Below are 68911 nucleotides of genomic sequence, written 5' to 3'. Positions count from 1 at the left end.
TTAAAGATAACGTGTTGAACGTTATGTTCTTCTGTTGACAGTTGAAGATCAACTACTTTTAGCAGAACTTCTAACTTTGTAATGACACAGTTGTGAATGGTCTCCCATCGGAAAGCTTTTGAGATGGGTTTGAATTTCCTTTTCCCTGTTTAGAAGGGAGTATGTTTTGGCTCAGTGAAGCCTAACTCCTAAGCATTTTGGAACGGCTCGGTTGCGAATGGTCTCCCATCGGAAAGCTTTTGAGACGATGGGTTTGAATTTCTTTTCTGTGTGTAGAAGGGAGTATGTTTTGGCTCAGTGAAGCCTAACTCCTAAGGCCTTGTTTGGATTCAGGAACAAAAAAATTAACACATTATACACATTTCTCAAGTTAAAAATTTTAACTTTAACGTTAACTCAATATATTACAGAATAAAAACATATGTTTTTCAAGTCAAGTTTATAATCACATTTCATTTGTCTTTTTTCAAAATCAAAATCAAAATCAAAATTACTTTTAACTTTGAATCCAAACGCACTCGCATTTTGGAGTGTCCAGTGGATTTGATACATATGGAAGTTAACTCTGTTTGATTCAATGGAGAGACTTTTATTGTTAATCTCGTCCAGATTTTGTTAACTTTAAGTCGATCTTTATGATGTTCATTGATGAGGCTCCAGTGGGTCAAAGTTCGGCATAGTATCGCTCAGCTGGAGTATGATATAGAGCTCGTCGGGATGTTCATGAGTTATTTTCTGGCTAGCCTTGTGCTCACCAGTTGCAGTTGACCGTGTGGCTTGCCCAGGCATGTGAACCCAGTCGATAACCCCTCGGTTAGCCTTCCCTGGAACAATTTGAGCTTTGCCCGAGCTTGATCTAAGGGAATGCAAGCTCAGGTCTGACGAGGCTGAGATCGGATCCATCTTTTGTGGCCGGATCTGATTTCTTTGGCCCAAGATTGGCAACCCAAGTCGTGGTGGAGATAGGGTTGCAACCGCTGAACTTATGCCAAGAGGGCAGTGGTTCAAAGGAATGTAGCAGTTACCATTCAAAGACTTGTCCGTTCGGTTTTTCTCCATTATCTCAGAGCTTCAGCTGTTCGAACACCTGCCGGGATTTGCTTCCTGACAGACATCGAAGGCATCACTAAAGACTTATTACAACAATCGACATGAACATCAGAGGCATTACTAAGACTTACCATGAAAGATCAACTCGACAAAGAAGAATCAATTCTTTACCATTACAAGTTTCTATAACAGAGTACGAAGCATAGCTCACGTGCCCGGAGAAGAAACTATAGAAGCATATATGGTGTTAATGAGTAAAACCTCTAATGGGTTTAATTTACAGTGCTGCAAGTTTCCTAAATGAATAATAAATATTACATGAGGAACACAAAAAAGAATCCGTAACATCATGATCCTCAAGCCTATACCACATCATGCAGCCACTAGCTGCAGGTTAAATCAAAACATCGAACCTCCTGGATCGAAATAATACTAAACCAGGGAATGAAGAGACCAAAAACAGCGACTCGCATACCCTGGTCCCTGTTAAGCGAATGCTATAGGTGCTGGAAGATCCCAGTGATTAGAACACAAAGAACGGAGGCTATTATACAACAGATTATCAGTTCCCGTGATGAAGCGACCCTAATTGAGATGCCGCGACTCAGATCGCCAGTGTTGACGTACTCATTTCTCCCTGTATTGATGGCTGTTGAGACATTGACTGACATTGAACCTGACATGATTGATTAATTCAACAGTTAAAAGGCAGGAATTTGGAACTGGAAAAGGGTTGAAGCAGTCGGTTGAGATTATACAACGACCACAACAGTTAGGGGGGAAAGTAACTTACAATCGTAATTAGCCCACCCAATCCTTTGACCGGCGAGATCATAGACAAAAATTTTGTTCTTCAAAACGAGGTCTGCAACAGAAGGGGGTAACTTTCAGATAGCTGTCTCAAGAAGTATATTACCGACTCCACCTGACTATTCTTTATCCAATACAACATTGCAGAGATGTCCGTGGTTTAGCATGAAGTCAAATTTGAAACTGGAATATCAGCTGGCTTTCAGACGCTCGAGTTATGAACTATCGTCCATATCTGAATGTACGATTTTGACGACACCCAAAGATAGTACAAGAATGAAACCAAATCTTACAGAACAACTATATACACAAGTCAAATGATGATAACACTGGAACCCCCGAAAATATTTCAAGAAAATTAAGATTTCAGTATATGCCGCGTACCTCCTAATATTGTTATTCCCTGGCCCTGAATTTTCTGGAATCCCATGCACCACACCGCTGAACCGTCCTAGGAAACAAACAGAATAATTAGACTTTATCCTATTGAGGGATATAGACTTTCATATCTTCAAGCAGAATTTCTCCAGAACAGTGTGAACTGTTAAATTTGGGGCTCCAGAAAAGACTCACTATTGAACTCTGCTGCAGTAGGTAGTCTTGAGGGCCCAATAACAAGGAGGCCCCACCCTCGAAATTCAGGCTAAGTTGCGGAAACACTTCATTGACACTGCACAAAATCATGGACTGCTTAGATGTTTTCGATGATTTATAGATGAACATAAAAATAAAGAAAGAGAGAGACACTGTATTATTGAACCTCAATGAGATTATATAGCACTGGTTCCCCTTTGAGAGAACAACACGTGCAGCTTGAGACACAATAGCAGTAACCTGTGCAGAAAGAACTGATGATGATATTATGAAACTCGTCATCCTTGTCACTTTAAGCATTGAATATCATTGATCACCATGCATTGCCTGACTCCAATTTCCAGCAGAATCTTAATAATGAGAAGATAACCCTCATCAGTTACCGTAATTTCCAAATCACACCTTCCCTAGACAACACAAGACAAACTCTTTTCTGGTAAGGGACCCCTGCAAGGCCCACCACAGCCAAGAACCTCCCCTCTGTCAGGCTGAGACCTTGCCATGCAAGGTCTTGGCCACGTTTAGACACGACAGGGCAAATGCCGGAGGAAAGAAGCTATATGAAAGGTAAAGGAAACAGATATATATTTGTGTAATTGCTGAGATTGGGTTGGAGAGACGAGGTTAGTTCTTTGCAACCAGATGAGGCCTAATTTTCCGAATCGGAGCAATTTTCCAGGCTCGGTAAGGAAGTACTGAAATTTCAGTTCCCTGTATATATATATATATATATATATATATATATTGTTCACTTGGAGACTTACAGCGTTAACCAGGGGATTGTAAACTTCATCAGTGACGTAGGCCAAAGTCGTCCCAGAATCAACTATGGTTCCTTGGCCATTCGATGTCGCAAAGACAGAGGGATCAATTGGCAGTGTCTGACCATTAACAGAAATACTTTGCAGATTCAGATTGTAATGAGGCCTGCAGTAGGACACAGAAGTAATGCCTCAAAATCATCAGTACAGTAATCTAAAAAAAAAAAAAAACTAAAAGCCAAACACGAAAGAATCTTACAAGATTGCCAAAACCAAATTTGCTTATATAGATATCATTGTCTTACTCTTCTGTTTTTGGATAGATTTCTTGACCGTATCATCACACACGATAATCAGATACCAATACTGTGGACTTGTGATTAAAACTGATTGATTAAGATGAGCTCAATACACCATTCATTCACTGAACATCTGAGATATTCCATCAAATCAACCAACTAAACAAAGCTTCATAATGCTCCTACACAGAATTTGGTCCAAGAAATCTAATGATCAACATGCCAATAGGTTTTAAAATCAGTATTCCTTCAGTATTTCAAATCTATAAATCGCACTCTTTTCTTAGGATGAAAATCAAATGAATCCTGATGACCCTAAATAGAATCTCTGAGAAGAAAGAACGCACTGGGATGGGACAAGGGGAGTGTAGACTATGCTTGGCTCCACGATTTCACCAAGAACCAGTATCCCACCACCATCACCATCTCCTCTTAAGCAGTGCGAGAAAGCCTTCGGAGCTATTCCCTCAGAAGCAAGTTGCGAGATAACCGACAGACCCTGTTGTCCAAATCCAAAAATCCCATCCACTGCCCGATCTGATTTGGTCAAGTCCCCAGTTTGTGTTGTGCTACACCTGTTCCATAGAACACCATGATTACATTAAGGAAGTTTCCAAGAAATTCAAAGAACCACACCTTAAGTCTATTTAGAGAAATTATCATTTATGAGAGCAATAACTTGTGTATGCTTTAGTCCCGAACTAACTTAGGAAACTGAAGTAAGGATGTATATATGGGATACTGGAATAGTCAGGCCAAATGGAGCAACATAACAAAGATTGACTCCGTACAGAAAAAGTATACAAGATTTTTCTAAAGCAACTCTTCACTCTTAAGTAAAGGTTGCCTGCCCCAGCATTCCCCCATGCCTCACTACAGTTCCATCCTTGAAGCTAACAGAAGCTTCACACCAATGCTACAATGCAGTATCAGCGAGTACAGAAAAGCATAGGAGCCGATATTCCAGTTCCACAGAGCATAGACAAGAAAAACTAATTTCACTTTCATTCAATTCACTTTCTTTTGCGGAATCACATTGATTGCTCTATTACCCGAAGACAATACGAGCCGTAGAATTAGCAGTCAGAGAATTCCCCACTATCGTATCAAAGTTCAGCAAGTCTGATACATAATATCCAGAAGTGCCACTGCCATCTCCATACTGGAAAGTGTAACTGCACATATTGTTTTGAGTCGAGCAGCCTGAGTCTGATGATTGGATGCCTAAACTGCACCTCTGGTCGGAGCAAGAGACTGGAGATGCTGTTGACGAGCTCCCGGGATCAAAGAAGTTGAGAGGAATCTGTCGAGAGTCGAGGAACAGTAAATGCGGCCATATTCTATCGAGCTCAAACAAGGCCTATGTTAAAGGAGAGATTATATGAAAGATGTGATTGCTTACATGGAGTCCACTAGATTCAGGGCATCCATTACACGGGCGGCAGCTCACCCACAGAACATCACTTCCCGTATCTATCTGTACATAGAAGTCCCTTGGAGGAGAACCCAACTGAACCTTAGCATAGTAGAGACTACATATAAAGAAGCAAAACAAGCATAGTAACTCTTGAGTGCAAGACCGAAATTAACAGAAAGCAAAAATGAACACCAATCACCTTCCGTCCCGACATTCCATTTCGGAATCTTTGAAATCTTAACCGGGAACTACTAACTAACACGACCGGCTTGTTCTGTAACGGCTTCATTACGTACTATCAAGAGCTTGTGATATGAAACTTTCGCAACAATCGTAATTGCACAGCCAACTTCTACAACAGCACAAGGGGTTCTATAAATATCAACCTTTTACCCACCGAACAAATCCAAATGAGCAGAACTTCACAGGAAGCGGTTAAATTTAAAAATGAAACGGAAACAAAATTCTTCCTCTAAATTCCCTGTCAGTTATTCCCTTTTATGGAAACAAGAATATAAATGCGAGTATGAGCTCTAAGGCGAATGAATCATCAGTACCCGACAACAAAGGGATCGAATGTCCCTTGGACGTGGAAATCAATGACGCCGCCGGAGGACTGCAGAAGCCGCCCGTGCCTGACCAGGTCCCGATTTACGAGCCGGCTCAGCTCGGCCCGGTGGTCCACCGGGAACGCTCTCTCCAGGTTCAGGGTCGCCGGGAACCCGCGGCAGAGCAGGGGCAGCACCGCGACCGCGACGAATAACCCGGCGCGGCCAAAAGCAGCCGCCATATAAGACTTCCGAGGTGAAAGCTCCCGACCCTTCAGACCCTTCTACGTATATAGAAGGAAAGGGAGGAGGAATCTGAAGCGGATAAGGGATGGGGAAAGCGAGAAAGGGACAGCGAAGAGGGGGAGGGGTTGGAATCGGGTTTTGGTTCTTGAATCAGAACATCGCATGGGCAAATGCTCAAAAGAGGCAACGATCGAAGTTTCTAATGGCAGGCGGTAACGGGGAATATCTATATATGTATGTATATAAACAAATAATGGCTAATGTATGTATGTATGTATTGTATGAATTGTTTATGGCTATGGCTATGGCTATGGCCATGGATGGATGGGAGCTTCGATGCATCTTCTTCCTCCTCCCTGTTCGGTGAACATCTTCCTGCCGCTGTTCTGCCTTTTTTGCTAATCCGAGATACAGCGATTCCCTTCCCATTGCGCGCGTGTGATGCACGCGTTTTTCTTATATTTTATTTTATTTTATTTTTTTGAATTATTAACTTTTGTTTTTCTTTTTTCTTTTTTCTTTTTTATTTTTAGGGTTGAACGATAAGATTTTATTTTATTGAAAGCAACATAATTTATTATTTTCTCTTTTGGAAAATTATTTATTTATAAAATCAGGAAGTCAAACTTCAGATTTTCAGCTTCCACTAACCACTATAATAAAATTGCTTCGCGCCCTTTTCAATCTGTGTTTGCAAATGCTGAACATTGAAAAGGTCTCGTGTCTAACTTAAATATCGATATTTAATCATTCAATTGATCGTTGAGACATCAGTGCTACGACTTAAAATTATTCCCTAGTCTAATCGAATATAATATATACAATAAAGCAGGATCTATAATATTATAGTTCCCCCATGAGTTTTTTGCTAAATTGCTTTCACATCTCTCTGCAAACTCGAGAAAACTGATTTAGTAATTCACTTTGCAGCACTTGCCAAGGACTAGTGTTAATATTTTCCGATATTTTAAATCCCTTTAGAACTCCTTGATTTTTATTCAGAATAGACGGTTTAACAGCGGACAGTGAGGAGATAATTTTGGGGTTTGTTAACATGCAACATAGTGGGATGCTTTTCTTTTACTTTTCATTTTTTTTCTATTATCTTATTTTTCAATAATTAATTTCAATGAAATAGGAGCGTTTAGTGATTTATATATATGTATGTAATAAAGTTTTATATTTAGCTAAAGTGGTGATAGAATGCTCTTATTTTATATAATAGATGAGTTTACAAATGGGGAAAGCTATAGTTTGAAATTGTATCATAAGAAAGCTATTCTTTCATGAATTTTGACTATTCACAAAAATACAAACATATATTGAATATTGTATTAGTATTGGATATTGAAAAGGCAAAAATTTGATACTGGCAAATGAAAACATATTAGTACTATTGATATACAATTGTTTTTTAGAGTTAAAATACCATTTCATATTAAAAGAGGAAGATGTAGTGTTCTAATAAGGTTAAATGAAGCACATCATAAATTTACACCATTAAATTTGTACATGGACAATAATAATTTAAAGATCTGTCAGTGATAAAATTTTCAAAATTTAGATTTATAAAAGTGAAGTATTTCACTTAATAAGTAGTAGTAGTGTACCACTGAAAATTGCCGAGATATTTATGACATATAGGAATTAACAAAGACAGATAAAATAAAAGGATTCAGTAATTTTCAAAATATATTCATATCTATTGGCACCAAATTATATTGTTCCAAAAACTCAAGATAAAAATACAATTATACGTGTAAGAATGAATCTTTTTGGAAGTTTGAGTTACCAATCAAAATTCTAAAAAAAGAAAAAAAAACCATATTTCTGCTTTTAAATACAAATCCAAATTAAATTCGACAAATAAAAAATAATAAGCACATATATATATATATATATATATCTGCACTTTATATTCAGTAAAGTCTAATATATTAGAATTCTGAAATAAGTAAAGACAACTCGATCATTATTAATGAAGAAAGTTAGCATACCATATGAAACTAATCAATGTAATCTTGTTGCACGGGGCTCGTTAGCTAATTATGGCGGTAAAAACCACTTTAGTCGATCATTGACTATTTATTAGAGATATGAATGGGTGGCAATATATGTCGTGTCGTATTTAAACGGGTCGCGTCCAGACGGATTTCTGTAGAAAGTTCTAAACTCGAGCATGACACGTTTAATAAACGTGTTAAGATTTTCAAACACAGTTTAATTACGGATTTGAATACGACACGTCTAACTCATTTTACTAAGCATGTCTAAATGTATATATATACTTACCTACACGATATAACACTATTACTTCTAAGTACATATTATACTACATGATATGACACTATTAACTTAATTACATATTATTACTCGATTGACATGATAAATACACCATAAACGAATGATTTATATTAATAAATTTAGATGATTTTAGTGTAATTTCTTCTATAAATTGATACAATATGTGAAACAAATTTATTAACAAATACCACATGATATAAACAGGTCTAACCATGTTTAAATGGATTACAAGGGTTGCACCCGTTTAAATACGATTATTTATCGTGTCTACGGATTTAATCTGTTTAGACACGAAACACATTTAGCCTTAATCCAAACCCTCTTAGCTTCATGCCGTATCCATGTCGTGTTATCGTGTGGTGTCAAATACTGCTAGCAGATCGAAAAAGTAGGCAGGAGTTCGCTTCCATCTATTATTCTTAATCTCCTCTGTCTAAAAGCATAATTCTATATTATTTTTAGAATTTCATTTTCATCTATTATTTTCAATTTCTTGTACGTGGCAAAAGAGCCATGTCAATAATTTCCGATACTTAAAAGACAAACACGGTTAACCAAATGGACCGGGAGACATTGGTCAAGAAGGATTTCGATTAGATTTGCTAACGTATGCTTTGAATTGATTGTCCATTTCACCAAACTGCCCATAATATAACATGACGTGAAAAGAAATTCGTTCAATATATTTATTTTCTTTTTCTTTTTCTTTTTCTTTTTCTTTTTCTTTTTCTTTTTACCCCTTCTGAAGAAGAGACCGAGCTCTTAGTGGCCCCGCCAAATGGCTTTCTTTGGGGGGACTTAATGGACCTGAGATGGGCCCAAAGCTAGGCCCACAAATATCTGGTGGGGAAGAGGCATGCAGTTTCCTCTTTCCATTTGCTCCTCTCTCTTTTTTTTTGTCCATTTCCCCACTTTTCTTGAAGAAAGCTTTCGATTTGCTTTTGAAAATGCTTATTTATCAGTGCTCACAACTTTGTCTGAACCCAATGCAATTATTCACGCTCTTCTTTAAGAGAAACCAACAAAAAAAAAAAACAGTTCCATATGACCTTTTACTTTCAAAAAGAAATGGATGAATTTGTGGCTAGTGTTAGTAATCGACAGACACAAACTTTATCTTAAAATTTCAAAAGAAAGTGAAGCCTTTGATTAGCTATTAAGTAACAACGACTCTGTGAGCGCTCTAGGACGCTACCCGGAATCGCAAATGGTCTGCCCAATGCTTGATCGGAGTCGGAGACATGTGTTCTCTAACCAGGGACGAACCTAGGATTTCGATTGAGGGGACGGACTCTCTAAAGGGTATATAATGATATTGCTTTCAATTTATAGGGGACGAACATAATAATTTTTATAAAAAAATTGAACCATAATATATAAATTTCCTTATAACATTAAAATTTTAAAATGGATGACTGCCCCACTTTCAGTCTCCTCTCGATCCATCTTTGTCTATAACGGTGTTCTCTACATTCCTTGCGTAGGGAGAAAATCCATTAACTTTACGAGGAAAAGAGGTACAATTCAACATCATAATTATTACTTTTTTTCTTTAATTTTTTTAACCATTCATTCAATTTTTAATATTAATTTTTCTCAACTATTTATTATTTTTTCAACAATTTAATAATACAATCATTATTTTTTTGACAATTCAATAATAAAATCATTATTTTCTCTTAACTATTCTTTTTTCTCATACTAAATTTCACACTATTATTATTATAATAGTTGTCACAGTTTCTCCGAAATTTCACGGAACAAACATGGAAGGAAGAGAACATAGGACAGAGGTGTCATTTTCAAAGGGAACTTTCATGGAAAGAAATAACACGCACACATATGTGTGTATATATATATATATATATATTTGTAAATCACTGACAATATTAGAAAAAATCATTTATTTTCTTTCCGTTAATATTCTATATTTCAAGAATATTAACGGACACTAAAGTTGATCTCATTAGTTAATCAACATCATATAATACAGTTTTAATGAATGCATGTATATAGTTACATACATTCATTAAATATGTACATCCTAATACTATAATTTTTTTTCGATTATAATAGGAGGTTCATGGCATAATACAAAGAAATTGAAAGGAAATCTAAATAAAAGAGTACGGGTAGTCTCACTGATGAGAATCGAACTTAAAATCTTTAGATTACCAGGTGAGAGTATTAGCTACTGCACTACACCCCTTTCTCCTAATACTACAATTTAGTGGTATGATTATTATTATTATTATTATTATTATTATAAAACTTTAACTAATGCTTTCATTCGTAGCTGGATTTAAAAATACATGTGGCACAGGCTGTAGTTTCTGCAGGCCTTCCACTTCATTTCCACGCAAGCGTCGCCTTCCTTCCTATGAAAATGAAATGAAGCCCGCAAGAAAATAAATGAAGATAAACAACGTTGACCCAAAAAAAAAAGGAAAAAGAAAAAAAGAGTAAGGCCAAGAAATTTGCAGCATATATATATATGTATAAATTGACTCCAATGAATGGACTCTACTTCTCTACTTCTGAGTTCAATTCCAATGGCCTGCGACAACGCCTCCCCGTAACGCTCCAATCTTTTTTCTGCATATATAATAATTGGTGGCTTGCTGAATTCGATTAGTTAACCCGAGCCTATGCCTCCCTGCAGGTTCGAGACTAGCGAGATGCTTGCGAGTTTCGTGACCTCGACACCCCTGCTGGACAGCGCGTGGCGGATCTGCAGCCACGCCAATGCGGTGGCCCCGAGAGGATATGTGGTCGAGGTAGCTGGGGTGTGGGCTACTTGGCCTTTTCTGGAGTTCAAGTGGTCGGGGGCTCTGACTCCGAGCTGTGTGATCCTAAATGGGGATCAATGGTCCCGCTGGATGTGGCCAGCAACGGGCTGTTCTCGGCTCTGAAGAGCCCAGTGGAGGAGGAGGAGGAGGAGGAGGAGGAGGAGGAGGAGCAGCCGGTGATGGTGCACGCCGGATTTCTGCAGCTGTTTCTGGATTTCTATGGGAACTGCAACTTCCAAGACCAGGTCTAAAATTAATATCCGCCTTACTACTGACATGGCATGCTGCTCTAAAACTAAAATGAATCTCGACATGTCTAATATACCTGTAAATTGTACTATGTACGAGGTTTATCGATTAATCCAATATGATCCAAGGAAACAAATTCCTGATCGGTCCGAGGATTGTTCCTTTTTTTTTCCTCCTCCAGATGACGTTGCTAGAGAGGAGCAATTGCAAGTCAATAGTGATCACTGGCCACTCCATCGGAGCCGCGGCCGCAGCACTCACCTCTCTTTGGCTCCTCTGCCGCTCCTCCTCCTCCATCCCGCTTCTCTGTATCACCTTCGGCTCGCCCCTCCTCGGCAACTCTGCCCTCTCGAAGGCCATACTCCGGGAACGGTGGGTTGGGAGTTTCTGCCACGTGGTCTCCAAGCACGACATTATCCCCCGCCTCCTCTTCGCCCCTCCCTCGGCCCACATCCTCTCCCTACTACACCTATGCCACTTCGGAACAAACAGCATTCCCGAAGAAGCGCTGTTTAGTTACGTGCTGTCGTGTGCTGGGAAGGCGGCGAAGGAAGTGGAAGGGTTGTCGGAGAGTGACGGGTTGTGCTTCACGCCGCTGGGAACCTATGTGTTCTGCTCCGAGGAGGGGGGGATTTGTCTGGACAATGGCGCTTCAGTCGTCAAGATGATGCACCTGCTGTTCTCGAGGAGTTGCCCTAGACAGAGCACCGAGGATCACTTTAAGTACAGCGAGTACATCGGGAAACTGCTTCTTCAGTTCTTGAAGAGGAGGGAACTGCAGGGAGAGGAAGGGGGACTGGGGTTGAACGGATCGACCTACGATGCTGGAGTTTCATTGGCATTGCAGTCGTCCGGAATAGACAGACAGGTATGTAAGGATCGGTTTTTTTTTTGGCGCAGTAAGACTTTAGACGTGCAGAACCTGGAACGAACTTGAACTCGATTGGTAGAGTGCTTGTTAAACCTGTTATTGCTTCGTATGCGATTGCAGGAGATGGTCTTAGGATCGGCAAGAGACTGCTTGGAAATGGCGAGGCAGAATGGAAGCACGCGGAACCTGAACAGCGCTCACTTAGCAGTCCGGCTGTCCAAGATCACGCCCAACAGGGCCCAGATTGAGTGGTACAAAGCACTATGCGACGGGTCTGAGGAGCAGCTTGGGTACTATGACACGTTCAGGCAGATGCGGACCGCCAAGCGGGAGCACGCCGTGAACATGAGCAGGGTCGTCCTCGCGACCTTCTGGAATGGGATGGTCGGAATGTGGGAGAGGAACGAGCTGCCTTTCGACTTCCACCGGAGGTCGAAGTGGATCAATGCATCTCAATTCTACAAGCTACTTGTGGAGCCCCTGGACATAGCCGATTACTACCGAATGGAGAAGCACCGGGAGAAGGGGCACTACATCGAGAATGGAAGGGAGAGGAGGTATCGGGTTTTCGACCGGTGGTGGAGGGAAAGAAGTAAAGGAAAGAAGAGTAGTAGCAAGAGGAACAACTTTGCGGGCTTGACTCAGGACTCTTGCTTCTGGGCGAGGGTCGAGGAAGTGAAGGAGTCAGTCGAGATGGCTAAGACGGAGACCGAGCCAATGAAGCTAGGGGCAGTCTTGGAGAGGATAAGCAAGTTCGAGAAGTACGCAGGGGAATTAATTGAGAGCAAGGAGGTGTCCAGGGATGTTCTAGCTGCAAACTCGAGCTACAGCAAGTGGCTCCAAGAGTGGACAGCATTGAAGCCGAGGTTTCAGCAACTGATCAATAATAGCAAGTCCTAGCAATAACATAGCTAGTCATGATCAGCCTTACTATCTCCATACCATCCGTCGCATTTGATTTCACTGAACCGGAACTAGAGCATTGAGGAAGGAAGAACCGCAAAGGATTTCAGATGACTTGGATCCGCTCAGAATTTCCAGCCTGAGAGACAAGTGGAGAGGGAATACCGTGGTAGATATGTGATATTTATGAGAGAAGCACACTGGTCTCAGCTATAGTAACAAATTCCTATCGTGCTAGTCATGATCAGCCTTACTATCTCCATACCATCCGTCAGCATTTGATTTCTTACTTTAAGAAAGATCTTAAAGTAAGAGCTTTTAGGACTTACCATGTCATCTCGAGCCAGGTTAGTCCTGGTTTTTCGTCTTTGGATTCTCTTTATGTTTATTTCCATAGGAAAGATAATCACTCATTCTAGATCAAAGAGTGATTCTGAGCCTGACAGTTCTATTTCTCCTTCTGTTGTATCATAGGGCTACGTAGTCTACTCTATAAAATTATTTATTTATAAAATCAGGAAGTCAAACTTCAGATTTTCAGCTTCCACTAACCACTATAATAAAATTGCTTCGCGCCCTTTTCAATCTGTGTTTGCAAATGCTGAACATTGAAAAGGTCTCGTGTCTAACTTAAATATCGATATTTAATCATTCAATTGATCGTTGAGACATCAGTGCTACGACTTAAAATTATTCCCTAGTCTAATCGAATATAATATATACAATAAAGCAGGATCTATAATATTATAGTTCCCCCATGAGTTTTTTGCTAAATTGCTTTCACATCTCTCTGCAAACTCGAGAAAACTGATTTAGTAATTCACTTTGCAGCACTTGCCAAGGACTAGTGTTAATATTTTCCGATATTTTAAATCCCTTTAGAACTCCTTGATTTTTATTCAGAATAGACGGTTTAACAGCGGACAGTGAGGAGATAATTTTGGGGTTTGTTAACATGCAACATAGTGGGATGCTTTTCTTTTACTTTTCATTTTTTTTCTATTATCTTATTTTTCAATAATTAATTTCAATGAAATAGGAGCGTTTAGTGATTTATATATATGTATGTAATAAAGTTTTATATTTAGCTAAAGTGGTGATAGAATGCTCTTATTTTATATAATAGATGAGTTTACAAATGGGGAAAGCTATAGTTTGAAATTGTATCATAAGAAAGCTATTCTTTCATGAATTTTGACTATTCACAAAAATACAAACATATATTGAATATTGTATTAGTATTGGATATTGAAAAGGCAAAAATTTGATACTGGCAAATGAAAACATATTAGTACTATTGATATACAATTGTTTTTTAGAGTTAAAATACCATTTCATATTAAAAGAGGAAGATGTAGTGTTCTAATAAGGTTAAATGAAGCACATCATAAATTTACACCATTAAATTTGTACATGGACAATAATAATTTAAAGATCTGTCAGTGATAAAATTTTCAAAATTTAGATTTATAAAAGTGAAGTATTTCACTTAATAAGTAGTAGTAGTGTACCACTGAAAATTGCCGAGATATTTATGACATATAGGAATTAACAAAGACAGATAAAATAAAAGGATTCAGTAATTTTCAAAATATATTCATATCTATTGGCACCAAATTATATTGTTCCAAAAACTCAAGATAAAAATACAATTATACGTGTAAGAATGAATCTTTTTGGAAGTTTGAGTTACCAATCAAAATTCTAAAAAAAAAAAAAAAAACCATATTTCTGCTTTTAAATACAAATCCAAATTAAATTCGACAAATAAAAATAATAAGCACATATATATATATATATATATATCTGCACTTTATATTCAGTAAAGTCTAATATATTAGAATTCTGAAATAAGTAAAGACAACTCGATCATTATTAATGAAGAAAGTTAGCATACCATATGAAACTAATCAATGTAATCTTGTTGCACGGGGCTCGTTAGCTAATTATGGCGGTAAAAACCACTTTAGTCGATCATTGACTATTTATTAGAGATATGAATGGGTGGCAATATATGTCGTGTCGTATTTAAACGGGTCGCGTCCAGACGGATTTCTGTAGAAAGTTCTAAACTCGAGCATGACACGTTTAATAAACGTGTTAAGATTTTCAAACACAGTTTAATTACGGATTTGAATACGACACGTCTAACTCATTTTACTAAGCATGTCTAAATGTATATATATACTTACCTACACGATATAACACTATTACTTCTAAGTACATATTATACTACATGATATGACACTATTAACTTAATTACATATTATTACTCGATTGACATGATAAATACACCATAAACGAATGATTTATATTAATAAATTTAGATGATTTTAGTGTAATTTCTTCTATAAATTGATACAATATGTGAAACAAATTTATTAACAAATACCACATGATATAAACAGGTCTAACCATGTTTAAATGGATTACAAGGGTTGCACCCGTTTAAATACGATTATTTATCGTGTCTACGGATTTAATCTGTTTAGACACGAAACACATTTAGCCTTAATCCAAACCCTCTTAGCTTCATGCCGTATCCATGTCGTGTTATCGTGTGGTGTCAAATACTGCTAGCAGATCGAAAAAGTAGGCAGGAGTTCGCTTCCATCTATTATTCTTAATCTCCTCTGTCTAAAAGCATAATTCTATATTATTTTTAGAATTTCATTTTCATCTATTATTTTCAATTTCTTGTACGTGGCAAAAGAGCCATGTCAATAATTTCCGATACTTAAAAGACAAACACGGTTAACCAAATGGACCGGGAGACATTGGTCAAGAAGGATTTCGATTAGATTTGCTAACGTATGCTTTGAATTGATTGTCCATTTCACCAAACTGCCCATAATATAACATGACGTGAAAAGAAATTCGTTCAATATATTTATTTTCTTTTTCTTTTTCTTTTTCTTTTTCTTTTTCTTTTTACCCCTTCTGAAGAAGAGACCGAGCTCTTAGTGGCCCCGCCAAATGGCTTTCTTTGGGGGGACTTAATGGACCTGAGATGGGCCCAAAGCTAGGCCCACAAATATCTGGTGGGGAAGAGGCATGCAGTTTCCTCTTTCCATTTGCTCCTCTCTTTTTTTTTTTGTCCATTTCCCCACTTTTCTTGAAGAAAGCTTTCGATTTGCTTTTGAAAATGCTTATTTATCAGTGCTCACAACTTTGTCTGAACCCAATGCAATTATTCACGCTCTTCTTTAAGAGAAACCAACAAAAAAAAAAAAACAGTTCCATATGACCTTTTACTTTCAAAAAGAAATGGATGAATTTGTGGCTAGTGTTAGTAATCGACAGACACAAACTTTATCTTAAAATTTCAAAAGAAAGTGAAGCCTTTGATTAGCTATTAAGTAACAACGACTCTGTGAGCGCTCTAGGACGCTACCCGGAATCGCAAATGGTCTGCCCAATGCTTGATCGGAGTCGGAGACATGTGTTCTCTAACCAGGGACGAACCTAGGATTTCGATTGAGGGGACGGACTCTCTAAAGGGTATATAATGATATTGCTTTCAATTTATAGGGGACGAACATAATAATTTTTATAAAAAAATTGAACCATAATATATAAATTTCCTTATAACATTAAAATTTTAAAATGGATGACTGCCCCACTTTCAGTCTCCTCTCGATCCATCTTTGTCTATAACGGTGTTCTCTACATTCCTTGCGTAGGGAGAAAATCCATTAACTTTACGAGGAAAAGAGGTACAAGAACCAATAAATAGGTACTGCAGTGGCGACAGCACTTTCTCATGTCCTTAATGTCTCGAATCGAGATCTTATTGGATTGAAGCTAGTTATTATGAATGCGCTAGGCACGGCGTCCATGGCCAAATTTAGCAAATCGAAATTGTTGTGAATCCTCAAAAAGGTTTATTGGTGTCCACCCGATGACGCAAACTTAGTACGAAGCCAGTCTCCGTTCGATGGTGACGTCGGGCACACCTTGTCACGTCAGTACAAGGTGCCCAACTCTTGTATATGTGATGGGAGATGCAACGGAGAATTTACATCCAAAAGATTAAGGCGCGAGAAAAATTTCATTCTTCGGTATACTCCGTGTTTTCATATGTTCAAAAATTTTTACCCTGACCGGTACATCCAAGGTCGGGCCCAAACTTGTCTCAGCTGAAAACTCGAGTCGACGAAATAAATGATGAGAAAAAAAGACCAAATTCAAATGTCATGTTATTGTTAGCTTTGAAAAACACATGCCCGGGAAATGACTTAAACCAAAAAAGTTTTCTCCGATCAATCAAAAACAAGTTCATTCTGTTTCAGAAGAGTTTAGGGTGCCAGTGAATGACAGACAAAAGCAGATATTTAGGAAGTTTCCTCACTTTCTCTGGCAGTACTCAATCACAGTGTGAGAATTGTCCGAATCCGCTAACAGAGACGAGCACAGCAGTTATCTTATTCGAAGTGACGAAGTTTGATTACGAATGCTGGGTTTTGCTTGCGTGAAAAGGTCAGGGGTGAACATTCAGTGGGCGACCAAAATGTACCAATCTTCTCAAGGAGGAAGCATAAGAATCTATATCTCTGTCGCTAAGTCGGGATAACTTAGAATCGGTAAGATAGCTAGCTATTCTAAAGATCCTCCGCATCGGTTGGCTTCAAACCAGGTTGACAGATAAAGGGCTTGCTTCTCTCTCTCTCTCTCTCAATCTCTCTAAACTGCGGCTCCAGCAAAACTAAAAATGTGTCTAGCTACCCATTATTCTGGATGGAAAATTTGAACTTCAGCAGAATGAGTACAGAAGCAACACTGTCCTGGTCACCTCATTGTTCTTTCAAAAGAAGGGATGCACAAGAAAGAAGGGACGATAACTCCTCCTTTGATGCGAATCCAAAGCCTTGCCATCGGATTCTGCCGAATTTATCAAGCAGGTATATATACCTGCAGTTCCAAGTGAGGGTTTTCAGGGAAGACTAGAATTACAGGCATATTAACATAGTAGGGAAAATGGGAGTTCCCTTACGCTGTCAGAAGGTTCAGAATCTTGAGCTCTTTTCTGAAGTAGTAGTGGTCACCAAAAGAATAGACAATCTGCCTCTCGAGTGCATCTTTTCCTCCATCGTGCTTTGTTTTTCTCACAACCCGAAGAAGCAGCCACTTAATTGGTCTCAGACATAATAACCACTGGTCGATGAGTGACACCTGAAAGTTCGTGGCTTTTGTTAAAAACGAATATATCATGTAACAGTGAATCTGGAATGCGCAAAGAATCCACAGAGCAAGGGAGATGGTGATTGGTTTAGCCCTCTTACTGTATAGTTCAAATGCAGAAGTTTGTTGAAAACTACAAGCTAAAGAAGTTATGGGCTCATTAATCCCTAGTTTTTTTTCAGTAATCAACAGTAAATAACTCAAAAAACCTCAGCGTGAGATGATCATCCTGTACTTAAATGAAGCTTTTTAATAGATGTTAACATGGTGCCAATTTCTTTTCTTTCAGCAAATATCGTTAGTTTTCTATTTGGACTGCAATCATATGAGATAGCCCAAATATACTGAAAATTCATGAGCATTCTACAACATCTAACTAATGCTCAAGGTGTATGTGCTCTCCCTATTGCAATTACTTCTACACCAAAATGTTGCATATATAAACTTCTGTCCGTGTATAGGAAACATCACAATATGTGAAGCTCTCAGGTAGATGGAACATGAATTTCTTTGTTTAAATATGTAGGATTTATCATCACCACGATAAGAGCAGGACTACAGAATCTAGATCGAGGCGAGTGCAATGATAGCAGAAACTGCAAATGGAAGCTGGAAAGTAATCCCTTGAGATGTAATGAGAAAGGATATTGTTTCGCTACCTCATAAAGATGTACGTTTTCTGGGTCATTAAAAGCATTCGCGAAAGGTACAGTCCACGAATCAACCATTGGCTGTAAATGAAACAAGAAAAGGCATAATAAACCAGCGGATTAGAAATTCAGGCATCAATACATTCATCAAAAAACTGAGCGCTGTTTAAGCATGAAAATGCTTTTTCTTAAGGATCTAGAGAGAGCTGATGTCTTTAAGCAAGTCTACCATATCAAAACTTTAGAATGCATCTCCAAATTGCAGACCTGAGAGTTCGCCCGGAATGATAAACAGACCAAAGACACTTTGGGGACAGTTGGCGTGTTGGCATCAGCCATATTCCCTTTGCAGCTTATAGGCAACTTGAAGCTCCCTCTATCATACCGGGTGACTTCTATATCAGGAAATTTCTTAGCTGCCATAGCCGGAATAATAATTTTGTTCGCAGCTGCAACCTGCATTGGATTGGAACCATTACTTATTGCCTAATCCTATAGAAAAGGCTAAATGCACGATTAATTAATGCAGGCACGCACACTGTATACTTAAACAAGGAATCCAAGATCAGTTCTTCATAACATGACCGGAAAATGGTGCCTCGTAAAACGGAACAGAGTCCGTCATCTTAACATTTTTGACTATTCAGGCGAGCAATTTGATAAGAAAATTATACATCATTGAAAATATGGAACCTTTTAATTAAATCCATTTTAAATCATAACTTTGTCAAACTCGAACAGATGGCGAAGTGGTATGGAGGTTCGAGTTCAATGACATGAGGACGAGAAAGTTTAAATGTTCGGAAGAATCGAATAAAGCACAAAGCACAGGACTTGAACGGGAGACCATTTGGACTACCTTACCACCATGTAGCTTGAACTCCGAGATATCGGCAAAGTAACCTCTGTTCATCTCATCTTTACTGCGCTAAACGGCATACATTACACAATTGTAAGCTCACAGCTCTGTTGTGTTTTCTCATGGAACAAAGACACGGAGAATGTTAGGCTACTCACAGTCGAGCTCGTTCTTTCTCGATCGCTTCTTTGTTAAAAAGCTGCACAGTGTTGCCATCGAGACACATCAGAAAATTGAAATCGAAGGGTGAATGAATAAGAAAATGTCCCGCGGAATCGGGGAAATTGCCTGGTGGATGTCCAAGAAACGATTTGATGTCCTTTGAGCAGAATGCCGGGACGGAAGAGGAGTGAGCTTCTCTTCTTCGTAAACCGACAGGTGGCTGGTGAGGATCGAAGCTCTGGTGCTCGAACAGCTCCGCTGCACCAACCGGTTCAACCTCAACATCTCTCCCTCTCTGTCAACTGCAGATAGACACGAGCCGGGGATCAGTGCAATCACGGCAATGACTTCAACTCAAGTTGGCCGAATTCTCGTCGAAACTCTCCGGTCGGAGTTCTCACCTTCGGTGTCGACTGCAACCGCCGCAAGAACCAACGGCGGCGACGAGAGAAGGCTGAGGAGGACGCGAGCTTGTGGCTTGAGCTCCGGTAAACAAACAGCACGGCTGTCGTTCGCAGAAGAATCGTCGACCCGACACGAAGTCATTGGTAAGATGGACCCGACCCATATAACACGCCCGCCCCGGAAGGTTGGCGTATTTTGCATGCGGCGACAAATGCTGAAGAATATAATCTGCTGAAAGTCATTAGTAAAAATCAGATGGAAGGGAAAGGAAAACAATCGGAGCACTTAGATTACGATGTTAAATCCTGAATATACTTTTACCTCGCAAGTGCCGATTCGAATGTCATTTTCCGCGTCATAGCTGATGAATTGTGTTCAACTTCAATTGATTGTGGAAACACCGGTGGAAGGTACTCTACACGTTACAAACATAATTTTCACAAATTCCATTTGACAGAAACAATCACCTGTCGGTCTTCCAAACCTATTAGAATGTCCGTGTATGAGTTAAAACAAATTTAACCTGCCACGCACCCCGCGAACACCTCCGCTACAAATACTCTTTATAGTTTGAGGTTGAGATAAATGGTTGCGGACACCTCCGGTACAAATACTCTTTATAGTTTGAACTTGAGATAAATAGGAGCATGTGATTTTTGTAAGTACAAATAACATTATATAATTCATTTCCTAAGACATAAATGAACCTTACAATTAATTTTTTCATTACTTTTAATTCTTAAACTTTTTTTTTAATCGTCATTACCCTCAAACTTTTAAATTTTTTTGTAATTTGCTCTTAAAATTCGAAAAAAAAAGAAGGGGGAAAGGGCTTGGACCTCCGATCGACGACCCCGATCCCACAACCAAGGTTGTCGATACCCACAGAGAACATCGAAAACCTCAAGGGTAGGGTCTGGACCTCCGATTGGTAACCCTAACCCCTAAATCGACCGCGATCTCAAACTCGAGATCCCGATCGATTCGGGAACTGGATCGCCAATCTATGGCCCGAACCCCACCTCTATGATCGTCGACATCCTCTGTGGGTGCATGCCACTCAGTGGTGGGATCGAGGTCGCCGACCGACAACCCCGACCCCTTCCCCTTTTTCATCCTAAATTTTAAGACCAAATTGAAAAAAAAGTTGAAAATTTGAAGCTAATAATGATAAAAAGAAAAGTTTAAAGATTAAAAGTGACGAAAAAATTAACGGTGATGTTCATTATATCTCACGAAATGAGTCACAGTTCTCAAAAAATCACAAGATCCAATTTGTCACAAAATCAAACCCACAAGGGATTTCTATACTTTTCCCCATATATATATATATATATATATATATATACTATGATACAATAATAACGATGATAGTTAACATTAAACTCAGAGAAAAAGGAGGGAAAATAAAAAGACTACTGCACACCAAAAATATTATGACCCAAAGAAAACCCGGAAACCCCCAAACAATAACAATCAAAGCCGGAAATACACACCCACAGCCAAAACTCAACTAGCAGCCGTGGTGCACAAAATACACCGCATACGATTGGTAGCAGACTCATCTTCATCCTCATCTTCCTCATCATTACCGTCATCATACCCGTAATCTGACATCGTCCTCTGGGAAGAACCATCTTTGCTTCCCTTCTTGCTGTCAATTGTATACAAAGAATCCAACAGGCAAGCCTCGTGATATGCATGGCAGCAGAAGAAGACTACCACTGACAAGCCCTGTATAGAGAACGGATCGAAACAGATGCAGCATCTCGCAGGTCCTCGAGTCCTTGACTTGACCTCACTGTTCTTGAGTGTCAATGGTTTTACGGTGTCCTGAGAAGAGGCCCTGTGGTCGTCTCTCTTTGCCCGAGCTTCCCCCTCTTCGCTGCTCAAGTACACGCCATGTCTAGCCTCTTTGTAGTATTTAACCAGGAGGTTCACACAATCGGCCTGTCGGATTTTATTTAAAATGAGAACGTCAAGCATAAATTTCCAAGTCCCAAAAAACAGCAGGAAGTTACTGGTTGTAATTACAACTAAGTTACCTTCAGAATATCATTGCATCCATGTCTGAGAGATGTCTCGGTCCTGTAGTCGGTGATGATTTTAACAAGACGATCTCTTAGCCTAAAGGGGAGGGGGGGAAAAAACAACGAAATGATGAAAACGCCAAGGAGGAGAAAGAGAGTTTCCACATACATTTAATATATATATATATATATATAAAAGGAAGGTGCTCCCGTAACTATAACCACCTAACTTGTACACTGGAAACATCATCCATAAGACAGCTAATAGATGGTATAAATAATCGGCCAGAAGTTCAAATCCTATGGAATATCGGAAACTCGATTCATAACACGATACATTATTACTGAATAAAGCCACTAAAAGTAGAAGAATTTATAATATCAAACTCACTTGGGTATCTCTAGGCCATTTGGAACCATATTTACGATGTAAAGGGGATCGAGATTCCCAACAGTGTGCTCTAGCAGCATTCCAACCTGCAAGTAGTGCAAAAATAGCATATCAGTTAACTTCCAAGTATTGCAGCCATACTCCATCCTAGAGGGCAAGTTTCATCATACCATCTCGGGTTTGTTTAGACATTGTTTAATCAATTCTTCCCATAGGTCATCATCGTGTTGCATTGTCACGAATTCAACTGCCTGTCATAGTCAAAATACGAGTGTCAAGGTTATGATGAGAAATCTCGATGGACTAACAGACCAAACAAAAGCTTATAGCTTATAAGCTCAAGTATATACTTGCCTCTTCTATGTCTCCCAAATTATTTATTATCACAGCAAGGGCTTGTTTTGAATTTCCCATCCTTCCAAGAATGAAAACCTGTTCCTTTACAAGATCTCTTTTGACGCAAATGTCATAAGCCTGAAATAGACATTTGAGGAATAAATTGGTTGAAATACAATTAGAGAACATTAATTGGCGAATGCAATGGAGAGCCCCAACCTTCTCAAGTGTATAGTGCTGACTGCTCCGGAGAAAAGGAAGAAGCATCTTTGGATCACAGTCCGCATAAAGCTCCACCTATCGTAACAAATACCAGGGTGAGGGGAGAAGATATGTCAATAGTTTGTCAGAAGATAGACGCATGAGGTTAAGTTGATGCAAAATACTAACTGGAAAGGAAAAGAGAAATTTTCTTATCATATAGATAGAATAAGGAACTTTGCATCTAAGCTTACCTGCATGTCTTGGAAATCTCTTCCAGCATGTGGGTTTACTTCAAATAGTACATGTAAATACAAATGCAAGAAATATCTCGAGTCGCACTTATCTTGAGCACTCATAAGTTGCAAAACAACTTCAGATGGAGTAATCAAGTCCCTGTTTTGGATAAACAAGGGGACTGCACGCTTAGGGTCAAGCATCATCAATTGCACGACCTGCATGAATGAGTTCGATTAGGGGTCAGGTAAAGAAAGATGACTATCAAAGAGATGAATCATAAAATTCAAAAGTTGTTAGTAATGCTGAAGTTTTCGCAATGCACACATATATAGCAACCTACATCCTGCATGAGGAAAAAACTGCTAAATTGTTGACAATAGTTCATTGGTCACTTTGCTTAAGAAAGTTTTATAATGTTAACCAAAGTTATTAAATATCAAAAAGTAGAGCATAAGAGTTCCAAGACATGCATCTTGAAACTTAAAAGTCTAAGAAGAATAGGACTATAAAGCCTATAATATCAAAATTCCATACCTTCTCACGGATGGCATCTTGCAAGTCATGTTTCTCGATGAAATCGAAAATATCAGGCTTCATAAGCTGAACATAAGACAAATAACAATAAAAAAATGGAAAATAACTCTGAAAGTTACCACAAAGATGAGCAAATGATAAATTTCTCTTTAAGCATCTTCTCATAATATTATTGTGAGGGTGATTTTGCATGTCTACACATGAGGTCATGAAGAAACATGCAATTGATACACTTACATCAGCATATAGAGAAAAGGCTTTCTCATATTGCCCATCAATTACATACAACTCCGCTAGAGCCTGCAACAGAAGATAATTCCCAATTTTGTTACAAGGGGAAAAGAAAAGAAAAGAAAAGAAAAGAAAAGAACAAAAAAAAAACTCAATGGAAATATTAATAATCACCATTATAAGCATTTGACACTGGAAGTAGTGTTTAGCACAAAATTAACAGCTTACCTCTTTTAGAGCGTCAGTCATTGATGAAGTATTGAGTTGTGGTTCAATGGCTGAGATCACAGGCAAGGCAGAATAAATAGTTGAAGGCCAAGATTTCACAGTCGATAGTAGCTCCTTGTGAAAAGATGGATTTGTTGCCAAAGCCACAAGAGCAACCTGTACCAAAATAAACACCACAAATCTCAAATACTGATTTCTCACTAAAAGATATTACTTCAATGGGGGAAAGCTAAGAATAGCGACCTGGAATCTCACTATTAAGTTGGCAAATGAGATAACTGTTTCTGAAATAGTAGTAAAAAATCTTTTTTATTCCAAGAGAATTTTTGCCTTTGTGTCAATAACTGCAGCCAATTTGGCAGCTCCAATTTGCAAAATCACAGGTATTATGCATAATAGCATCCACATATGATTGTTGCGCTGGCCTCGAGAAGAATGAACTGGTAGTCAGTTAGCACTATGGAGAGGAGACTTCTGGAATAACACCGTATTCGTACTGCTAGAGAGAAGAGGAAATCAATCAATATGACACTTCTCCTGAAGTTCTGGATTATTTGGCGAAGAGAAACAAAGGAGCTTTTTAGGAGAATGAGATTGATGAAGGGTTGATAATGAAGCACTGGATCAGGATTGTAATTTTTGGTATAAGGTACAGATAGAGTATCAGGTTTCTTAGATGATATTGATTCCTTACATTGTTCTACAGCTTTTTCTATATTCTGGGTCTCTTTTGCTTGTTTATGGTTTAAGGAAGCCTTCTATTTACCATTTGATAAATGTGTATATCTATGACTTAGCATCTCCCTATCTATATTTGAGGTTATAAGTCCCCCCCCCCCCCCCCCCCCCCCCCCCCCCCCCCCCCCCCCCCCTTTTTTTTGGTTGATTTTACAAATTGAAGCCTCTTGGAATTGTAATTTCTTTAGAAAAAAGAAACAGAGCTAATATTCAGCTCAAACGAACCTCATATGCTGTATCACGCAATCTTGGGTTTTCTGTTGGTATGTACGGAACTAGCACCGGGAGCTGACGGAGATGAGCAAAGTGGAAAACCCATCTGTGAGACACAACCCATTGCAATTTATTAATAAGAACTGTGGAGACTAAATATGATAAATGGTGTCACATACCTCTCCCATGCAGAAGCAGATCCACGCAACAATTTGGGACACAAGGAAGCCGCTTCAGCATATTTCCTTTCCACAATTAAGTGATCGAGATACCTAGATCCCACCTATGCACGTTGAGAGTCATCACAGCAAGTCATTATACATAGCACACTAATAATATCTATAGTTTGAGAGAGACTCGAGAGCATGAAAAAATTACAATGTAAATTATGAAACTGGAAAAGAATTCTGTCTTGCTAAGTGAATAGGCAAAGGGAATTGAAAGACAAACAAATAATGACATAAAGATTACTCAAGAAGCTGATGCATGCTAAATTCAAAGAGCACCATATCCAATAACCATCAACAGAAATGAAAAGCAAGATAAATTTTATTTTGAAAAGCGAATGCCAACTAAATGCACAGAGCAGGACAGCTGAATACACCATCTAGACCTCTCAATGGATGCCAATGCCAAGAAATCTAATATATCAAAAATGATCAGGAAGAACAACTTCCACATCCCCTCAGCAATCCGCATCCAAGCAAACAATGAGGAAATATTAAACTGAGAATAGACTGCCAACATCGTCATTATTATAACTCCATCATCATTTTTGAATGGTGAAAATAGATTTCACTGATGATGGTACTAACGGGTTATTTCCTCTCTCATGAACACACCGCAATAGAAGTTGCAGATACCTCATCGAGGAGTTCACTTCGTCCTTGCCCAGCTTCAACTGCTGCTAAAGCTTTTTCATGCCAGCCATGTTGAAGTAGCCATGAGATATGATCTTCAGCATCCCTGACAAACACAAGTTATAGAGTTATGAACTTCTCTGACCTCACACAATGAACTTGTGAAGAAATGCCATCAGCACTGATTGCATAACAAGAACTCTCAAAATCAAACAAAAGTGATACTTAAACCGACCGCACCACTAAATGTCAACAAAAAGAAAACCACTGAATTTGTTGACCAATATGTTTATTCAATCATAATCTCAGATCTATGATAGACCTCTCTATGATAAGTGTCATGCTGCCTACTCCCTGGAACACAAATAATATTTGATTTTTTCACTGTGAATTTTGTCAATACCGTCCTTACTGGCTTCGTTGATTGACTTTTTTTTTTTTTGGAGATGTTATTTATATTTCTATAAGACACTGTTCGATAGCTTCTTCTCCTTTCTTTGAGGAAGGATCGCAGACCAAATGTTCTTGCCATAGTCAATGTATGCTCTGTTGTCTCGATAAGGGGCTGGTGCTCCAATACTAATTACTATTGCAGCTCTCGGGGTCTCCTTTCTCTCCCACTCCAGCCTTAGGCCTAGTTTCGTCTGGTAAGCGAGCTCTACTATATATAGACACTGCCCTCTGCTGCTAGCGATTTCATTTGGTTGTCCTTTCCCTTTTTTTGTTCTTTCCTGCTTTTTCGAGCTTTACTGGGTCGAGGTCTGTCTAATTGAGACTGAAGTCAATGCCCCGGAAAATGGCGATAATCATATTAGAAAAGTAGTGTTCCTGATTGTCGCTACTGCGGGTCAGACAACAATTGGATAATAATAAAGCCTCTGTTTAACAACAATATGTAAGAAACTGACCCTGAGTACTTCTTAGAATCTAAAAGATCCTCCTAACCAACACTGACCTTGGTTTTGCAATAACTACATCTTTGGGAGATACAATATAGTACAGTGGCTCATCACCAGCAGCCCACTGGCCCCCAGCATAACTGCTACCTGCTCCAAAATTAGAACCACCTTAAATCATTGAAGCACTTCGAATTCAATTACTTGTATTTCTAAACAGTTCCAATCATGCGAATGTAACCTGAAAAAGGAGCATGAGCAAGCGAATAATCCTTTGCCTTGTAATGCTCAAAACCAAGCACAGGAAGCGCATCTGTAGCAAGTTCATCATTGTTCCAAGTTACTACACGCACCTCCGGCCTCTGTGCATTTCCCTGCTTTTAACACATTCTCCCATATTAACAATATACACATTTTACAAGTTCAAATTAAGAATCTGAAGGAATTTTAGTCCCTTTAATAACTATTATAAAACATGGTTTCTCTTTTTCTACTAGGAGAAAATGGATGAAGGTAAAAAAACAATCAACCAATAGAGAGCTACACATAGGAAGAAATGGCAAAAGAAAAAAAGCGTGATATTAAGTGGAAATTGTTGTTATCTAGCTCAGCAGGTAAAAAGTACAAGTTCCTATAGTTAATGTGAACTATCTACTTGTACTTTAACTTCTTCGTTGAAGCAAAAAAACTTAAAAATATTAGATACTAGAGAGCTTTCTAGACAACCAAGATTAAATATTGCAAATCAATGTAATACCTGCCTAGATGGGAGGCTACTGCTGAAGTCCTTCTCCCCATCTTCTTCACCAGGAATGTAAGCTAGAACAACCAAAGAGTCACCAAAGGGAGCAATTCCTGAAATGTAATAGCTTGTTTGAAACGATGCCACGATATCCACCTGGTTCATGCTGGAGACAGGAATGCGGCTGTAGGTCCCATTGGCCCCATTCTGTGTATTGGTCCTAATGGATGCAATTTTCACAGATGTACCCCAGCCAATGACCAACAGTGTGTCATCCTGAATGAGATAATGGTGAGAATGACCGAGAAACTTAAGAAATATGGGGAGAAAGAAAGGTAGCCTTTGAAACTGAAAAAACAGAATAAAAGCTGTGGCATTGCACTTTCAGCAATATATCATATTTATCTTCAGATTACCTGCCAAACTAAATGTGGGAGGAGAAGCTCCGGCCTTGGGCTTCCTCTCGGTCTTTCGATAAATGTGATACGCTGATCGTTTGCCGTATCATAAACTTTGACACCAGCATCATTGGCCCAAGCAATTAAACTAGTCCTCCACTTCACCGTATGTATTGGACCTTCACCAGAATGTAAAACCTGCAAATCGAAGGAAACATTTAGTGACCCCGGCGCAAACAGTAAAATCCATCCATTCAAAAACCAGTGGTCATAATAATGAGTATAAACCTGGTCCCGATACCCTAGCCATTTCTTCGAGTTAAAATCCAAATGGCCAGCCAAACCACCAGTCACAAATCGTCGAGATGCTTTTCTGGAATATTCAGGGTCCAAAGCAATAGCTTTCATAGGTCGATGATAATCAAACTTCATCCGCTCCTCAATGAAAAGGCCGTTTATCACTACAGACCCATCATCAGAACAGCTCCCGATGTACTCGCCTTCTATGTCGAAGCTAAGATCGTTGACAGTGGCAGAATGAGCGGCAAATTCTTTCACCTGCACATAGAATTTAGTAGAAGTTCAAAAACTACGTCAAGTCCCAAACATTATTATAGCCATAAACTGTTGCACTTGCAGAGTGGAAGCCTAGCACTAAGAACGAAAGTGACATGACAGCGCGAACAGGACAACACAATACGTAATGAATTAGAGTTCAAAGCAGTGATGTCACTGATCAATCTTAGACGAAAAAAGCCAGCAGTAAGCTTCTTCCCCAATTGCTTTACAAGCTCAGCCTTTTTCAATCTCAGCTCGATCACATCAAATTTCTCAATCAACCAGAGCAAGCAAAGCGAAAACCACAAAGTACGACGCAAATTCAGATCCAATCAGCTCGGCAAGCAACCGAATCCACGCAATTAAGCTGGACACGACATTGGAGCAGCCTAAGAACATGGAGAGGACGCACCTGATTGCCAAGGAAATCGAGGATGTGGACGGTGCCGTCGTGAGTGCCGAGCGCGATCATGCGCTCGGCAACGGCAATACAGGAGGCGGCGTCGTTGGAGAGCAGGGAAGGTATGCTGCCTCCCATTCTCTGGTACTTGAGCCTCGGCTCCTCTTCTTCTTCCTCCTCCTCCTCCTCCTCCTCTTCTTCTTCCTCTTCCTCTTCCTCTTCCTCCTCCTCGTCTTCCCGCTCGTCGTCACCGTCTATGCCGTTCTCCGACGGGAGGGGAGCCATCTGCATGGTTGGTTGCGCAGCTGAAGAGCTCGAGAGAGCTATCGAACCCCCGCGATAGAGAGAGAGGGAGATCTGATTATGGCGTCGGGGGAGGGAAGAAAGGACTTATTTGGGGAATTTGGGGGGAGAGAGTTATTATCGATTGAATTGAATTAACGGTTGATTGAAAGGTTGGAATGGAAATATATTTATTTGCAAGACAACAAAGAGAGAAGGAGAGGAGTGGGGGAGACGATGACGACTACTGATAGGAGTGCCACCTCAGTCACCTGTTTCATACGTTGTCGTCGAATTATTTTTTTTTATTTTTTGGTCACTTTTTTATCTCAATTTTTTTTTTCTGTCTTCTTATGCTTTTTATTTTATTTGAATTTTAAATGATATATAGTCGTCATACTTATGCGGATCATTCCCGGCCATACTGTTATCAGTTCAGTTTTCTATATTTCATTTTTAATGGCTTATTTGGGGATAGAGTCGACTAGAATTGCGTTAAGAATAATTAAGAGAAAGTAATGATTGTATTGTTGAATCGGGAAAAAAGTAATAAATATTTGAGAGAATTTAATATTAAAAATTAAATTGAATAATTAAAAAAAATTGAATAAAAATGGAAAAATAATAATTGTATCGATGAATTGAAAATAAGTGGAGTTAAATGGAGTGGAGTGGGGTGGGATAGAGTTAAATGATAACTCTAAAACTAGCGTGCCCTACAAAAAGTAGAAACATTGCTAGAATTATTCACAATCTATCGATTATCTACTACTTATAATTGCGATATATGTCAATCTATTATAAATTACTTTGACCTATGATCACTTACTTAGATGACGAGTGCAGTCCATTCATATTAATGCGGAACGATAACCCTATCTAACAAGTGCTAGTGCTTATACCGGGAAAATTACTTGAATGAGATAAAACCTTTTAAGTTGTAATGCAGACGGTACTAAATCTTTTTTTTTGTAATAATTTGATACAAAAAGTATCAAATTGTTTCAATCAAGTACAATCTGTCAATTTCCATTGACGCCGTTAAGAATTTATGACGTGGCACATGACGTGGCAAGCCTTATGACACGTGGTTGGATGCCGTTAAGAATATCTGACGTGGCAAGTCTTATGACACGTGACTGAAAACTTTTAACATGATGTAACAAATAGGTACAAACCTTATTAATATGTAACAAATTGGTACAAAACTTTATTAAGATGTAACGAAATGATATAAAACATTTTGTATGATGTAACAAATTGATACAAATAGCGAAATTAAGGACAGCTACACCTAAATAAAATAATAAAAGGGGAGATCCGCGTTGAATGGTGCTGCGAGATCTATGCATATCAAACAATGGGAAGACCCGTATTACGATAATATGGAGTCATATTACCATGAGCGAAAAAATATATAATAGTATGAATTTGCATCATAAATTTTGGCCCCTCTGGATTTTGAGAGAAGTACATAAGTTCGAAAGCGATGTGACGTGGCATGTAACGATCTCGTCATGAAAAATCACAAAATTCTCAAGCGATGCTCCTCGGCATGCCAGGTCAGAAATTTTTGGAATGAAAAATCTTCCTTTTATTTTCTCTTCCAATATTTTCTTTCGAACTTATGTGCTTCTCCAAAAATCCAGATGGATCAAAATTTATGATGCAAATTCATACTACCATATTTTTTTTTCTCTCATGGTAATATGACTCTATATTATCGTAATACGGGTCTTCCCATCGTTGGATATACATAGATCAACACCATTCAATACGGATCTCCTCTTTTATTATTTTAATTAGGTGTAGTTGTCCTTTGTTCCGCTATTTGTATCAATTTGTTACATCATACAAAACGTTTTGTATCATTTTGTTACATCTTAATAAAGTTTTGTATCCATTTGTTACATCTTAATAAAGTTTTGTACCAATTTATTACATATTAATAAGGTTTTGTACTTATTTGTTATATCATGTTAAAAGTTTTCAGTCACGTGTCATAAGACTTGCCACGTCACGTGCCACATCAGATATTCTTAACGGCATCCAACCACGTGTCATAAGGCTTGCCACGTCACGTGCCACGTCAGAAATTCTTAACGGCGTCGACGGAAATTGACGGATTGTACTTGATTGAAACAATTTGATTCTTTTTGTATGAAATTGTTACAGAAAAAAGATTTTGTAGCATCCGCGTTACAACTTAAAAGGTTTTGTATCATTCAAGTAATTTTTCCTGCTTATACTATCAATTACAGTATATATCTTCTGGTGAAAATAATTTTTCCGTGAATTTTATGTGAAAATTACAGATGATATTACGGAACAAAATGAAACAAAACTAATTAAATTTAAAAAATGGATTATATATACATATGTATGTATTTTGGTCCCATGGACGGCCAGTTCTCTCATCACAACTCACAACTAGGACGGCCCGGCATGTCGCGGAAAAGTTTTTCCTCTTTTTCCTAATCAATCATTGCTTCCTCACCTCATCTAATAGCTTTCCAAAGTCGGTGGGCCCAAGCCCGATATCTGGGCCGATGCATGGCATGGAATTGGTCTGGGCTTCGGTTGCCGAGCAATCAAGCCTAAGTGGGACGTGTTGCAAGTAGGAAAAAAAAGAGAAAAAGCCATTTTAGTCCTCAGTCTTTACCTACTTTTTCATTCTCGTTCCTAAATCTTTTTTCTTGTTCGATTTTATCCTCATTGTTTCTAATTTTGTTCATTTTCGTCCTACCATCGTTGCCAATATTAATAGCTTTTCAATTTACTGTAAAAAATAATTACTTAAAATGAAAATTGATTAAAAAATTAAGGGGACAAACACAATTCTTTAGTTGGAAGGGGAGGAGTCGGCAGCGGTCACCCATCCACCGAGGTTGTCGGCCGTTGGTGACTCACCCTCCCCTTGGATTGACAAAATATTCTTAGGGGTGACCTTTGCCAGTGACTACCCCCTCCCCTCTCTCCTTCCCAATTGCGTTTGTCAGCAGTCTTCTTGGTGTTATTTTTAAATTTTGAAAATTAATTTTATTTATAGAAAATTTAAAATCCCTTATATTTGATAGAACTAGAGGCAAAGGCGCGCTTCGCTATGGCAATCGGTTTTAATATAGGGATATTATACATATATTTGTATCATTACTTTTTTCCGATAAGTTTTTGTATTATTATTATTATTATTATTATTATTATTATTGTAATATTGTTACTTCTCGAATTACATTATCTTACTATACTATTCTTGCCAAGTACCTACGTTGTATATAAAGTACCTAATGTAAATCTTGGAACAAAAATTTAGCTCGATGTTATTAGTTTATAATATAAAAAGACATGAGTTTATCAATAAATTTAATGAAACTAACCATCTTATTAAATTATTCATATTTTTTATTGGTTAGTCGAGACCTTATAAATTTATTACTTATGATGTTTTAAAATTTAAAAGAGAAGGATTTAATGATAATATTTTTTCCAAAATAAAATGGAAAATGATAGAAGAAATAAATGCGGGATCTATTAGAACCCAAAACATCACAATTGAAAAGTATGATAACACTCCAATAGCACTAAATTCATCCTTTCTTTATCCACGTATTTTATACATAGAAAGTTGTGCGCAGTATCATTTTCAAGGAAATAAATACATGAGTATAGAAATGTTACTACCCCACTTTTGCAAAATATGTAATGTCCTTTTCTTTTATTTTCTAACTTTGGTTCGGACTTCACTCCACCAATCCCTAAGTGCGAAAGGAATTAGTTAAATATATATGTAGCCGTGATATATTAATATTAAAATTCTTTGGAAGATATGAGAAGTAATTAAAAGGGGAGTAAATGTGGAAAACATTCAAAGTTTGTAGGAAAAAGTCAAAAATAGGAAAGAGAAGAGTAAAAAACAAAAAAGAAAAAAAATAAAGATCATAAGGGTGCAGAGAGGTTCGACCCAATGTAAGTTGGAAAACGTATATAATTTCATGCCACTCCAACTAAGTTTTTATGTTTGCCTGCTTCTCACATGTATCAATGGAAGTGGGAGATGGGATACTTGGCAGCTCTTCCTTCACTCATGATGGAACAACAGTTTTAATATATTAAGATAATTTAAGAAGGTAGGACAAAAGTGAACAAAACGAGGAACATTGAGGACAAGATCAAATAAGAAAGAAGGTTTCGGATTACAATGAAAAGTAGAGGTTGAGGAGTAAAAATAACTTTTTTTTGTTCCCAAAGGAAAAGCCCCAAAACCCAAAAATTGGAAACTCGAGCCAAACCGACCCGCGAAACTTGACACCCAAAACCCCGGTTAGGAAATCTGGGTGAGCTTGCTATGCAATTTCAGTTCTCGGTTCCTGTATCGATTTTTAGAAATGCAACCCAATGGGGCCTGACCGAACCGATTTCAATTATAGTATTAAATTAACAATAGAAAGAAAAAAGAACCCAAACAAACCCACTCCATCCCGTCCCCATTTTCTTTTTTCCTATGTTGAATAGGGTATACTGTGATGATGCAATGGTCATGGTTTTTCATTTTCATCATTTATTTTGTTCTATAATGAGTGAACAATAGCATAAAGAGGCAATTAACGTACAAAGTCGGGGCCCCCATTGATGCGACAGAAGACCTGGCTAGTCGGTACCTGGAAAAAAATAGGTTCTGACGACCCTATTTTGAAGGAAATGGCCTCCGGAGCAAAACTCACTGCTATGCCGTGATTTTTCGATATTTAAGGCAAATTCCATTGTTTAGGGCTTTAAACAGGGCAATTTATGTTAATTATGGTGTTTTTGCACTTTTTGAAAAGTTTAGTTCTTTTATGCAATTTAGGTTTTCTTAAACCCTATTTAAGCTTTCTTTAAGCCCTAGGGCAGGGGAGAGTCGTCTTTTGATTATCAATAAAATTCAGAGCTTTCGTGCTTTGTCCAATCTCGGATTCGAGTTTGATGCATATTTCCTGGTATTCGTAGAATCAACAGGTATAGAAGGTTGTAGTTCCGGTATTCGTGCGCGAATCAACGGGTCTGTGACGGTTACTCGCGTTGTACGCTGCGTCAGTTGGTATCAAAGCTGCGTTCGTTCTTGGATCAACGATGTTGCCCAGGAGGAGGGATCGTGTGGAAGATGTCTATAACAGTGATAATCTACGACATCTGGAGCAGAGGCTGGATCAGCTGGATCAGAGTAATCAACAGAGGGATCAAAGGTTGGATCGTATGATGGAGCAGCTCACACAGCAGATGGCTGCACTTTTGGATAATCAGAATCGGAGAAACCCTAATTCGAATTCTGATCGAGAGGAAACTGAAGCGGAGTCGGAAAGGGAGAATTTTTTTGCTGATGTTCCACGAAGACAGCAAAGGGTCCCAATCGAGGAAGACAGGCAACGATGGGAGACGGGCATTCGGACCGATATTCCCGAATTCCAAGGGGGTTTGCAGCCAGAAGAGTTTCTAGATTGGCTGGCAACAGTAGAAGAGGTTTTGGAGTTCAAGGGGGTACCTGAGACTAAGCGGGTACAGGTTGTGGCGACTCGGTTGCGTGGAAGGGCGTCGGCGTGGTGGCAGCAGGTGAAACTTACCCGTAGTAGGATGGGCAAACCGAAGATCACGTCATGGGAAAAGATGAAGAAAAAGATGAGGGCCACCTTTCTGCCCTGTAATTTTCAGAGGATCATGTACCAACGCCTGCAGAACTTGAGGCAGGGCAGTAGGTCGGTGGATGATTACACCAATGAGTTCTACCAATTGGTTGCTCGTAACGAGCTTCAGGAAACCGAGGATCAGCTGGTGGCGAGATATATTGGCGGGCTGAGAGTGCAGCTACAGGACACGGTTAATTTGTTCGACCATGTTAACGTGTCTTCCGCCCATCAGAGGGCCCTGATTATCGAAAGACAGCAGAAGCGAGCGAGCAGCGGGGCGTTCGGTGGAGGTGTTGCCATTGCAGGAACCGGTGGGGCCGTCCAAGCTGGCGGTAGTAGTGCTGTTCCTGGACGTCCGATGAGGCCTGCCAACATTGGGCCGAGCAGTAGCGGGGCGAAATGCTTCAAGTGTGGAGAGCCCGGGCATCGGCAATCTGAGTGTAGAAAAGGGGAAAAAAGGGCGATATTTATTGAAGAGGAATTGACTGATGACGCAGTTTATGTAGCTGGAGGCGATGGAGAGGTCGAGTTTGACGAGGAGGAAGAAATTGTGACTGGAGATGGAGTGCCCAATCTGGTGGTGAGAAGGTCTTGTATGACCCCGAGAGATGCGGATGAAGACTGGCTGCGTAACAACATATTCCAGTCCACCTGCACCATTGGAAATAAAGTCTGTCGTTTCATGATAGACTCGGGCAGCTGCGAGAACATCGTATCTGCTGAGGCCGTGCAGAAGTTGAGCCTGCAAAGTGAGCCACATCCCAAACCGTATAAGCTGGCATGGCTGAAGAAAGGAGGTGAAGTGAGTGTGTTGAAGCGCGCGTTGGTTACTTTCTCTATTGGCCCTCGGTATAGGGACTCTGTGTGGTGTGATGTTGTCATGATGGACGCGTGTCACTTGTTGTTGGGAAGGCCCTGGCAGTTTGATAGGAGCGTGAGCCATGATGGACGGACCAATAAATACAGCTTTACGCATAAGGGACTAAAGATTGTGCTGGTACCAAATAGAGGGAGAGACGCTATTGAGCCCGAACCTGTGAATCCGATTACCGTAACCAACTTGTTGTCCCTTGCCCGATTTCAGGAGGAGTTGCATGATGCAGAGTATATGTTTGCTCTCGTGGGCAGGGAGGTTGTGGAGGACAGTCTTACGTCTTGTGAGTCCTTACCGATCTTGAAAGAATTTCGGGATGTCTTTCCTGAGGAGCTGCCAAATGGTCTACCACCCTTACGGGACATCCAGCACCATATTGACTTGCAGCCTGGTGCGGCCCTTCCGAACAGACCACACTACAGGATGAGCCCGGCTGAACATGAAGAGTTAAGAAGACAGGTGGAGGAGCTGATATCCAAAGGGTTTATTCGGGAGAGTATGAGCCCATGTGCTGTTCCGGCACTTCTAGTGCCTAAGAAGGATGGATCATGGCGTATGTGTGTAGACAGTCGAGCCATCAATAAGATAACGGTCAGGTATCGTTTTCCCATTCCTCGCTTGGATGATTTGCTTGACCAGCTGAGTGGTGCCAGGATTTTTACGAAGCTGGACTTGAAGAGCGGATATCACCAGATTTGGATTCGTCTTGGAGATGAATGGAAGACCGCATTCAAGACTAGGGAGGGGCTATATGAATGGCTGGTAATGCTGTTTGGGCTGTCGAATGCACCGAGTACGTTCATGAGAGTGATGAACCAGATTCTGCGGCATTTCATTAGTCGGTGTGTGGTTGTGTATTTTGATGACATCTTGATCTACAGCGCCGACCCCGAGCAACACCTGGCCCACTTGCGTGAAGTCCTTTATGTTCTTCGACGCGAGAAACTATATGCGGCGTCGAAGAAATGTGTTTTTATGAGGTCAGAAGTTCTTTTTCTTGGTTATGTTGTTGCTGCTGATGGTTTGAGGGTTGACTCATCTAAGGTCGAGGCAGTGAGGCAGTGGCCTAGACCAACGAGCATTACTGAAGTCAGGAGTTTCCATGGGTTAGCCTCCTTCTACAGGCGGTTTATTCCTCATTTCAGCAGTATTATGGCTCCCTTAACTGACTACATGAAGGGAAATCGATAATTTATGTTCCAGTTTCGTATTTTTCTCATCTTCAGCAGGCTAGGACAAATGGAGAATAAGCAAAGAATGCATTGATTGTTATTTTATATGACGTTGCGCTTCGTCGCGAGTCCAAAAATACCCTCAAATGATTTATTAGATAGATATAATATTAAGGAATTATTATTTCTTATATTCGTTTATTTTTAAATGATTATAATATCTTAAGCAATAGATTTGGAGTGTTTATGAGTCTTCATATATAGATAAAGGGAGGAAAAATATTACTTGTAATTTGCAAAAGTATGTATATGATTGTATAGATGAAGAAAGTCCATGACTGTGAATGAAAATCTCAGAGCAATTCTAGGTGAGGCTAGGGAAGTGCAATAGGACTAACAACTTTGGGCTAGAAGAAGCTGATACAGTGCTCTTTAGCGAGCTTCACACCATCCTTCGGCAAATGCTCAAGGACAAGCTCCGTATCGTCTTCCAGGTCCAAGATAGTTAGTACTACTAATTCTCTAGAATGACCTCATATCGTAACTGAGCAATCTGTTTTCTGATGTATAGGATCCTCATGAGAGGCAAGTACATGGCATATTTAGGTTAGTTTTTGGCATTGAAGAACTACTTAGAAAATCCCAAATCCCTAACCCAGAACGAGAGTATTTAGAAGATCATGGAGAGAGTGTATATGAAAATTCTATGTTATTTTCTTGATAATTGAAAATTTTGACTTAATGAAATATGTAACTTTTTTCACTTGTTGGTACTCTTTACTGCTCACAAAACTTTTATCATCCTTATCATTCATCCCCACTTCCTGCATATTTCTTCTTTTAACTAATTAATTTTTAAGCACTTGATTAGTTGAGAGAAGAAACGTATAAGAAAAATGGAGGATTAGTAAGGATGAAGAGATTTTTTTGAGGATTTAAAGGAATCAACAAATAAAAAACGACTTATTTCATTAAATTAAATATTTTGATTGAACTCATTAAGTGATTTTTTACTTAATGATTAAGTAGTTTAGATCATCATATTTCATCTTTCTCTCTTTCTCCATTTTATTTTTCTTATAACTAACTTGTAACTAATTTTTAGACACTAATTTGATTAAGTTGAAACAAACCCAACCTAAGTGAAAAATATTTGATTCAATAAAATAAATCGTTTTTCACTTACTGATGTTCTTAACTCTTAACAAAACATCTTTTTATTCTTATCACTCTTCCCCTCTTCTTATACATTTCTTTTTATAACTAATAACTACTTAATTTTTAAGCACTTAATTTATCAAACGCCAGTTTAATCGCTAGTGATAATTTATTTTTGTCATATATATGATATATGATGATTAATTATCTTTTGGTATAAGTTATACTAATGCTACTAACATCAATTTAAATATCTCGTTGTTGTTTGTTGATCAATTATAAAATCCTTCTTAAAATCATAAATATTATGGCGTTTTGGAGTAATTTTTTTTACTTTATTTCATTTTAACTCAACTTATTTTTAATTTAACAATACAATTATTACTTTTTTTTTTATTTTCTTCAATTTTTTTTATCTTAACTACCATTTAATTCAATTTTCAATACTAAATTCTCACAACTATTTATTAGTTTTTATTACATTTTCTCATAATTCAACAACATAATCATTATTTTTTTATTTTCTTCCTCCATCTTATTATTACAACCCAATTAAATATATATATAAACGTAGTTGAAATGGAGTTGAGTTTAATTCAACTTTATTTCCAAACAAGGCCTGTTTTCCAGGGTTGTTAATTGCTTTGCAATTGCAAGGTTTTATACAAATTTAAATGATTTATTAGCTTATGGATAAGCATTAATTGCTTTTATGAACAATAAATAAAACAGAAAGATATACTCATTTCATGTGCACCGAATGTGTTTTTCGACCCGTATAAATAAAAGTTTACGTCGTTTTAAAAGTCAATAGACAATCTAAAACGCGAATTCGAGATATAATCTAACTAGGGCCAATATTTTTTGTCTAGCCAAATATCAGATGAAGAGAAGGCAAGATGATGATTAATGGGGTACTTGCTATATACCGTTGGTCGAGAAAACCAGAACAGGTGGTGTCATAAATTTCCGAGGAGACAGTGTAAGAGAATGAGATAGATTTCTACCGAAACAGAGCTGTTCTTATCTCATCTATCGATCAACGTAAAGCACGAAAAAGGAAGGGAAAAGGCCCATCCTCCTCTGTGTGTTGCGGTCGCCGGTCGGGTCATCGAGTGCTGCAAAAGTCCACGGAAACCAATTATTACCGGAAGAACTCCCCGACCCACCAACAAGGGACGATTCCTTCTTCCGTTCATCTGTAATTTGATCCCGATTCCGGAGTGGGTGACCATCAGCTCAGCCGCCACCAGCTTGGAGTTTCTGGGTCAGATTCCAGATTCGATCTTGTGCTCCGTACGGCCATGGAGTCCGATCTCGGAGCCTCGAGCTGAGAATGCAGCCCAACCTGTTCCCCTTCGGCAGCGTTCTGGGCAACCCGTTCCTGTTCAATGGTGATTTGAGCGAGGGGGGATTTGAGAGCTCCCGGGTCTTCTTCTTGCTCCCCTTCTTGCTGTCCCAAGGCGGCGCCATGGACTTGTCCAAGGTCGGGGAGAAGATCCTCAGCTCCGTCAAGTCCGCTCGCTCCCTCGGCCTCCTCCCTTCCCCCTCTGATCGCCCCGAGGTATAGCTCATCCGCCCCTCTTCTCACAGTTCAGCTGATCAGTCGCAATCACTGGGATTTGGGATTTTGGCTTGATGTTTAAACTGCCACTGATCAAACACTGGGCTTAAGTCGAGGACCCGTGCTGTGCAATGCAGGTTCCGGCCCGAGCAGCAGCTGCGGCGGCTGTCGCCCGTGCTCTGGCAGGATTGCCTCCGCACCAGCGGTACAGTCTCTCCTCTAGTTCGACGGAGTTGAGTTCGATATATGGAACCCGACCTTCTGGTGAAGTTGTCCCGGAGCCAGAAGATGATTTCTATGAAGAGGTCTCGCTTATATTCTACTTTTTTCTGTTGTTTCAACAACCATTCTTGGGAGCAGTATATCCATGAATTGAAGAATGCCCAAGTTGATAGCTAGGATGATCTTGCAAGGGGAATACCCAATCTTGGATCATATTAGTTTTTTTTTACTCGGTACTACTTCGCCATCATTATCATGATAAGGCAGTAACTAGACTAAGCGGGTGTACTCGTGCTGATTGGGTTTGGATTATGAGCAGTCGGCATCACATTATTCACAGTCCATTGTATGAATGATTCCAAAATTTTTTGCTACTCTTTCATAGTATCTTTTATACCAGCTGTATTACTTTAGCAATTTTGGTCAATGAAGTTGAGTGCTTTTCCTGAATGCTTTCAGTATTGTATTATGGCAGTTTTTTGCTAGAAGTGCACCATTTTGGAAATACTTGCTTACTTAGCCAGAAAAGAACAGAAACTAAAATTGCCCAATATTTCTAGGAAACATTGAACTTATCCATGCTATTCGGTTTCTGGGTTTTCACTAGTATTATGTTAGTCTATGCAGGAGTTTGATCCAGTGAGGTATATTTTAGAGCATGCTCCTTCCGAAGAAACTGAGTTGGCATATTTTGAGAAACAGGTGATGTCTGAACTCCTTTCTGTCCTTATTGTACTTCAGCTATTGAATGGTTCATGCTCAATGTTTTTCAACCTGCAATCAATAACTTGGCTGAAATTTTCAATGCAGGCTGCACTTAGATTATCACAACTGGATCTAGTTTCAGAACGGCTATCCCGGAATGTTATGGAACATCATGAAGTAATGGGTTAGTGAGACATATCTGATTTAATTTCCCTGTTCTATAGAAGCTCAAACTTACTTTCATTTTTCTTATCTCAGCTGGCTTTATGATAGTAATGTACAATGAATTAAGAAAAACTAGCTTATATTTTCTCCACAGATAGGTGCTTAAAATTATGATCAATGTTTACTATTATATTTTGGCTGTGACTGCTATGCTATAGTGCTGGGAACTTTAAATCTTCATTAACACATTAATTCTAGTTTACAATCTCTATTGTTTCTATCTAGCATAACTTTTATTTTGGTGTCTGTGATTTATTTGGTGATGTGACATTCATCTTTAGATTTTTTTTTGTTTAATCTATGTCCTATTCTCTTTGTGTTTCATCTTAGCATAGATCATTAAGGAATAATAATTTATGTATTTATATCATTTGATCAATTTCCTGCTTTGGATTAGTATATAGCTTTTTCTTCTCACATTTTCCCTCAGTCGTTCTGGGAAATGGACTGAGGCTGAATGAATAGCCACTTATCCAGATAGTTTTCTGACAGTTGGAATTTTTGGTTAACTCATAAGTTCAACGTAACTGCTTGCATAATATGCCATTGATTCCCTCCCCACCCCACCAGATGACTTGGTCTTCGGGTATTAGCATAACGTACTGCAGACGCTGAGATACTGTGTTATGCTCACTTTGTATCGAGAGAACTATATGAGTGACATGCTATATTTTGGTGCAGTGAAGGGGATGAATTTGGTGAGGGAACTGGAGAGGGACTTAAAGGTTGCAAATGTCATCTGCATGGTAAGAATTTTGATGACTGATGTAATTTTTTCTTCAGCCAACAACAGGAAGCTATCATAAAAAGCACGTGACCAATAATGGCCCTGTATTAAATCACTTAGAAGATTATGTTGCTGCTATTTTCACAATTCAATCGAATTCTTGTTGCAATCACCGATATGGAATTTGCAGAACGGAAGGCGGCATCTGAACTCATCGATGAATGAGGTGTCGAGGGATCTAATTGTCAATTCTAATTCTAAGAAGAAGCAAGCTCTCTCGGTAGATCCCTTCCACCGAGCATTCTTAACAAAGTCTTTTACAGTAATATTGGTGGACAAACAATATAACAAGTACGTGACCTTATTGCATTTTACAGGATGTATTGCCTGTGCTAGCTGAGCTTCTTCATGCAATGGACATGCAAAATGCATTGGAATCTCTTGTTGAGGAAGGAGATTATTGCAAGGTGGTTGTTATGATTGTGTGATTGTGTGATTGGGTTATTTATATTTTTATCATCAGCATCCGATATGCCTTTCTTAAACCGTTTGTTACCTTGTCATTTCCTGAACAGGCTTTCCAAGTTCTATCTGAATATTTGCAGCTCCTAGATGGATTTTCAGAGCTGTCAGCAATGAAAGAGATGAGCAAAGGTGTTGAGGTGAGTAGCAGTTCATTCTTGAGAAGCATAATGAGTTCTTTGTGTTACTTATATTCTCCTTTCACTAATGCGATGGACTTATTTAGTAATCCTTATGATCATATCAGGTATCATGGTCTCTCTCTTGTCCTTCTGTTCACATTCTTTGACCATTACTGAAACAGGGATATCTGTTTGCTTGGCTTATATGTTTAGAAGTCATGATCATAGCTTGCTTTTCAATGTCATGTAGGTTTGGCTTGGGAAAACTCTCCAAAAGTTGGACTCACTGTTATTGGGAGTGTGCCAAGAATTCAAAGAGCAGAACTACTTAACTGTCAGTATATCAATCCTTCAATGTGAACTCTAGGGTGGTGCCTCTCTGTATTGTCCTAGTTTTTGTTTTTTCTGAATGACAACTGGTGAGAATTGATGGATGTAAGCCTTGATGGACTCTTAGAATAGCTCCCGTGGGCATTCTTATTCACTAGTTAAGTATCAAGATGTGATAGGCTGCTCCGAACTTTGAGTGGCTATTGGAATGATTCCTGACTGGCCACATAAGTTATTCAAATAGTAGGTTATACTGCATTCAGAACAGCTCCATTGTTCCCATTAAACTCTTCTGAGAAGCAGCTATATGGTGTTTTGACAAATGACTGGCTAAAATCTGTTTCTATTATTGGTTACATGCAATTCTGGCTCCAGCTTTTATCGTTTATGACCGGACTTTGTCTAATTAATGCCATCGCATTTATGGAATGCATTGCTCACCGCTTGAAAATATTATAGTATTTCAAGTTTATATCGCTATGTGATCAGAATCCGTCTTCTTATTAAATGAACTTTTATGGAGAATTAGTTAGTTCTTAACAGCAATTTTGTAATTAGATGATTACTCCACATTTCAGGTAGTTGATGCATATGCTTTAATTGGGGACATATCTGGTCTTGCTGAGAAGATACAGAGCTTCTATATGCAGGAAGTCCTTTCAGAAACACAGACTGTTTTAAGGAGTGTCGTACTAGAGGTAAGCTGATGTATTTAAATCTTCAATGGCAATCGGTGAATCCTTCAGATCTTTTTTTTTCCTTCTGCATAACACTTTGTTATATTTGTGATTCGTCTGCTCATACATGGTATTTATATTTCTAAGTATATGGTTTAATTTTCTTTAGATGACTGACTTGACAGGATCAAGAAATGAATCAACAAAATAGCAGGTAGATTAATTAATATACTGACTGCAAGTTTGTTCAATGTCAAGCAGCTTCTTGGCTTCTAATATGTTTTCTTTTCATCCTTTCCTTCTTATAGACTTACATTCAGTGACCTATGTCATCGGATACAAGAATCTAAGTTCAGGCAGTGCTTATTGCAAACACTAGCTGTGTTATTTAAGCTGATGTGTTCTTACTATGAGATCATGAGCTTTCAGCTGGAGAATGAGGTAAATCATCCCCTCCACTCTCTTTATCTGTACATACATAATAAATTGATAATTATTCATCATATGCCAAGCTTTTGCGTTCATGTCTCAGGGTTCAGCAGCTCTGCGATCTCCCAGTTTCAAGCAAAGGGAAAGTGAATCAGATGGAAGAGTTTCGGATTCCCAAGGAGGTCATGCCGTGAATTCCGAATCTTTTGAGAGGTTGCAAAGTTCAAAACCTTCAGAGGAATCTGCAGATAGCACTTCTCATTTTGTTTCCTCAGGCGACTCAGTTGACATGGCGAGGGACAACGGAAGTGCAGCATCAGCAAGCGGATCACCGTGGTATCAATTGAGAAAAGATGCAACTAGTTTTGTTTCACAAACTCTTCAGAGAGGACGCAAGAATCTGTGGCAGCTCACAACAAGTCGTGTTTCTGTTTTGCTTTCTTCCGCTGTTATTTCTTCAACGAGCATTCATCAATTCTTAAGGATATATGAAGATCTTAATGTCTTTGTCTTGGCTGGGGAAGCCTTCTGTGGAGTTGAAGCAACTGAATTCAGAAACAAGTTGAAAGCTGTCTGTGAGAACTACTTTGCAGCTTTCCATCGCCAGAATGTCTATGTGAGTCACCTTCATTAGCTTCTCTTATACCCTTCTTCATTTTTAAGTAAAGGAAAAATGTCAAGTTGCCATATGATGTAGAAAGGAAATCCAGTTTATCCAGTGTAATTCATGTCAATGCTTCCCTTGTATGTTTTCTAGGCATTGAAGATGGTACTGGAAAAGGAGAATTGGCTGAGATTGCCACCAGAGACAGCCCATGTAATTACTTTTGCTGGATTAGTTGGTGATGGAGCAGCTTTAATTGTTCCAAGCGGTATTACTGCAAGAGAGCTTCATTCTGATAAATCATCGAATTCTGCCGATGCTGGTTCTAGGAAGGGTGGTTTCTCTCATTGGCTTAGGAGTGGAAACATATTTTTGCAAAAATTAGGTGGAAACTCCAAAGATTGTCAAAGTCCAAATGGGGGGATCACTCGGGGAGTTGATGGAGTGATTGCAGATCATCTCCATGATTACAGAGATTCTCCAAGAAGTACTGATGCGAATCGTATGAATGGGTATGCCGCTTCTGAAGAAGAAAATGAAGATCTCCTTGCAGACTTCATTGATGAGGATAGTCAACTCCCTAGTCGTATTTCGAAGCCCAATCTTCCAAAAAGAAATCCGCACTTCAGTGATGAAGATAGCATGGTCCAAACAGGATCTTCTCTGAGTCTGTTAAGGTGGCATGATCAATACAACCCGAGGATTGCTGAAATTTTATTTGCCAAATGATAAGTATGTGCATTGACCCCCTTACTGGTTCCTTTTAGGTCTATGGATAAGTATGCCAGGCTCATGCAGAAGTTAGAAATAGTAAATGTTGAATTCTTCAAGGTGAGCATCATCTACATTTTGTGCTTTTATCTACATAGGTTGTACACTGTCAATAATGCTTAATTTTCCCTCTAAATATTTTTCCTGATTCAGTTTGTTACTGCAGGGCATGTGCCAGCTTTTTGAGATCTTTTTCTACTTTATTTATGAAACTTTTGGCCCACCATCTAATTCAACCGGGAAAGGCCTTAGTGATTTTCATAATTGTGAGTGTTATCTCTTCCTATCTTTCTTCATGGATCATTCATTCAAAAAATGCCAGTTATGAATTGAACCTTTTACCTTTGATGGTGCTTTTTGTGAAATTATTAAACTGATATGTTGTTAATCCCCCCTTGCCTGTGATGCTTAGATCGACTGAAATCAGCTATGTCCAGAATAACTCAAGATTGTGATCAGTGGTTAAAACCACTAAATGCTACAGCGCCTTCCTCTTCAACTGCTTCTTTGAATGATGTAACACCGACAAGTCCGAGTACAACCTTTGGTCAATTATCAGGCACATCTTTAGGTCTCAAGGTACCTGTGTTAATAAGCTTCTTATTAAGTTTGTTTTTGGGTTAAATATTGGTCAATAAATCCTAGTCTGTTATGACTATTCTTTTGAATGTGTAGTATTATCTGGTTTTGATACCGTTCTTGGGTTTATATAAATCCTTTTTTAGGTTTTCAGAATGATGTCCTACAGCGTTTTTATATGAACTGGCATTGTTGAATGGTACTGCAGGAAAGATGTACTGGAGCGGATACAGTGTCTCTGGTTGCTCGAATATTGCACAAGTCTAAAGCTCATCTCCAGTCCATGCTGCTACGAAATAATGCTGTTATAGTTGATGATTTCTTTGCAAATCTGGTACTTTACTCTTGGAACACCATTTACTCTCCGTTAGCGATACATAAGTCCACCCTGATCAACTTAATTTGGTTATCGGAGAATCAGTAGCAACATTTTCTCCTGTCTGCATATCAAAACGGTCTTCTTGTTAACACCCTATTATATTTTTAGATTTCTTGTTAGGCTCAATAAGCACCTGTTCTTTTACCCTGCATTTTATGAAAAGCTTGCCACTCATTCACGAATTGTAATATCTATAGTCGAGAAACTATTCTGAGAATCCATTTGCTTTTACCAGGTGGATACTGTACCAGATCTTATTGAGCACATTCATAGGACAACTGCAAGACAACTTCTGCACATAAGTGGGTAAGACCTGACACAATGGGCATAACAAGACATTTGCTTTTCTACTTCTGTTTTGGATTAGGAAAACATAAAAAGATCTCATACCTTAGCAAGATAAGATTCGAGATGATACTCACAACACTTGAGCTAACATTCCTGAGACTTTATGTAGTTATGCTGACCGAATTGCATCTGCTAAATGGGAAGTGAAAGAGCTCGGCCTAGAGCATAACGGGTTAGTCTTCACAAAGTTCCAAAATTTTTTTTCTGTTTATTATATATAAAACCATCAATCTTCAAAATATATAAATCTACTAATCAAAGACCAGAAGTTCCCATTGTGGTCTCTGTTTGTTCTGGTTGGTTATTTACCTCGACTTTATGTGTAAATGCTGCTCATTCCATGTAATCTAGGTATGTTGATCTGATGTTGGGAGAGTTCAAGCACTATAAGACGAGGCTCATGCATGGGGGAATTCACAAGGAGGTATTGATGGGGCTCAAATTCAGCAGGCCATCACTTATTTGAGTATTCCTTGCTTATCGAATAATTTAGGGTCATCTTCAGCATCTATATATGCCAAATTTAGATATAATTGATTTTTTTTAATCACTATCAATTTTTGTTCTAATGAGCGTTTGCTTTGGAAGTTGAAATTGATTAAGATCGTAATTCCATAGCAGATGGTCAAGGAGGCTTTTTTATGCCACAAAACCAGAATTTACTCATGGAACAATTTATTTTATGTATGTCTAGGTACAAGACATCCTATTAGAACACGGTCTTGAAATTGTTGCGGAAACTCTCACTGAAGGTCTCTCCCGAGTCAAGAGGTGCACTGATGAAGGGCGAGCTCTGATGTCTTTAGATCTTCAGGTTACTGTTCCTTCTACGCTTAGTGTGGTCACCGTCATTTGTGGAACCTCCATGTCTCAATCTTGTCACTTACTAGATTGATCCCGTTTCTTGTTCAGGTTCTGATTAATGGGCTGCAGCACTTTGTTTCCGCAAACGTGAGGCCAAAGTTCCAAATAGTCGAAGCCTTCATCAAGGTAGGAGTTTGATATCATTGATCGCTTGTATTATAATTTCTGTCCATGTAATGTGCATCTTCTAGCAGGCACCATATATTAATCTTCCACTAAATAGCATGAGATGGATAACTTAGCAACACAAACGGCAGAACTTAGCATGTGAAAAATTTATTTCCTTTCTTTGGACCCGATCTATAATAATATTGTCGTAACTGAGAAGCTTCATTGTCTTGCAGGCTTACTACCTTCCGGAAACAGAATACGTACACTGGGCCCGCGGTCACCCGGTAAGGAAGTCATTTGTTATCACAAGATTTAAGGCTTTAATTGCCCGCAGAAGATTCTCCAGTTTTCTGTTCTTGCCCTTTTTTTCTACTGAAATGGGAAGAAACATGAAAATTCCTTGAGAAGCATTATGTATCATAAACCCTAGAATAGAAGCAAAAAATTGGGCTCTAAAATCTATGGTGAGCAGTGTGTGATCTCGTTCTCCTGTGCAGGAATACACTAAGAATCAGATCGTGGGGCTGATCAACCTTGTCGCAACGATGAAAGGTTGGAAAAGAAAAACCCGATTGGAAGTGCTGGAGAAGATTGAGTGAGCTGGCCCTCCAGTTCAGTTTGAACCATGTAATGTTTCGAGCCCTTGATTTTTCCTTGAATTTTGGTTCTTCTGCCGAGTGATGTATATTTCGGTAAATTATAGAGCAAGTAGTTTTAGGTCATTTTTCGTGTAGAGCTTGTTTGAGGTTGTATATCTCCAGATATCTCTGCGTGTAATATATATTGTAATCTCGAATCACAATTCAAATAACGAGCCTACTAGAGTTTCCCCGATCCATTGCTCGGAAAAGCCCTTGCGAAGACTTCTTTTTGTACATCAGAGTTAAAACCGAATCAACCCGAGCTGATATACATTAGTCAATGGTTACATGAAGGTCCTGATTAAGCCGTGCATTTCTTTGTCTATGCATTTTATGGGAAAAGGCTCAATGCAGTTTCTGATTTTCTTCACAATTCGTGATCCGCAACATCAGATTATAGACACGAACTATCTCATAAATGGAAGTTACATACGTGCGATTGAATCGGCTCGATGAATTTATACAATTCCAGGCATTTTCTTTTGAAATTGTTCAGAATAAGTTGTATATAAAGCAGGAAACTGAATGTGAATTTCCTCATTTGTCTGTGTATATGACCACTCACAAGCAAACTCTCCATCTGTTCCTGTGTCTGGTCTTGTTTTCATCGATGTTGTCTGTGACGAGGTGGGTGTCGTTTTATGAAGAGTGGGGTGTCGTTGGGGACTGGGTGATGGAACCCACCATATTCAATGCTACGCAGGGCTGATCCACTGGAACCTGCACCACAGAAAAAAAAAAAAAAACCATTTTCCTTAAAAATGTGAGCAAATCATAACCATCAGATCTGCCCTGTCAGTGTCTCTGACAGGTTGTTCTCCACACGAGTGGTCTTCCTGTTCCACTGACATCTGCAGTACTTTCCCACTTCGATGGGCCCAATTTGACCCATCATAGTCATAACAACAGTTCATACGCACATAAAATTCTTATCCCGATTCATCCTCATCCTCAACTTACTCACAGCTGGTGATTATTGTAATAAACATTATATTATTTATCAGGTCATAAATAATGAGAGATAATTATAATATTCCGGGCAATTTCACGGAGATCTATGCTTGCGTTTACTTCCGCTTTTACGGTTTTCGAGCATATGTGTAGGAAATTCTTACAGGTTCCCACACCAATGAGGAAGAAGATAAGTCATCACCAATAGTACAGAGGTTGACCTGTCAGTTGGCTCCCGAAAAATAGAAAAAGAAGAAAGAAGACAACTTCCCACTGATGATTGGCTTTCTTTGTTATTTAAATAATAATTATTACTATTTTATCTTTTTTAACATTTAATAATAATTTCACTCATATTTTTTATAATTAATTTTTAATAATAAATTTTTTTATATACTTTCATATATATATATATATAAATATATATTCTTACACATTAACATATTTGTCAATAGCAATCATTTTATAAAATCAAGTTGAATTCGATTACTTATGTAACTCGAAAATCAAATGCAAGCTAAGACACTTGTTAAATTTGGTCCCTCACCTGAAATTCTACCATTCATTAGGATTTGAACTCGACCTTGGTAACCGTTACATCAGCTATTTGATAATTGAAAGAAGCCATAGGTTCATCAAAGGGATCAGACAAACTTCACGTGAGGGGTTATCCCCGATTTTAAAAATCAAAGCTTATTCCGTATATATCTCAAAACTCAAATTTTGTAATTAAGAACATCAATGTAATTATCAACAGCTGATGAATTAGATTGCTTTTTGATTCTATGCTCGTGAAGAGTTTGGTGCTATTGTGAATGTAATAGATGAGAAATAATTGGACTTACAAAGTGACCGGCGCCGAGGATCCAATAGAAATGCAAGTTCTTATACGACTTTGTGAAACCTCTCGTGCCCAATTTGGACGTCCCACAGTACAATGGCGTCCTGTCCATATCCAAAAATTCGTGCAGCCCTTCCCACCTGAAAAATATCCATTTATTGTGGCAGACTAATTATCACTCATACAATAGCTACAACCATGAGGTTCGCCTAAATCTTTTATTTAATTCTTTGGAGTTAGATTGCACGCGATGCATTACTGATTAACTGCAAGCTGAAAGATCGATGATCAATGATAATTCTAGTATGGAGAGACAGAGAAAATGAAATTCTAAAATCAGACAAAGACATACTTGAGCTTTCCAAGCCATGCTTCGGTCCCCTTAGTTGCACAGATGAGGTCCAACTCAAAAAGGCAAAAACAAGAAGCACGATAAGACATTAGAAAAGAAGGAAAAAGGAAAAATCATTTTCCTGGTGGGACACGTTCTCTTTTTAATATTTAAGGAATGGACTATGGAAAATTGCTTGTCATTTTTCATTTATTTAATAAGAGACTTAGATCAAACAAAAAGAAATAAAAAGTTATATTAAGAGATACGAGTAATTTCATTGACGAAAATTAAACTTACTACCCGAGGAATTGCCATGGCATGACACCCCATTGTCCAGAAATTTTTAATTGTGATGTGTGAGTGTAACACAAATGTAGCCATGTAATAGATTCCAATCCCAAATGAAAAATACCAAAAAAACATTTCATTATAATAACGTCGTCAATCATTAAAAATGACTTTTGAGAATCGAAAAGGATCAGTTGTCGGGTCTTACTTGTCCATTGTACACGGTCACATTCACTCCCTTTGCAAGCAGCTCATCGACCTGGAAATTTGAATATTTTTTAGTATAAACGATTACATGCGCATTTAAATAATTAAAATTTGGAAGGACATGTGTTTTCACATTAATAAGTTGATATACCTCATTAATTCTCGGTTTCATGAAATCTCCTTGGAAATTATTAAATACGGCATTCCCCTGTCCTCCCCATCTGTAGATTGAAAAGATCACGGAATCGATTATTGTCAACTCGCAACTATCAATAGATGTCGAAAAAGAAAAACTTCGTTACTTACGTGACATTTTTAGGGATTATCTTGAGTTTCTTCCGAATCGGTCCTTCCATTAAGCTATTTATATCTCCATCGCTGCCGGGCGAAGAAGAAGAAGACTTCAAGTAGTTTAAGTAAGTCGAGTATCTCTGGGCTGCAATTGCATTCCCAAGTTCTTCAGCCGCCACTGATGACACTGGATCCATGAACGCATCCAACAAGACATTATAGAAATCCTGCAAAATTCCAACCAAAAATAAAATAAAATAAATGATTGAAAAAAGCTTGAGCTCTTCAAGAAATGTGATCAGTTAAATTATTTTATTACTATTTAAATATATATCATACAAAAGAATTCGTAAAATATACATCATGCCATCTGGGGAAAGTCAAATAATGTGTCTTTTTTATTTTGACCAAAGGAAAACATGTTTTCCACAATTTCCTTGAAAACGACAACTTCCATCTTTGTTTTGATTGTTGAAATAAAAACAATTTAATATCTTTTTTCTTCTTTTATTTTTACAGGATGGTTGGCCAAATTTCTTTCGTTCCTTCGAATCCAAACATACATACACCTTTTCTTCCTTTTCTTTTTTTTTTTAATAAACTAATGAAAAGCATGTTGAGCAATCCAAAATCCAGATTAACAGTTTTCTAACTTTTGAAGAAAAAAGAGTCTGATTAATTTCATATATATATATATATATGTATGTATGTTAAAAAATACCACTAGATTGCTGCTTTGCGATATAACTTCTTCAAGTTCTCTCCAAGAAGTAGTTGCCTCTACGTACTTTCCATGAATTAGCTCATCTCTGATCTTCTCAGCAACGCTGTTGTTTAATTTATACTATTGATTAATTAACACATTTTGAAAAATTAAAAGCTGATGGAAAAATTGTATCGTAATTGAGAAGGGGAAAAAATAATCAGGAAGACCTCATTGACTTCTTCGCTCCGTTGGTGTCTAATCGCGAAAGATCTTTGAGGAGAGGAGCCCAAGAGAACTACACATTATATATCCCGAGATTAGCGACGTCCGGAAAATAGAATATAAAAGATTTGGTAATTAATTAATTTCCTTTCGAAAGAAAAATGGAAAACGGGAAATTTATAAGGCTACTCACAACAAAATCTTCAGGGGAGATCCAACTGTCCCCCAGTGCCACACCTGCATAATTCAATTAAATGGACAATATTAATATTTTTTCATATTGTTGATTCAATTTTTGAGGACCATTTTTTAGTTAATTTCTGAAATTACATAAATATGATTCATCTGAAAAATAAAATTAATTTTCCGAGAAAGTAGAAACAGGTTGTTTTCTACTTAAGAAGAAATTAGGAACCATATGAGAAATGGACTAAATCCGGTGAAGATTTCACAGTGTTTTCTTGGTTTTGCGGTATACCAAACCGAATAATTCAGAAGATTTTCTGAGAAAGACGGAGATGGAAAATGCGAAAACGAAAAGGGCAGATATATATATATATATATATTTCCAGAAAATCCTTATTGAAAACAAAAAAGCCGGAAATCGGAAAATCCATTCCACTCTGAAGAAAAGATTGCAACGAGACTTCACCTCCGAGTGTGAGTTTGAGCTTCCCGGCTTCAATGGCGTCGAGAGCGGCCAGAGCAAGAGTGACTGCAAACTTCCCTCCGTACGACTCTGCAACGATGTACAGAGGACTCTTTTGCAGCCCCTCATCTCTATTGAAAATCATGATCAAAAGAGTTGTCAAATCATCGGCAGCCTCTTCGTCCGTCTTCACGAGCAGCTTATCGTTGCTCGCATCCTCCACGAAGCTGAATCCCGTCCCCACTGGGTTATCCTGCTCACAAGAGACCGCTCGGAGTCAATGCCCAGGAAAGAATCCTGGTTAAGAACCTCACTTTGCATTCTGGTTTTTAGTGGGCTGTAATGGTACGTACCACGAAGAGGAGATCGGCAACACGTAGCCACGTCGAGTTCCTCGGCTTCAGGTTCGAGTCCAGTGGTCCAATCTCTTGGAAGTTCCCGATCCCAACTCCCGAAGCCCCCTGGTTTTATGTTACAAATAAGATTCATCACTCGATAATAAGGCCTACTGGAACTTGTTCACTCCAAAAAACCTTTCTGGTTTTTTCGAGTTTTCGATGAAAACTGAATGTGTATTCTGTCAGAGGCTAACAACTGAAGAAAGCTCTACTGACGAATGCTTTATTTTGCCCGGAAACCGCGAAACAACTCAAACTGAATCTCTCTCGATCATGAACATGTCAGTTCGACAGGGAACTACAATGCAAACCGAGGAAAGTTACTCACCGGGCCGCCCTGCAGCCAGAGAATGACGGGCCACGGCCTCGAGGGATCATTCACTCTGTACGGACTTCTGTACAGCCACCAGAACATGTGAGCCCCTGCATTTTTTCCGCAATCGCAAACCCGAAAACCATTAAAGTACTGCTCGAATAGAAAAGGCAGGAAAGATGAGAGAAATCGACGATATTTAACCGCCGAGGGGGCAACTGGGGCTCACTGGGTCTGACTTCGACATAGCCCCATTCCTCTGATCCGTCCTCTGTTTTCACTGTGGCGGTGGTGAATCCATGGAAAAGAGACAGCAGAGCAGAGACAACAAGAACACACAGAACCTTTGCCATTGAAGAGAAAGAGAGAGAGAGAAATCAGAACTTTTTCATATGCCCTCTTCACTGATTGAGCAGAAGAAGGTGAAGAACAGGAGGCTTTTATGCACGAGAAGATGGGCAGGGAGGAATTGGTAAGTCCTCTTTCCTTGTTCCTTCCTGCAACTGAAACAACAATTACGGAACATTCTTTCTATTGCTATATGATGATGGATAAGGAGAAAATGAGACTGAAATTTGGGAACATTTCAAAAAGACACACAACTTTGGTTTAATTTGCTATATGTTCAATTACGGTATGGTATGCAACTTCCTGATTTGCTATGGCTGCGTCTGATCTGTCTTGATGCCGCCGGAGATTTTTTTTTTCTTAACCAAATTTCCTGCAGCCTACAAGGAAATAAATTGATATTCGAAAATTTATTATTCTCAGCAAATAAGTTAAGCATAATTGAAGAAGTTGGAAATAAATTCTTTTTAATTTTTTTTTTCGAATGATTATTTGTTTCCTAAGTGAACGTGTGTTTGTGCAAAAAGAATGTTTGCGTGCGTTGAGTTTGGCTCCTCAAACAGCAAAAGTTTTATTGAATTTCTGCCCCATAAGTATTAGAAATAAAGTTTTTCTTTTCTCCCGAAATTATAGCTTTTGCGAGTCGCAAGTTGAAGGTAAGGTCTTTTTTTTTTTTTTTGGTGGATAGCGAATAAGTTGTTAACAATTACTGGATTCTTTGATCAGTACACTGGATGTGGATATAAGATTGTAGCCTAATAGCTACGTATCAAATCCCTTATTATTAATTTTTAGTTTACAACGACAATTATGTATTAAGAAATTTTCTGAACACCCCGTATGATATTGTAATTTCCCATTGATTATACATACATACACGCATAGTACGGAAACATGTAATTGCGAATTTTCAAATATGTGGCCCATAAGGTACGTGACTTTCGGGAGACACATAAAAAGGCTGTCATTGGAGCATCTTTCAAGTTGCGGTATGAGATCCATAAAAAAGGGACAGTTGGAACCTTTGTATAACCCCTCCTTTTCGAAGGGACAAACTTTGGAACAGGATCATGTGTTGGTATGTAAATAATTGGCTTGAGAAAATATGGTTTCTATATTCTAATATTTATAAACATAAAACAATAAGTGCGAGTTGTTCAACTTTTTTTTTTTGAGACCACTAAATATCTTAAACCTATTAAAAAATATTTCCTCTTAGTTCTTTTTCTTTCGGTGTGTTATGACCACGAAATACCTCAAGTGGGTTTTCGAATTCATGATTAACTGAGCTATTCTCTTTTATTAGTGTTCAGTGCAAGAAATAATTTATAATTCAGGAAAGATCCCAAGAATAGATAGGATTGAAAGCTCGTGTGATGTAATTTTCTATTAATAAATTTGGGAAAAAAGAATCAATTTTTGAAGAGAATATTTTCTCCATCGCAATCGCACGAAAAGGCCAAGTTATAGATCAAGACCTTAAGTAAACATTTTCTGAACTGTCGTAAAAGAGAAACTATTCAGCGATTCATCTCAACTTGGGAAAATCACCAATTAAATTGCAACAAACGGGTGTAATTTTTAATTGTACGAGTAATTTCTATAACGGTTGTTAATTTAGAATTCCTATTATTTCTTTTTCACCACGTAAATATGATCATTCATAATTTTTACTTCTTAAGTGAAGTATCTCCATATTTGTCTTTGACTGCCGAGGGTGCAAGTTGGGGAAGGTCTATGGTGCAATTGATTGCACCATGCAATTAGAAAAATCACTACAATTTATAGTAAATTACTTATACTTTTAGTAAATTACTTGAATTGTTAATAAATTGTTAATAATTACACAAATTCCAAAGCAAAATGCACTTTTCGAAATAATCTATTCAAATTTTGTAATAAACTTCACGTAGCTTTTTAGTAAAAAAACACTTAATTTTGACTTACAATTTTAGTAAATTATTTGATTATTCTATTGATTGCACCGTAGAATTCCCGAACAATTAGGGTCTGACTTCTAACATAACCCCATTCCTCGGATCCGTCGTCTGATTCCATTGTGGTGGCGGTGAATCCATGAAAAACATAGAGCATAGGAGAGACAACAAGGAAAACACAGATAATCTTTGCCATTGAAGAGAGAAAAATAAATAAATAAATGAAATAGAAACTTGTTCAGATGTCCATTTCACGGATTGAGCAAGAACGTGAAGCATTGGAGGCTTTTATGCACGAAAAGATCGACAGGTAGGAAATGGTAATCCTCTTCCTTGTTCTTTCCTGCAACAGAAACAACACCAGCCCAACTTTACTTGTAATGCATGTAGCGATTTAAAACTTACTAGAAATATGGTCAGGACAAGCTGATGCCCGTGAATGTATTATTCTTATTCTCACTTGATAAGTCGAGCACATCTTGTAGTCTCACAAGAAAAAAAGAAGGAAATCGACAAGAACTTTCTTTCTTTTGATTCCGTGGGTATACTCACATTACTGACTGAGATAAATTTATTTCGAGTGTCGGTTTGATCTTGATTACAAAGTGTTTTCAGAAAATATCTAACTCTGCACGTAGGTAAAGTCTACCCGCTAAGAGCCCAATATACCATTGAAGCACCCACTCGTGGTTAAAGAAATTTTGCTCCATTTTGCATTCGAGTTTGATCGTTTGTTTTCGAGGTGAACGTGTGATTGTTCATTGTTCAGTGAATTCTTTATGTGCGCGCGGTAGCTTTTTGACAGGGAAAAGTCTTTGCGTGCGGTAAGTTTGATTCCTTAAACAGCAGTAGTTTTTATTGAATTTCCGCCCCATAAATATTAGAAATAAAGTTTTATTCCCCCCCCCCCCCCCCCCCCCAATTTATAGCCTTTTGGAGTCGAAGGTTGAAAATGAAGTTCTTTTCCGTGTGGTCCATAGCGTTGTTGATAGCGAACGAGTTGTAAATAATTTCTAGATTTTCTGAACGGTTCGGTAGATGTGGATGTCTTATAAAATTACAGCCTTAGCTACAAGTCAAACAAATTCAAATGAAACAAATCGCCCATTATCAACTTCTAGTTGACAGTGACAACTCTTCCATTATGGATAGGATATTTACCGAAGAAAAAATCTAAAGAATAGATAGGGCTGAGAGCTCGTGTGAGGTAATTTTCTATTAATAAGTTCGTAAAAAAAGAATCAATTTTAAAAAAGAAAGTTTTCTCCAACTGTTTTTTTTTTGGATAGTTTCTCCGGCTGTTTTTAATTATTGACAAAATAAACTAATTCCGCAACCTTATGGCTGAAATGCCCCGCCTAATTAGAGCAAAAGTTGCAAGAATTCCCTTTAAAATAAAACAAGAGTATCCGATGATCAAATATCCACTCTTTGAGATCGATATCCATAATAACTATATTTGACTCTGAAAGATCATATGCCCCCACTGAATACTCGCGTTTCGCAATAAATGCCACAAACATTCCCACGAAGTTATGGACGACTATTTTCACGATTTATAACATCCACGCAATGCGCGGATTTCAGTGGTCCCAATTTAAGATATCTATGTTACAAGTAGAGCCTCCTTAATGGCAAATACTCCGCCGTACGTAATCGAAGACTTTAATGATCATCGTTGATCCCGAACAAAGTAGTTGCCAGCATTATTTTTCTTTTCCTTATGTATTTTCTTATTTTCAAACTTTTTTAATCCACAAAAATTTGCATGTCAATAGATTTATCGATGATTTATATAATATGTCCTAAATGTGGACTAGTAATATTGAAAAATAATATGAATTAGGACAAATTTTTTAAAAAATAAGGTAAATATTAAAGACCCAAAGAATTTTTTCCAATTAGGTCAATATGGACAACGGGGTGGATTATTAATTTTACTATTAAGAACGGGGTGCAATGTTTATTTTGATTAAGATTGGATTGGAGTGTCATTAGGCAAAACCCCAAGGGAAGAGAGTATATTCTACCGAACTAAATGCCGATAAAGTTATAAGAAATGAGATCTTCGTAATTGAATATCCACATCATTTCTGTTCAGCAAATATCCTTATTAAAGAAGTTATTTATTTATTTATTCATTTATTTTTCCATTTCTGTGTAATGACTTCTATTTTATATGAGACACCAGCTTGACTGATAAGGCTGACTCATACACTGAGACTGATGAAAGATTTTTTCTTCACGAAATGTTTACGTATTGGGTTTTAGCTTGCGTTTCTCAAACTCTCAGTAAAGAAAATCTTGGGAAATTCCTCAAATATTTAATGAAATGTGATATAGGTCTTGTCCATATAGCCATTATTCTCTCTCATAATAATTTATAAAAAAATTTCTAGCTAGTAATACTATCTCAATACGTTGGCATGAGAAATCATGGAATTTGGTAAATGAATATTAATCGTTGGAATAATTTCCATAGATATTTAGTAAATTTACTAGTTTTTTTTTTCTCACCATAAATAATAAGTGAGAATAAGATCATTAATTTTTTTTCTAATTTATAGCAAATGGGGAGGATTTTCAAATAGCTCGCTAAATTATTTATTTTGTAGCATAGTTACATATCTTAAATTTCTTTTTAAAATCGAAGACGACTATTACGATCCTTACTGTTTATAGGATCATTATCTTTATATTCATAGATCCTTTCAACTGTTATTATATAGTATTTTCTCGGAAGAACATCCACTCAGAGTACGTATTATAAGAGGATTACCAGCCATGCCTTAGACGCAAAGGACTTGGCAACGAGAACAGCCGACCGTGCGAACCAGACCATTTACCATGTTCAGGCTACATACGTATCAATTTCTCAGAGTGAAATTGAGAAGGGCTTAGAATGGTCTGATTATACCATTTCCGGGTGAAGGCTGCATTCGCCAATTCCTATGCACTCAAACGAATGCCCGAACAGAAAGTTGAAGAATAAAAACTGAAACTTGAATGATAATTCCCATCGCTGCATCCCCCACTGGAGGGGCATCAGTCAAAACTAATGAACATCGGACAGGAGTGAAGTATATCCCCCGAGTCCTCAGCGTCCTTACATTGGATGCATTACCATGGCATGCATCGACCCTGTACAAGGTCTCATCTCATCATGCAACTGAGTCACCGTCCCATTGAGGAAAGTTCAGTCGGAGCAGGTCAAGATGCATAAAGAGGCTCAGGCTCCATTTTTCTTTTGATCCTGCAAATGAAGTTCCGTGAAACAAGAAAGAAATCAGTTATTCTATCTGAGCATTCTATCAGTTGAAAGATCCCGATCACCAACATGACATCACTATCTCGTGGTGTAAGCAGTCAAAAAAAGGGACAGATAAATGGACATCAGTGCGACCTCGCAGGGATGAAGGGATTGTGCTATTCCTCCACATTATATTCGAACAAAAAATGCACAAAGGTTTTTCACGACTGGAGGTCCATAAACCAAAAGATTAACCTAGCGGTAAGGATGCCCCTTGTCTTGTACAGCCAAGGGCTTCCTCCTATATGGTCCTAGGTGTGTCATCTGAGCTGACTATGGTCTGAAACTAAATAATTAAAATAAAAGCCCGGAGATTGTAACAAGACAACGAGGAGTGTTACGCAAATTCCATATGCGATTGCTCACGGTGATGAGGTCTGCGCACATTTGTGGAATTTTTCATAACAATGAAGGCTTTCTGTTTTGAATTTTGTTACAGCTTCTCGTACGAACATCCAAAAGTCAAGTTGACAAACCGTGTTGTCAAAAAGCAGTACAAAAGCTCTTATAATATTGGCAGGATCCTGAGAAAAGTAGAAGCATGATTTCACTCACCAGTTATCTTCTGCCCATTTACAGCTATAAGTATCCACAACGTGCAAACTGTAAGCATGTTGTGGGTGAATAAATTTGATGTTTCTGAAGCTGATGGAACAAAATAGGTTGACAATTTCGCAGAATCACCTTTGATGGATGAGTTCACCATGGATGACAACTAAGGAACCAGCTTTAACCTCGATAGGGACAAAGTCTTTTTTTTCATAATCTGGAGAAGGCCGATCAAAGGAAACCCCATCTTTTTTCGTTGTAAACCTTGATATTCGGAAGCGTAGTTGGGTAGTCGAGCCGGGTCGGCCTAATAAGGGGTAAAACTTTCATAACGTGAATTTTCTGCATTCATAGGGACTTAAACCTGAGTCCTTACTTAAGTGGAACAAGCACCAAACCGCTTACATTATCTTCATCTCAGATGAATCTTCTGACAAGACCATCTAAGGGGAAATAAAAGGGAAAAAAAAGCGAATTTTTAATTTTGTACCAAACAAAAAAGACTGCTTTTATTTATTTATTTATTTATTTTTATTTTTAATTTCATAACATTATGATAGAAGAAGAGAGTCACTTTTATGCGATCCAGGAATAGCCCAGAGGCAGCCGTTGGTTATGGTTGCATCTCCCAGAGCCATCCACAGTCCTGTCCTGTGCAAGTAGGTGGATCCGTACATAGAAATGAATTATCCTGGTAAGGGACAACTTCTCATCCAATGCCCGGTTGCTGCAAAAAGACAAGACAAGGAAAGATTATTTATTAAAAATGGAATAATAAAAATGAGAAAAAGGAGATAAAAGAAGGCATGTCGTAATAATACTTTCTTTTGTATCTAGACGTGCATCTTGTATTATCTATCAAACAAATGGGAAGACTGCATCTGATATGGTAGAGATAGATTTTAGAAAACGCCATAACATCATCATGTGGACTTATTCATCTACATCTTAAAGAAACTAAACCTATTGGCACATAGCAATCCTATGAAAGGGAGGGAAGCAACAAGGTGGCAATATTAGCCAAAACCTTTCGGCATGATCTATTATGGCTTACTCTTCCATATACTGGAAACATCATCAACAAAGATCTCCCATACTCTGTGTATGAGAAGAGAGTCTACCAAAAGCAAACCCTCGTACACATGGATGGTTATATGGAATGAAAATAGGTTTCAAAGAATTCACGTCATAAATGTTCCAGCTTCAAATTTCCCAATCTGAACAAACTTCCTAGAATTCCCAAAAATAGAAAAGTCATACACCAGTCCCCCTTGTTTCTTATTATCTTATATCGTAATCTCCCCACATTAGCAGGACAAAGAAAAAATTAATTTACCTTGAAAATGTACATTGACACTGAATGATCACTGGCTTCTTGTAGCCCAGTGACAGGAGCAAGCCACAAAATTTCTCCGAGCACAAGAATGTCTAGAACACAGGGTCATGCTCATGTAGAGCTGCAAGAGCATCACCCCAAATGTAAGCAACTAATTTTCACAGAACGGAAATGTGCAGTTTAAGTTATTAAATTACCATATGTACTGGAAATACAAACTTTGTAGCAAATGCTTTCGAAGCATACCATGGCCAATTTTGTTAATAGACAGCTGCTTTGGTTGCTTAAATTACCATCCTCCCCAAATGATTGGGGCATTTTTGTTGGAAATTATAGATTGCAAATTCATTGGATTTTATTAATGGGTCACTTAGTGTGATTCATGAGTACTTGGATGAATTCGGGTTACGAAGTGAAAGTTCATTCATTCAATTGATGCATTTGAGTGCAAGACAAGTAATGTATCTGGAAGTGTCTACATTAACTAAGTGTTCATGTAAGATCATTAATTGCTTATCCATGGGTGATGTTCCATCTAAGAGTTACGTCCTATACGAAGGGTTCTTACTCTTCGATAGTGTCCATTGAGTGCATATAAATAGAGACGCTATAGTGCTCAAATGATCCTTAAGAAAATTTCATAAATCAGAGTGAGAGTTAGAGAATTCCTCGATTTTGCTAGTTGAAGGAATTCATAAGGCTTCGTTGTATCGCGGGAGGACTTTTGCCTTAACCCTCTAACAACTTTGTGTGGGGGCAAATAGTTCTCTTTGAAAAACGTCATTCGCTCCTCTAATCCTATCGTGTTAACTCCACATCGCCTCCGGATCGATCGTCTCCACCCATTTCCCCAACAATTTTGTCACAACACTGGATATCTAACTCTACACGTAGGTAAAGTCTACCCACTAAGAGCTCAATATACCGTTGAAGCACCCACTTGTGGTTAAAAATTTTTTGCTCTATTTTATGTTCGAGATTGCACTACAATTATACAGCAACTAAAAATTTTGGTTACCAAAGATCTAGAGTCAGTTGCCAAATCATATTGCAACTAATATCTTTTTGGTGGCATAACTGTTGCCACAACAAAGTAGCTAAAAGCTCTAAAGACTAAATTTTTGTTTAGTTGCTAAATGCAACTTTTTTGCAACTAAGGAAAGATGAGTTGTTGAAGATAGATATTTTAACTACTACATTTCAGTTGTAATAAAATTAAAATTATAGTGGCTAGTCGAATTTGATTGCTATAAGATGATTTTAAGGTAACTATTAGCTACAACCATATTGGTTGCTAAAATTTGATATTTTAAAAACCAAACTACAATTAGTTGCAGAAGATGCAATCTTCTACAACTATGACATTGGTTTGCAAAGATGAAAATTTGAGATTTTAAAATATCTTTTAATTGCTATAAGTCATTTCTAAGAATATGAATAACAATCAGTTAATGTCACAGTTGTTAAAGGTAAAGATTTTAAATCTCAGTGCACCCATCGAACCTCCCTAATATTTTTCATATGAAATTTGGCAACATCAATAAAAACAAAATGAATCCACTACCACAATAGTAAATTTTGATTTTTTATACGAAATATAAATTCATTAACAAATACCAAGCATTTACAAGTCAAAGTATCAATATAGTAACCAAAAAATCAAACAAATCCCAAAATAACAGCCAAACCATCTATGAACTTGATCATCTAATGAACCTATATCATCTGAATAAGGTCATCTCATGAAGTTAAGACCCCAATATCCTCCAAAAAACGAAAAGATAGAGCAAAGTATCAAGTATCTACCTTTTTGCATTTGATTCAGCTTAACAAAATTGAGTAAAGTAAGTGAACCAATTTCCGAGCAGAAAGAAGGGACCAGTTCTGCAGAACTACAAGTTGACAACATAAATTACAAAACAATACTATGACACCGAAGAAGCAGTCCAAAATCAGGATGCAACTACTCTAATGGCCATAATCAGGACGCAGTCCAGTTCCATTTAGAATCTGATCAATTAAAAAAAAAAAAGGAGGCCAGCGAACGTTCAGATTAATGGAGAGAGTTAAAATATATCTCTAACAACTAAAACTTGATTAGTCTTTAAAAGTTTATCATTTGTAACTACCAAAAATTTGGTTTCGTTGTTAAACATACGATCTATCGCTACAAACTTGATCATTTAGTGGACAATTATGTCATTTCTGGTAACGGTATATGATTGTAGTTGTCAAAAAGATGCTTATAACATCTAATTGATATTTCAGTGACTATTGGCTCATACTGGTCCTAATTTTACAACCAACTAAGTAGTTAGTTTTATATAAAACCACATAGCAACTAACTCTTGTTTAGTTGCAAAAAAATTAGTAGCTAAAAAGCTAAATCGTTGTTGTGTTGATTATTTGTTTCGGAAGTGAACGTACGATTATTCATTGTTCAGTGAATTCTTCACGTGCGCGTGGTTGCTTTTTGACGGGGAAAAATCTTTGCGTCCGGTAAGTTTGATTCCTTAAACAACAATATATATATATATATATATATATATATATATATATTAGAAATGAAGTTTTAGTTTTTTCCCTGAAATTATAGGTTTTGGGAGTCGAAGGTTGAAAATGAAGTTCTTTTCCTGTGGTCCATAGCGTTGTTATTTTTGGACGGTTCAGTAGATGTGGATGTTTTATAAAATTACAGCCTTAGCTATAAATCAAACAAATTCAAATTAATGAAACAAATCGCTCATTCTCAACTTGTAGTTAACGGTGACAACTCTTCCCCTAATATTGTAATTTTGTCATTGATGTCGGATGTATAGGATGGATATATAATTGAGAATTAAATGGGGCGATAGTATATTAATCAAATTCGGGGAGACATAAAAAGCCTGTCATTGGAGCATCTTTTATTTGCGATATGCAATCCATAAGAAAAGGGAAGTTGGAACCTTCGAATACTCCCCTTTCAATGGGACAAACTTTGGAACGGAATCATTTGTTGGAATGTAAATAATTGGCTCGAGAAAGTATGAATCTTTTATTATTAATATTTAAATTGTAAACAACAAAAATGAGTTGTTCATTTTTTCTTATTTTCTTTTCTTTAAATTGGGATCATGATATGTTTGTTTATTTTGAAAATTAATTTCAATTCTATCATTAGTTTATTCAAATCACGAAATACTTTTAAAATTTTGAATTTCTATACTGTAAGTAAAGTTAGAAATTAGCTATTCTGTGCAAGAAATAATTTAGAAGTGAGCTAGGTAAGATCTAAAGAATGATAGAGCTGAAAGCTCGTGTGAAGTAATATTCTATTAATAAGTTCGTAAAAAATCAATATTTTGTTTTTTTTTTTAAAAAGTTCTCTCCAACTGTTTTTAATTATTGACAAAATAAATTAATTCCACAATCTAATGACTGAAATGCCCCGCCTAACTGCAGCAAAAGTTACAAGAATTCTCTTTGACATTGTTCCCTTCCTTAATTACTGATCTCTTGTCAATAATTTTCAATGTCTCCTTCATTTTTCTTTTCCTATACGGGTAAAGTAAAACATAAATTATGAACATTTTGTTTATGGATATTTAAAAATTGAATGATAACAAAAAAGAAAAAGAAGAAGAAATTAGATCGCAAAATAAAATGACTGAGCAAAATAAATTTTTAGCTGACAATCTTTAACAAGGAGAGAAACAGGGGATATGCAAGTATCTTAATGCGATGGATCGATAACCTAAACTGATTACAATATTCAACAATCCAAAAAAGAAGAAGAAGAAGAAGAAAAATAGTTTCTATATCACCCAAAGAAATTAGAATTATGTCATAATGTTATACTAAATTAGTTTTTCTTTATGTTGATAAATTTTCGTTCTATTTTAGGTTTTTATCTCTAATCTAACAATCTATAAATTCTTATTTATCATGTTCAACCCCCAAAACGACAATTGCTCATCCTTTTTTTTTTAATAGCTAAACCGTATCAGTTGCTTAATTTTTTTTTCTCATATATAGCAAAATGGGGAGAATTTTCAAATAGCTGGCTAAATTATTTATTTTGTAGGGTACTTATATATCTTAATTTTGTTTCTTAGAATCGAAGATAACTTCCCCAAGACACAATTATTCGACCTGCGCCAGCTCATATTGCTTATTGGACATGATTTCTACTTCCTAGTAACACCTTGTAATCACTAATTCTTTAGTTGTAACACACCGATGATGAGTTAATAAATTCTTGGGAAAAATACAAAAATTTCCTCTTGAGCTTGGAACAAATTGTATCATGTGGTTTCTCGATGGATAACTAACACTCTGTGGTTTATTTCGTGAAACATAAGGGATCTCAGCGTTAGTTTTTTGTCACTTTTGGTCTTCAAACTTTTTTTTTAATCATTTTTATCCTCAAACTTTCAATTTTTTGCAATTTAAGTTGTTGGGATTGTTATTGGTAATATTTCTGTTGTTGTTGAGCTTGTGAAGCTGGCCTAATTTTGTCGGGAATTGTGACATTAAGTTTGATAATTATGGTGCAATAATAATATTCGACATAATTCTGTGATGTAATTCTTGAATTTAACTACATATACGTAGTAATTATTTAGGTTTGATTAAAATAATTTTTACAACAGTATCATGATAATAAGCTCATAGCTTGTTGATAGACAAAAAAAAAAAAAATCTCTAACAAGCTGACAACTTATTGATAGAATACCCACCATCTGAGTATCGGGTTACTTCATCAAGGTGATTTTAGGCCGACACAAATATGGCTCGTCCCATGTTGATGTTAGGCGATGCCCGCTAAACGTTGGCGTAAGTTATTCGGGGCCGAGGTTAGCATGGGTAGTCATAGGGTGATCAAACCCGACGTTTACCAAATGTCGCTATAGTCAGGTCTAGGACTACCCATACAAACATTGCCTTAGTTGGTCCTCCACCGATTAAGGGTTGTAGCGACAACTATTATGGATAGGCATAGATCTGCCTCTGGCGACGCCTACTGTAAATGTCATGATGCCCTATCCCGATTGGACCGTAGCCGACCCATAGATATTGGTCGGCACAAACGTCGCGAAACCTATCACGACACTTGTATGGGTCGCCCTAGATCCCTGCAAACATCGCCCTAAAACTTTTTTCTTGTAGTGTATTGTCAAGTTTTAATCAGATTGTACGTGGAGTGTTACTTGTTGAGCATGACGACCTTGACGGAGATAGATCTAGTTGACTTGCTTCGCGAGTATCAAGTTTTCACAAATAAATTCATATCAGCATATGAGTTTCATATGGTGTTTACCCATTGATATTTTTGATCGAGGCTTCGAAGAAATGAAACACACTTGCCACTGATGTGATGATAACTCATTCTCACCAAGTTTAGATACAAACTGCCCAAAAAGAGATATATGAGTAAATAGTCGTGATTGATTCTGTTAATTTATTCATTATGTTATGCCGGATGACATTTTTCCAGGTTATTTTATTTCTAGGTTTGATAAATAAATGAAACAAATCTATAGGATAAGTTTGGATATATCGATTATTTGTTATTTTTGAACTTTTTTTTTAAGATTCCTTGTTTCTTTCTTGATAACTTCTTTCTACTAATCCTCTTATTACCCTACATGATTTTATTATATGTTGAACTTATAATCCTTATTAAAGGAGTCCCGCCGTTCGACCACCTAACCAGCCGGCCATTCAGTTTTCATAATGATTAAAGATTTTCCTTTTCTAAGGCAATCCCATCATTCCTTTTAAGTCTTTCCTTTTTTCCCCTATACCTACATTACATTAAAAAAAAATCAAAAAATCATTATGATTTATTGCTCAAGGTTCGACATCAGAAAGATAACACCCTGTAATTTTGGCCGTTCACGCAACAATCGAGTTTGGAGAATCATATGCCTTTTTTTACGTATACTAGAGCATGGACTGCGACATAATGCATACGGTTATAAAAAAGATTAGGGAAAATTTATTTTCTACATAGGCAAAATGGAGAGAGAGTTTATGACCCAGAAAAAAAAGGGAGATAGAGTAAGAGATAGAATCTTAAGAGACTGGTTTCTTTACATGGTCCTGATGAATGCCTTGGCTGCTAAGTCATCATCTATCGGAAAAGTCATATTGGTTTGCTAGAATGAGTCATCAATAATTCATCTAAATGCTGCGGGATAAAATAGCAGTATGCATTTATTGACAACGATACTTGAGGGACCATCTCATTTCTAATGAGTTTGACACCTTTCAATCGCTAAAGCAAAATGATGCTGTTTCCTTAATGATGGGATGTACACATAGAGGCCCCCCTTTATTCCACATGCTTCTATATTTTGAATTATATAAAAACTATCAAAAACCATAATTAGGATCGATAATGAACTAAATATAATAGACGAAATCCAATGATGGATGCAATAAATGTCGTCTTCTTTTAAAATGGGGAAGGAAAAGAAAAAAAAGAAGGGAAAATTGCTTCTAAAAGTATGAACTTTTTACATTTTCTCAAATCATGAACTATTTATTTTCGTGTACATGAACTTTGGTTTAGAACCACATCTATCATCTGTCCATCTTTCCGTCATTTTTAGAGATGTTGCAAGTTAATGACAGCCTATGTGGTAAACCTTGTTCGATGTGTCACATGATAGACGTTGAAGATATGAAATATCATTTGCGCCCTCTCTGAATCATTTTATGGATCCTTTCTAAGGAAGGGCAAACAAGTAATTTGAAAAGTCCCCTACCTCCATGCCAATATCCACGATTCCAGCCAAAATTAGGGTTTGAAAGAATTTGGGAAAGGTAGAGTATTGAAGATGGAGATCATACAGGCTACGTTTGGTTCGCTGGAATGGAATTGATACAGAATAGAATAGATATGGATAAGAATAAATATGGAATAAAATAGAAATTCTGATTAAATTCATTTTGTTTGGTTGGACAGAATAGAAAAATGGTGAAAATCGGGAATATATCATAAACAAAATAAAAAGACATGTATACCCCTCAAATATTAAAATAAGGGTTAATTACACCATATAGCCTAACGTTTGAAAGAATTCTTAGTTCTAATCCAAACTTGATTTTTTACTTGAGATAGCCCAATGTTGACATGTTGGTTTAACATCTATCCAAATGCTAATTTCTCGTCCAAAATTGACGGAATTGCACACGTAGCATGTTAATTTTGTAACGTTGCTTACATGTGCTGGTATATGGACCCTCCATTTGCCACATTTGTCTCTTCCCACCCCATCCCTTGCCTTCCCGCCCATTCCCGCGTTTGCCTTCTTTCTTATACCTTTCACTTTGCCCCTTCTGCAAATCAATCTTAGTCTCCCTTTCTATATCTTTTCCACCGAAAATTGGAGAGAACTTTTGCAATTAGGGTGTGGTTGCATTGATCAGTTCAGGATTATGTTTGCTTGGTGTGCTGTGAAGGATGAATTTGGGGGTCGTTTTGAGATTAGGATTTTCCGATTGCTGAGTGAAGGTCCATTGGGAGTTCGTGGCTTTCCAGAGGAAGCTCTCTCCCCTGCTTTGCCCTGCATTGTATCTATAGATTAGAGAGAGAGAGAGAGAGAGGAGCTCGGACAAAGGCACAGGACCTCGAACAAAGACAGAAGGGGTCGGACAAAGACAAAGGAGCTCGGAGAGAGAGAGAGAGAGAGACAGAGGTCCACCCACATGCGCGCACAGACACCGTCGATGCTCTCATCGCAACTGGGTTTGTCCTCGACGTCGTCCGCGGACTCACAGGCACACGTCTGCTCAAGCTTTAGTCTCTATGCGGATTACCTTTTGTTTGCTCAACCAATTGCTCATCCTTTTATTGGTACGAAGATGGTGTGATTAGAAAGGAGAAGATTTACTTTGTTCTTATGAATTAGGGTCTATGATTGTGCTGTAGTTGCATTGGAAGAATGATCACTGCTAGCACAGATTGTGTGGTAGAATTGTAGTAAAATTGGCTGTTCAACTTGATGCTTCTTTAATAGATTATCCCACCTTATTACTCATCAAATGCATGTAATTTTATGTCTAATATTTATATGGTGAAATGAAAGATGATGATTGCTTTTCATTAAATAATTCATAGTAGGAGTTTCGACAAAACTCAGTACTGAAAGAATTTACAAGGCAAATTGTCATTGATTCAT

The 68911-nt window shown here is 37.8% G+C and overlaps 8 protein-coding genes and 1 pseudogene across 16 annotated transcripts in view; 4 read left to right on the top strand and 5 right to left on the bottom strand.

Annotated features, from left to right (window-relative positions):
* LOC116199228 (protein argonaute 5) overlaps nucleotides 1-361 on the top strand; it is a 5927-nt gene extending 5566 nt beyond the window's left edge. Inside the window, exon 22 of the mRNA XM_031529518.1 lies at nucleotides 1-361. This exon is cut by the window's left edge and continues 135 nt beyond it. Coding sequence (XP_031385378.1) covers nucleotides 1-38 — 38 coding nt within the window. The 3' untranslated portion in view covers nucleotides 39-361.
* Nucleotides 362-1195: 834 nt separating this feature from the next.
* LOC116199229 (aspartic proteinase-like protein 2) lies at nucleotides 1196-6117 on the bottom strand. 4 transcript variants are annotated; one of them, XM_031529522.1, is made up of 11 exons: nucleotides 5489-5812; nucleotides 5131-5283; nucleotides 4917-5046; nucleotides 4567-4817; nucleotides 3862-4089; nucleotides 3219-3381; nucleotides 2621-2694; nucleotides 2434-2530; nucleotides 2245-2311; nucleotides 1844-1915; nucleotides 1196-1726 (listed from the first exon to the last, which is right to left on the bottom strand). In XM_031529522.1, the coding sequence occupies exons 2-11, from the start codon at nucleotides 5148-5150 to the stop codon at nucleotides 1548-1550; spliced, it is 1281 nt and encodes a 426-aa protein (XP_031385382.1). In that variant the 5' UTR covers nucleotides 5151-5283; nucleotides 5489-5812; the 3' UTR covers nucleotides 1196-1547. The 4 variants fall into 4 exon arrangements, with proteins under 4 accessions (XP_031385382.1, XP_031385383.1, XP_031385380.1 ...); XM_031529523.1 differs by having other exon boundaries at nucleotides 4917-5007; XM_031529520.1 differs by lacking the exon at nucleotides 5131-5283 and having other exon boundaries at nucleotides 4917-5007; nucleotides 5489-6117.
* A 4330-nt stretch (nucleotides 6118-10447) lies between these two features.
* LOC116199227 (lipase-like PAD4) lies at nucleotides 10448-13377 on the top strand. 2 transcript variants are annotated; one of them, XM_031529515.1, is made up of 4 exons: nucleotides 10448-10604; nucleotides 10692-11063; nucleotides 11249-11935; nucleotides 12059-13377. In XM_031529515.1, the coding sequence occupies exons 2-4, from the start codon at nucleotides 10896-10898 to the stop codon at nucleotides 12836-12838; spliced, it is 1635 nt and encodes a 544-aa protein (XP_031385375.1). In that variant the 5' UTR covers nucleotides 10448-10604; nucleotides 10692-10895; the 3' UTR covers nucleotides 12839-13377. The 2 variants fall into 2 exon arrangements, with proteins under 2 accessions (XP_031385375.1, XP_031385377.1); XM_031529517.1 differs by lacking the exon at nucleotides 10448-10604 and having other exon boundaries at nucleotides 10622-11063.
* Nucleotides 13378-17244: 3867 nt separating this feature from the next.
* LOC116199226 lies at nucleotides 17245-20311 on the bottom strand. 3 transcript variants are annotated; one of them, XM_031529513.1, is made up of 8 exons: nucleotides 20095-20311; nucleotides 19820-19995; nucleotides 19690-19730; nucleotides 19532-19595; nucleotides 18940-19128; nucleotides 18682-18753; nucleotides 17835-18013; nucleotides 17245-17722 (listed from the first exon to the last, which is right to left on the bottom strand). In XM_031529513.1, exons 1-8 carry the CDS (start codon nucleotides 20297-20299, stop codon nucleotides 17635-17637), a joined length of 1014 nt encoding a protein of 337 aa, XP_031385373.1. In that variant the 5' UTR covers nucleotides 20300-20311; the 3' UTR covers nucleotides 17245-17634. The 3 variants fall into 3 exon arrangements, with proteins under 3 accessions (XP_031385373.1, XP_031385372.1, XP_031385374.1); XM_031529512.1 differs by having other exon boundaries at nucleotides 17245-17752; nucleotides 20095-20302; XM_031529514.1 differs by lacking the exon at nucleotides 20095-20311 and having other exon boundaries at nucleotides 17245-17752; nucleotides 19532-19600; nucleotides 19820-19920.
* Nucleotides 20312-21296: 985 nt separating this feature from the next.
* Nucleotides 21297-29548, bottom strand: LOC116199225 (vacuolar protein sorting-associated protein 41 homolog). 2 transcript variants are annotated; one of them, XM_031529510.1, is made up of 19 exons: nucleotides 29107-29548; nucleotides 28425-28694; nucleotides 28155-28334; nucleotides 27754-28014; nucleotides 27238-27373; nucleotides 27056-27146; nucleotides 26104-26206; nucleotides 25420-25523; nucleotides 25253-25346; nucleotides 24290-24445; nucleotides 24068-24130; nucleotides 23831-23896; nucleotides 23311-23511; nucleotides 23075-23152; nucleotides 22874-22993; nucleotides 22690-22770; nucleotides 22520-22605; nucleotides 22144-22225; nucleotides 21297-22048 (listed from the first exon to the last, which is right to left on the bottom strand). In XM_031529510.1, the coding sequence occupies exons 1-19, from the start codon at nucleotides 29383-29385 to the stop codon at nucleotides 21608-21610; spliced, it is 2892 nt and encodes a 963-aa protein (XP_031385370.1). In that variant the 5' UTR covers nucleotides 29386-29548; the 3' UTR covers nucleotides 21297-21607. The 2 variants fall into 2 exon arrangements, with proteins under 2 accessions (XP_031385370.1, XP_031385371.1); XM_031529511.1 differs by having other exon boundaries at nucleotides 27238-27370.
* A 4937-nt stretch (nucleotides 29549-34485) lies between these two features.
* Nucleotides 34486-37101, top strand: LOC116200529. Its single transcript, XM_031531374.1, has one exon. The coding sequence runs from the start codon at nucleotides 34486-34488 to the stop codon at nucleotides 37099-37101; it is 2616 nt and encodes an 871-aa protein (XP_031387234.1).
* Nucleotides 37102-39576: 2475 nt separating this feature from the next.
* On the top strand, nucleotides 39577-48269 carry LOC116199504 (syndetin). The gene is made up of 25 exons (XM_031529874.1): nucleotides 39577-39804; nucleotides 39942-40109; nucleotides 40654-40728; nucleotides 40837-40915; nucleotides 41638-41702; nucleotides 41874-41963; nucleotides 42061-42150; nucleotides 42259-42345; nucleotides 42578-42661; nucleotides 43236-43355; nucleotides 43520-43548; nucleotides 43643-43775; nucleotides 43867-44379; nucleotides 44521-45044; nucleotides 45135-45198; nucleotides 45305-45404; nucleotides 45551-45717; nucleotides 45926-46051; nucleotides 46332-46402; nucleotides 46554-46616; nucleotides 46796-46868; nucleotides 47139-47258; nucleotides 47357-47434; nucleotides 47653-47703; nucleotides 47917-48269. The coding sequence occupies exons 1-25, from the start codon at nucleotides 39577-39579 to the stop codon at nucleotides 48016-48018; spliced, it is 3300 nt and encodes a 1099-aa protein (XP_031385734.1). The 3' UTR covers nucleotides 48019-48269.
* Nucleotides 48270-48475: 206 nt separating this feature from the next.
* LOC116199505 (serine carboxypeptidase-like 51) lies at nucleotides 48476-54012 on the bottom strand. 2 transcript variants are annotated; one of them, XM_031529875.1, is made up of 13 exons: nucleotides 53490-53982; nucleotides 53276-53370; nucleotides 52903-53010; nucleotides 52553-52802; nucleotides 52094-52137; nucleotides 51906-51973; nucleotides 51694-51799; nucleotides 50988-51199; nucleotides 50833-50902; nucleotides 50683-50733; nucleotides 50205-50257; nucleotides 49857-49992; nucleotides 48476-48780 (listed from the first exon to the last, which is right to left on the bottom strand). In XM_031529875.1, the coding sequence occupies exons 1-13, from the start codon at nucleotides 53611-53613 to the stop codon at nucleotides 48700-48702; spliced, it is 1398 nt and encodes a 465-aa protein (XP_031385735.1). In that variant the 5' UTR covers nucleotides 53614-53982; the 3' UTR covers nucleotides 48476-48699. The 2 variants fall into 2 exon arrangements, with proteins under 2 accessions (XP_031385735.1, XP_031385736.1); XM_031529876.1 differs by lacking the exon at nucleotides 50205-50257 and having other exon boundaries at nucleotides 53490-54012.
* A 4743-nt stretch (nucleotides 54013-58755) lies between these two features.
* On the bottom strand, nucleotides 58756-61058 carry LOC116200528 (annotated as a pseudogene).
* Nucleotides 61059-68911: the final 7853 nt, after the last annotated feature.

The sequence above is a fragment of the Punica granatum genome, chromosome 3 (assembly GCF_007655135.1).
Source record: "Punica granatum isolate Tunisia-2019 chromosome 3, ASM765513v2, whole genome shotgun sequence".
NCBI classification, from domain to species: domain Eukaryota; kingdom Viridiplantae; phylum Streptophyta; class Magnoliopsida; order Myrtales; family Lythraceae; genus Punica; species Punica granatum.
Note: the sequence above shows the minus strand (reverse complement) of the source record. Positions and strands in the feature narration are given on the sequence as shown.

Coding starts and splice junctions, on each gene's coding strand:
- LOC116199229 (XM_031529519.1), bottom strand. CDS start 5,721: ATGGCGGCTGCTTTTGGCCGCGCCGGGTTATTCGTCGCGGTCGCGGTG. Junction 2,531..2,620: donor TGCTATATAATCTCATTGAG/GTTCAATAATAC, acceptor GATTTTGTGCAG/TGTCAATGAAGTGTTTCCGC. Junction 2,312..2,433: donor TACTGCAGCAGAGTTCAATA/GTGAGTCTTTTC, acceptor TTTGTTTCCTAG/GACGGTTCAGCGGTGTGGTG.
- LOC116199227 (XM_031529515.1), top strand. CDS start 10,896: ATGGTCCCGCTGGATGTGGCCAGCAACGGGCTGTTCTCGGCTCTGAAG. Junction 11,064..11,248: donor ACTGCAACTTCCAAGACCAG/GTCTAAAATTAA, acceptor TTCCTCCTCCAG/ATGACGTTGCTAGAGAGGAG. Junction 11,936..12,058: donor CGTCCGGAATAGACAGACAG/GTATGTAAGGAT, acceptor ATGCGATTGCAG/GAGATGGTCTTAGGATCGGC.
- LOC116199226 (XM_031529512.1), bottom strand. CDS start 20,299: ATGCAAAATACGCCAACCTTCCGGGGCGGGCGTGTTATATGGGTCGGG. Junction 19,996..20,094: donor GGTTGCAGTCGACACCGAAG/GTGAGAACTCCG, acceptor GTCTATCTGCAG/TTGACAGAGAGGGAGAGATG. Junction 19,731..19,819: donor GTTTCTTGGACATCCACCAG/GCAATTTCCCCG, acceptor AACACTGTGCAG/CTTTTTAACAAAGAAGCGAT.
- LOC116199225 (XM_031529510.1), bottom strand. CDS start 29,385: ATGCAGATGGCTCCCCTCCCGTCGGAGAACGGCATAGACGGTGACGAC. Junction 26,207..27,055: donor GTAGTTATTGCAAAACCAAG/GTCAGTGTTGGT, acceptor TGTGTTTGTCAG/GGATGCTGAAGATCATATCT. Junction 22,994..23,074: donor AGCACTATACACTTGAGAAG/GTTGGGGCTCTC, acceptor TGTCTATTTCAG/GCTTATGACATTTGCGTCAA.
- LOC116200529 (XM_031531374.1), top strand. CDS start 34,486: ATGTTGCCCAGGAGGAGGGATCGTGTGGAAGATGTCTATAACAGTGAT.
- LOC116199504 (XM_031529874.1), top strand. CDS start 39,577: ATGCAGCCCAACCTGTTCCCCTTCGGCAGCGTTCTGGGCAACCCGTTC. Junction 39,805..39,941: donor CCCCCTCTGATCGCCCCGAG/GTATAGCTCATC, acceptor TGTGCAATGCAG/GTTCCGGCCCGAGCAGCAGC. Junction 43,776..43,866: donor GCTTTCAGCTGGAGAATGAG/GTAAATCATCCC, acceptor TTCATGTCTCAG/GGTTCAGCAGCTCTGCGATC.
- LOC116199505 (XM_031529875.1), bottom strand. CDS start 53,613: ATGGCAAAGGTTCTGTGTGTTCTTGTTGTCTCTGCTCTGCTGTCTCTT. Junction 50,258..50,682: donor TGACCGTGTACAATGGACAA/GTAAGACCCGAC, acceptor TGCCTTTTTGAG/TTGGACCTCATCTGTGCAAC. Junction 48,781..49,856: donor TCCTCGGCGCCGGTCACTTT/GTAAGTCCAATT, acceptor TCTGTGGTGCAG/GTTCCAGTGGATCAGCCCTG.